General features: G+C 32.2%; 5 protein-coding genes, 1 long non-coding RNA gene, 5 other non-coding genes and 1 pseudogene across 13 annotated transcripts; 4 read left to right on the top strand and 8 right to left on the bottom strand.

Moving 5' to 3' along the window:
* Nucleotides 1-880: 880 nt before the first annotated feature.
* Nucleotides 881-21,797, bottom strand: LOC107013465 (structural maintenance of chromosomes flexible hinge domain-containing protein GMI1-like). Its single transcript, XM_027915612.1, has 39 exons — nucleotides 21,793-21,797; nucleotides 20,536-20,923; nucleotides 20,412-20,441; nucleotides 20,235-20,321; nucleotides 20,074-20,129; nucleotides 19,348-19,494; nucleotides 17,803-17,886; nucleotides 16,824-16,920; nucleotides 15,652-15,707; nucleotides 15,463-15,568; nucleotides 15,284-15,352; nucleotides 14,683-14,769; nucleotides 13,958-14,008; nucleotides 12,377-12,512; nucleotides 12,212-12,273; nucleotides 11,940-12,068; nucleotides 11,551-11,641; nucleotides 11,420-11,481; nucleotides 10,933-11,008; nucleotides 10,655-10,840; nucleotides 10,381-10,539; nucleotides 10,229-10,250; nucleotides 10,004-10,118; nucleotides 9,780-9,899; nucleotides 8,659-8,970; nucleotides 8,463-8,566; nucleotides 8,159-8,248; nucleotides 7,330-7,510; nucleotides 7,129-7,237; nucleotides 6,953-7,047; nucleotides 5,484-5,582; nucleotides 4,513-4,579; nucleotides 3,507-3,592; nucleotides 2,931-3,212; nucleotides 2,532-2,702; nucleotides 2,218-2,353; nucleotides 1,897-1,917; nucleotides 1,116-1,186; nucleotides 881-976 (listed from the first exon to the last, which is right to left on the bottom strand). Exons 1-39 carry the CDS (start codon nucleotides 21,795-21,797, stop codon nucleotides 881-883), a joined length of 4,341 nt encoding a protein of 1,446 aa, XP_027771413.1.
* A 5,242-nt stretch (nucleotides 21,798-27,039) lies between these two features.
* LOC107013464 (AP2/ERF and B3 domain-containing transcription factor At1g51120-like) lies at nucleotides 27,040-28,940 on the bottom strand. The gene is made up of 2 exons (XM_015213370.2): nucleotides 28,464-28,940; nucleotides 27,040-27,627 (listed from the first exon to the last, which is right to left on the bottom strand). Exons 1-2 carry the CDS (start codon nucleotides 28,938-28,940, stop codon nucleotides 27,109-27,111), a joined length of 996 nt encoding a protein of 331 aa, XP_015068856.1. The 3' UTR covers nucleotides 27,040-27,108.
* A 4,555-nt stretch (nucleotides 28,941-33,495) lies between these two features.
* Nucleotides 33,496-36,477, top strand: LOC107014950 (protein IQ-DOMAIN 1-like). Its single transcript, XM_015215080.2, has 5 exons — nucleotides 33,496-33,651; nucleotides 33,810-33,914; nucleotides 34,685-34,996; nucleotides 35,073-35,438; nucleotides 35,631-36,477. The coding sequence occupies exons 2-5, from the start codon at nucleotides 33,834-33,836 to the stop codon at nucleotides 36,279-36,281; spliced, it is 1,410 nt and encodes a 469-aa protein (XP_015070566.1). The 5' UTR covers nucleotides 33,496-33,651; nucleotides 33,810-33,833; the 3' UTR covers nucleotides 36,282-36,477.
* A 1,379-nt stretch (nucleotides 36,478-37,856) lies between these two features.
* LOC107014593 (soluble starch synthase 1, chloroplastic/amyloplastic) lies at nucleotides 37,857-48,967 on the top strand. 3 transcript variants are annotated; one of them, XM_015214564.2, is made up of 16 exons: nucleotides 37,857-38,013; nucleotides 38,160-38,458; nucleotides 39,617-39,984; nucleotides 40,378-40,455; nucleotides 40,552-40,676; nucleotides 41,433-41,514; nucleotides 42,577-42,750; nucleotides 42,976-43,057; nucleotides 43,315-43,406; nucleotides 46,254-46,316; nucleotides 46,400-46,489; nucleotides 47,093-47,217; nucleotides 47,306-47,414; nucleotides 47,497-47,552; nucleotides 48,069-48,108; nucleotides 48,457-48,967. In XM_015214564.2, the coding sequence occupies exons 2-16, from the start codon at nucleotides 38,176-38,178 to the stop codon at nucleotides 48,613-48,615; spliced, it is 1,926 nt and encodes a 641-aa protein (XP_015070050.1). In that variant the 5' UTR covers nucleotides 37,857-38,013; nucleotides 38,160-38,175; the 3' UTR covers nucleotides 48,616-48,967. The 3 variants fall into 3 exon arrangements, with proteins under 3 accessions (XP_015070050.1, XP_015070051.1, XP_015070049.1); XM_015214565.2 differs by having other exon boundaries at nucleotides 37,870-38,013; nucleotides 38,163-38,458; XM_015214563.2 differs by lacking the exon at nucleotides 37,857-38,013 and having other exon boundaries at nucleotides 38,027-38,458.
* A 709-nt stretch (nucleotides 48,968-49,676) lies between these two features.
* On the top strand, nucleotides 49,677-49,827 carry LOC114076604. The gene has a single exon (XR_003577662.1). It is a non-coding gene; the product is annotated as a U4 spliceosomal RNA (small nuclear RNA).
* Nucleotides 49,828-51,043: 1,216 nt separating this feature from the next.
* Nucleotides 51,044-52,518, top strand: LOC107015238 (phytolongin Phyl2.1). Its single transcript, XM_015215442.2, has one exon. The coding sequence runs from the start codon at nucleotides 51,323-51,325 to the stop codon at nucleotides 52,112-52,114; it is 792 nt and encodes a 263-aa protein (XP_015070928.1). The 5' UTR covers nucleotides 51,044-51,322; the 3' UTR covers nucleotides 52,115-52,518.
* A 1,070-nt stretch (nucleotides 52,519-53,588) lies between these two features.
* On the bottom strand, nucleotides 53,589-53,784 carry LOC114076599. The gene has a single exon (XR_003577659.1). It is a non-coding gene; the product is annotated as a U2 spliceosomal RNA (small nuclear RNA).
* Nucleotides 53,785-55,480: 1,696 nt separating this feature from the next.
* LOC114076597 lies at nucleotides 55,481-55,676 on the bottom strand. Its single transcript, XR_003577657.1, has one exon. It is a non-coding gene; the product is annotated as a U2 spliceosomal RNA (small nuclear RNA).
* A 1,997-nt stretch (nucleotides 55,677-57,673) lies between these two features.
* LOC114076598 lies at nucleotides 57,674-57,869 on the bottom strand. The gene has a single exon (XR_003577658.1). It is a non-coding gene; the product is annotated as a U2 spliceosomal RNA (small nuclear RNA).
* A 1,845-nt stretch (nucleotides 57,870-59,714) lies between these two features.
* On the bottom strand, nucleotides 59,715-60,350 carry LOC114076356. The gene is made up of 2 exons (XR_003577197.1): nucleotides 60,229-60,350; nucleotides 59,715-59,787 (listed from the first exon to the last, which is right to left on the bottom strand). It is a non-coding gene; the product is annotated as an uncharacterized LOC114076356 (long non-coding RNA).
* LOC114076600 lies at nucleotides 59,718-59,912 on the bottom strand. Its single transcript, XR_003577660.1, has one exon. It is a non-coding gene; the product is annotated as a U2 spliceosomal RNA (small nuclear RNA).
* Nucleotides 60,169-60,354, bottom strand: LOC114076601 (annotated as a pseudogene).
* Nucleotides 60,355-66,671: the final 6,317 nt, after the last annotated feature.

Raw genomic sequence — 66,671 nt, 5'->3', positions numbered from 1 at the left:
AGTTTCTCTGTTTGATAAAGTAGGCTGTGGAATAGCAAGTTCTCTTTGGGGATCACTGCTGACTCCTTGCTTATATGGCCTGAAATAAAAAAGCAAGGACCTTACACATTGTTTTTTTTTCAGAGAGCACTGACCAAACATGGTTGAAACATGATTTGTCAACTGGATCGAGAAACCAAAAATCCTAACAATTGATATCATTTTGTATAAAGTAAACCAAAGAAAGAAAGGCTTTTACCTTATATCCTCAAGGCATATAACCAAATATCGACCCTTGATGGAAATTCCAAGCTTAGCTGCTAATATGTCAAGAGCACTGGCGCAATTCACATTTCCATCCATTTGATAATTTTCAAGAGCTCTGGCAGCTGCACGGGATTTGCATACTATAGCAAGCATCTGATCTTCTCCAAGATATGTTGAGAGCATGCTAAAGGAAGAAAACACACTCAATTACATCCATACAGACAAGGAAGTTCTTGTACTTCATTTTATAGAAAAGGATACCAGCACCAACCTGCTAAGCTTGTGGGTCCGAACCTCTCCAAGAAGTGCAACCACGCCAAGTATGTCATGAGCATATTTGAGATAAAGCTGTTCAGGTTTTGGTGATCTGAGCAGCTTGTGTATAACAGCAGCTGCACTGTCCGCCTTTCCTTCAATCTTCTCCATAATCACGTCTTTATCATAGTACAAGTCGTGAAAAGAATCAAGACCAATATAAGCTGCATCCATGACCATTTCATGTTACAATTGCTAAGATGCATTTAATATGTCTAAAAAGAAGTTAAAGACAGTCTGTTGCTAATTAGGTATCACTCTTCAACAAGTAACCACATGATCTCTTTCAATTTAACAGATTGTTACATTGCAAGATTAGTTATAGCACCGGAACAGAGTAAGGACAAGTCGGGGAGAACTCCAGAGACATAAGGAACAGAAAAGAAATGTCAGGACTACATTTGAACCATCCAAACTGAAGTAACAGAAACTTGCAAGAGTTACACCATCATCAATTTTTTATTTCGTTGATCCTCTTCTTACAAATAAGTAAATAACTAGTTTTGAAAATTGAAACATTGACTTGAAATTGCTAGAGAGATGACAACATGGACCTGGTAGTCCCACCCATCAATATTCCTACTCTTTGGTACACTTCTTTCACTCACATTCACACTATGCAATCCTATAGCCATAATAATTATGCAGAGTTAAATTAGAAAAAAAAAACTATTTCAATTACCTCACCTCTATTAGCAACTTCAAAGGCTTACCTTATAAATGAATAAATTTCCTTTCTGGTATTTGTCTTATTTCTTATACAATTATAGACAGTCTGTGTTCAGTCCAGAAGATTGTTTAAAAGAAATGCAGCCTTCTCTGTAAAATCTAAAAGGTTGAGTTCTAGAAATTCTACACATGTTGCTCTAGAAACTGGCAAGAGATCACAGAAAAAGCCTTCAAATGATGATCAAATCAGGATGATTCAGCATTTATCAGAAATCCCCGATATATTAGAGTACTCCTTTGAAAATTAATGCAGAATTTTGATCACACATATAATAAAGAGGACAATGTGTAAGAACAAGAGCATCTATAATGTCAACATGCAATGAAACTTCCCTCTTCAATTATCGTTTTCAATAATCAGTTGCAAAAAGAAAAAAACAATATTGAGATCGTTTCAGTTTCCCTTTATGGAAAGTCACAGTCAGTTTAATAGATTTTTCGGTGAAATATTTCACAACGCTGCATTAACACCATATTAATATGTAGAGACAAACTGAAAGCAAGCAACTATAGCAGAACATATAACAGATATGATTCTCCGCAAATAGTAATCTTTAGGTTTGAAGCTACAAAGTTTTCAAGATAATGATTCAAAGAAGAAGTTACCACTGCCTTTTGCATGCGTCCCTGGAATTTGCAAAATGTTAAACATAAAGAAGAGATAATAAGTTAAGAGATGGTTACATGTCAAGATATCTCTAATTAACGTGTTTAGATCGTGGCATCTAATGCAGACATGCCAGCAGTTGGTTTAAAATAGGCATGGTTCATGATGCACATAACATTGTTTTTTGATTTCATGTGCCAGTTAAAAAATTTCCGGACTACATAAAGCCAAACCATTGCAGCAATACAGTAGCATGAGAGAACCTTGATAACTATTATAGAAAGCTGAAGGCATGAGGTGTAGACAGTAATGTAGCATACAAGCATCAGCTGAATTAATACCTCCCAAGTTGGACATCTCAAGCTCAATATTTGATTGCTTAATACTAAGTGACTCCACATTTGCATCACATTGTCTGATGCATAGGCCATATCTGCAAATATCATCCCCAAGTTTCTGTCAAGAAACACCACTCAAGTTTAGTGACAGTCTACGTAGCAATAAATGCAGCAATGAGAGATAGCGAACAAGCCAAAAAAGAAAGAAAGATATGTGTCATTCATTCAGGACCTGCTGCTACTTCTAGTCCTTCTATTACTACTATTACTACACAAACTACTACAAAAATACATACCTGTTGTCTGTCTTCCAGAACCATGGAAGCACATGAATCGTTGAAGATCATTATTCTTCCATCATAGCTGTCATGACACACCGTTTCTGGTCCTTTGCCATTTGATTCCTCAAGAAGCAGAATCTCTTTCTTGGGACTTCTAGGTTGGATTACAGCTTTCTCGACATGCACCTGCAGATAGAATTATTAGTATTATTATTATTATTAATATAATTATTGTTATTATTATTATTATTGTTATTATTATTATTATTATTATTATTCTTATTATTGTTATTATTATTGTTATTATTATTATTATTATTGTTGTTATTATTATTATTATTGTTATTATTATTATTATTNAGTATGAGGCCGTAATACCAAAAAACTAGAAAAGTAAGTCACCTAGAATACAACCTCTATGCTTGTCTGCAGCTCGTGGAAACGAGAGTGACTGGCTACAAAGAAGAAAAGCCCTTCGTTATTTGGAAGAGGAATAGAGCGGACGATGCAGCGTCCACGATGGAAGCTGTATCTCACATTGTCTTCTTCCCTCAGTGAGTCCTGCCTTATCTGAAGGGTATGAGAGTGGCCATCTTCTATTTCACTATCGATATCTTCATCCACTTCACCAGCAGAATTTACAACCTCAAAAACAACATCTTCCAAATGAGAACCAGCAGCACAAACTTTAGGTACCTGATGTAGGTTGTGTGCACTTTAATTATTAACATAACAAACAAACAGTTCTCTATCACAGAATTTTTGTCCAGCTTTGAGACTTCAAATTCTTAAAGATACATGATTCAGAATGTTAAGAAACTGAATAGCCAAGTAATTTCCAGTTTCAAAGATTGAGAATTAAATGTTATTGGCCCCACTCTTCTGTATGTTAAGGGAAATGCAAGAAAGCGAAAAACTCGTGCAAAGTTTGTGACACGGATAAGTTGAACTACTGGCAAAACATATAGGATATGAGGAGTATTGACAAACCTTGGATGCAACTCGCAACGATCTCCTATCAGTTTGGAACTCTTTCTTGAAAACTACTTCATCGCCAGACAAAACAGAAAGGGAAACTGTGGATAGAAAAAATAGGTTAAAAGACTGGGGACCATATGATCTAGCTATTCTTCAAATACCATTTTCTCCACTCTTTCATTGCCCACCTAAATAAAGGGCCTTAAGACAGATATGGAAAAAACAAGCTGTGGTCTTGTGGATACTTAATGGTAATTCCATCTTTGTTCTGCAAAGTACATAATTCAAGAGGTTTAAAAGTCGACCCTTTCAAAAGTTATTGGTTAAAGGGCAGGGGACCATACGATCTAGCAATTCTTCACATACCACTTTCTCCACAACAACACTGCCACCAATACAGAGAGACCTTAATACAGCTACGGAAAAAAAATAATACTAAAGTGGATCCTTAATCATAGCTCCCTGTTGGTTCTGCAGAGTACATAATTCAAAAGGATTAAAGGTCTTCCTTTTCAAAGGTTATTCCCAAAACACATTGGCTATTGTCTCCTTATAAGTTCTTGGGAAATCTCCACCCTCATGAGAGCTATTTTTAGGGTAGAGGCCCAAGGTCCAATTTCTTAACATGGAAACAGAGCCACGTTATGTTGTCCATGCTCGATTTCGAGCCGCCAGTGTGTGTATGTGCTAAGTGTCCTAAATTGGTAGAGAAAATGAGTTGGTGTTTCTTTCTATGATCTTGGATAATCCTCATCTCATGGACTAGTTTATGGGATTGAGTTAGATCCAAAGTCAATTTTAACAGTTCCACTAAGAAGTTCCAGTCAGTATATACAACTGGAGTTACTGCAGAAGCAAGTTACCAGCACTCAACACATTGCTATGCAGTAATACTGTTAGCCTGATATACTTATGCCACCACAAAAAAGTTGCACAGGTGATGAATCTTTGTACATGACAGTAGATAATAAACACAACCTTTATTACTGCAACTTTGACGTTATGTTGAAGTACATACCAAGTTTACCATACCCTGCTGTTACTTTCAAGGTTCCACTTAGGTTTACACACCCATGATCATCAACCTACATGACGAAATCAGAGGAATGTAAACAACTTGAAAGTTGAAAATAGCAAAATAATACGGAAACAAAAAGGTTTAAAAGACCTTAGACATCAAAAATCAATTGGCATGCACCAAGCCACCAACCCAAATAAAGGGACATTAACTAATCCACGTGACTCAAGGTGAATATTTAAAAACTTTTGTGCGTCTATGTGCACACGAAAAAGTATACAAGTCACATAGCACAATTGATGGTACAGCTAGAATAACTCCTATTTGGCTCAGACCTCTTTGAAAATATCTACTTTTTTTAATTTTAGCTAAGCCCTAAAAATAAATGTATAAAGGAACCATACCAAACCGAATAACACCTTGATTGGTCTTAAACCAGTTATATTGTGATAAGTCAAACTTGAATAGAGTGATTCACGATTTTTGGACTGTTCTCGACAAAAGAGTTGAATACATTGATCATCTTCAAACAATAAACACTCTCTCCAAGTATCATCATATAAGGTCCCCGCTTATCAATGGGCATTTGAACATTGATAAGTTACCAAGTGAGACCATGGTCTCCAATGGAATTTGTCTGGCAATGATTAAACTAATTAAAGCATAAATTAGGAAGAGAAACACTATGCTTATCATCTGAAGTTTTATTTCTTATTACATCTGAATTTTTGAAACTTTTTGTCAGCTCAGAGTATGTGACACTTTGAAATGACCCAAAAACACAAATCTCGACGTACATAATCAAATCGAACAAGTCAAATAGAAAAGACAATATTTCTCACTCTTCAAATTGCTATAAAAGATGGTAATAAATGAATAAAAGCAAGTGTAGACTATCTTCTTAAATGTGATTTTCCCTCTAACAAACTAGAACAATGGATGTGACAACCCAAAAGAAAAAAGAAAACCACCTTATAAAAAGAATTTCCTTTATCTAGTAAATGTAATCCTTCCAGTGTCAGCTTGATGTGCTCATCTTTTCTCATATGGTTACCATATTTGTCAAATGTCTGTATCAAATAAAATAAAATAATAATATACAACCAAACAAAATGCAAGCAAAGAAAAAGAGCTACCAGGAAAGCCAAATGGAGCTACATACACTAATAAACCAGAAAACAAGAATAAACAAGTGGGACATGAGAGCTTTTTTTTCCCTTCAGCAAAGAAGTGAACAAGATATTATTGTTTATCAAGCAGCTGTTAAGTTAGCTATTGTTTTCATATCGTACACAGTCATTAATTGATTCTTGTGATACAAGATTGCCATTGTTCCCATCAACATTGATGTATAATTAAGAAAACATGTAGTATTCTGATGCAACATGTTACAATTGGTCGATTTGTACATATTTGCTTAGAGAATTATACTTTATAAACTCTGTCAAGGAAGGCAAACAGGCAAGTAATAAGCAAGATAAAATTAAGACGGCCACACTGATTACAACGAGCAGAAGACTAAGTTCAAAACCAAACTGATCAATCCTTTCTTGTGAGATCCTTTATCATTTTCAGGTCCCATTAGTTTCGGTTAATATCAATCCTGTAGTAATTATAAGAGGATATAGCAATGCTCATTGACAAACATATGGGAACTATAGTCCGTAGATTAAAATCAAGGATGACTGTATGTACATTTCATGAGGAAAAAAAGGAAGACTGTGTATTTACCTGTCAGGGAAAAAAGTAAGGATGAATATATAATAATGCTTACCGGTCACAATGAACTTATGTTAAACTGTCATACAGGAAAGCAAAAAGCAGCTTTGGTCCACATGTGGTTGTTTCTTGTGTTAAACCACTACCACAAATATCATATCCTTTAAAGAAGAAGAAAGGAATTTGCACTCTACATTTAAACTCAACACAGAGATGCACCATACAAGTAATCATATTATACTTCTCATCAAAACCTAAAAAAACAGGCACGTGGTTATTCCATCATAGCTCTTTTGCAATATTCAACACTCTCCAAGATGATTGGACCACCAAAGACATCAAAAAATCCAATCTTCTGGTACTAGCATTGGCTTTTTTGGCTTCCTAATTTTACTATCCAACACCAGACCTTTATTTTCTAAAAATAAATTGCATATTGTACAATTTTTTTTAAATGGTACCCCTTTTCTCTCTATTCGAAAAAAATATTCAGATAATACACTTGCTAAAAAAAATTCTGTCATTATACTTCTCAAGGATCCAAAACGACACTGTAGTTGAAAGTGTTTTTTCACAATTTCAAGCATGAAAGGATTTTAAAGAACTATTCACTGGAACATAGACCAGTGTGTTGATAGAAATGCTGAAATATACTTCATGTGGCACTCGAAAACACCTTAAGTGATAGTAGGATACTGAATTAAAATATAATTAAACAGACCTCAAGTGCAAGCTCCTTAAGTACCATCCCAGGAACCAATTTCTTGCCAAAATCTACAGGACGCAGAAGGATACGCTGCAATGGTCCTGGAATAACTGTGAACAGAGGGAAAATAAATAAGAAATAACAGAAAGTTATATATCTTAAATAACGGACAACAAGATAGTATTAACTACCTGCACATGGAATAGCTACAACAAATGGATTCTCCCTTGAATTTATATGTAAGGTAGCATTATAACTTGGTCGAATCATATCCAATTCACTACTTTCAATGGTTACATTCTGTAGTATGGAAATTTTTGACACAGTTATTTATTCAAGAAGATTTGCTAGGTATATTGAAGAGGACAAGAAGCAGGAACATAAAAACTCACCTTAAATTTCATGGTATAGCTGTCATGTGTAATATATTGGTCATAACTGCATTCGGATGAAATAGCTCGGCCGCCAGAGCTTAACTTCATCTCTATCTCTGTCTGTGACTTGAATGGTATACGATTGCAGAATCTATCACGACATGCAACACTGAAAACCTCTGGAAAACAAGAACCAACCCTGCCAAAGATACACATTTGAACAAAATCAAACATAACTTTGACAAAAATGAGCAAGACTTGCATATAAACAGGTGAAAGAAAATAGTCAGCTTATCTTAGAAAAAAAACAGATTCTGATTCTCAATTTCTAATAAATAGGATACTTAAGGTAATTGCAGAAAGAAAGAAATGTTGCATGACGCTCTTAAGTCGTAATGAGTAATTGGTTTACAAGTTTATCTAAAACAGCTTCACAAACATTGGAAGGAGGCATAATTAAGGAAACAGCTCAAACATCCTACTGATGATTATGAAACTACTTTGTGATTTAGCTATTATACGAAAAAGATTATTGTGTATGTCCTATTCATCTCACAACTTGATAAAGTTCTTAATAGAACAAAAGAAAATCGATTAATTCATAGACTGAATGCATAAAAATTAAGAGAAATGAGCATTCAATATTGTTGAAATCTTAAAATTTAACGAAAGTCTCTTCTCTTACAGCTAAAACAATAGATGAAGCAATTCAGAAATTCAGTATATGAAGAGGTCTTGAGTTCTTGTCACATTGCCAACCACCAAGAAAAATACTTCTATGTTACCCAAGGAAAAGAATCATCCAAAGAAGAATGTTGAAGAACTAAAATAAACAAATAAAAGAGACATATCTTTAACAGTGTTAACGTTAAGATAAGGCAGTTCTCCTCTATCTGTTAATCTCTCTTTTGCTTTTATCAGTCTTGACATTCTCTGTCTACAGAAAATAGCAAATTTTGTTGATTTAATGCAGGGTGACTAATTACTTTCTCGGTCCTTCTGATGTTTCCTTATAATTTCAAGCTTAAGAATTGTAATATAGAACATCAAAAGTATCTCAAGTATATCTAACAATCTTATGACTCCGTGATGGAAATTTTTTCATTTTGCACAACTTATATAAGAAGTTCATTTAGACTTGAGAGCCCCACCTAACACTGTGTGTACTCTTCCCATCACTTACAAGTTCCCAACTAGCAGGCTCAGACAATGCTTTCACGCGCACTTCCTTTACAGAAATTGTACAACTTTCTATCTGAAAAGAAGAGATCCAACCGCAAGGAAAATCAAGTGAAATACATGATTCCGTATATATTAAAATGGAGATCTGCAGATCATATAACTTACAAGAGAAAATCGAAATAGATAAATGCCTGCTGTCTGAAAAAGGTTTGGTAACTTCTTCTTCAGGGGGAACATATATAGACCATGAAATCCTTTAAGCGATGAAGGATTCAATTGCCCAGAGTAAATATGTTGTTCTTTCTCATTCTCATCTGCTTTAAATTTGATCTCTAGAGTCATCACAAAATTTTCTTTCATGATGTATTTCTGATCCAAATTTTTGGATGCAGTAGCAGAAGTAAAAGAAACTGGACGAACAACTGCAGTAATCTCCTCTGGAGGTTCATGTCCAGCATCAACATCCTGAGGTAGCGCCTGCAATTGCAACCAAATGAAGCAATTCAATAAAAACATACTTATATGTGGTACAATCTAAGATTATCAACAGCTTAAATCTAATCAATTTCGAAGATATTCAAAGTATTAAGCACAGAAAACTTAGAAGGAAATGGAGAAACATGTTCTACTTGATACACACACACACAACAATTTCTACCAGGCTGAATCAGTTGAAACCCTGTAGACCTGTTCAGGTTCATTTTGATAAGTTAAAAGACTATATAACCTGACTTGGATCCCAAGTAGATGTAGTAAACAAATCTACAGAGTATTATAAAAGAAAATTAGCAACTAATAAGAGGGTCACCTGTGTTAGTTGGTACTTTATGTGCAAAAGATCGGGAGAGGATGTGGATCACCTTTGATTACATTGTGAGATTGCTTCAAGGTTATATTGGGTGATTCTTAGACGGTTTGGACAACTTTGGATTATGCTGGAGGCAATAAAGGACGATTTGTTCAGTGGGACATTGTATTAGCTTTCATGTGGGTAGTGAAGAGAGAAAGAAGTAGAAGACATTTTGAAGGAATTGAACATGAATTTGTCATGAATAATAGTGCTCATTTCTTTTTGGTGTAAACATGAGATTCCTATCTGTACAATGATTGGATGTCTATACTCTATTGTAGAGACCAATTTATTTTTGTACATTCCTATTTTGGTTGGTATATTTCTTATATACAGGAGTTTATAGCTTCTATTAATGAAACTAGTTCTTGATAATTAAAAAAAAGGCGAAAAATAAACTAGTGGTTAGAAGAAGCAAGCTGCTTTGTTAACTAACCCCCTCAATTTCCAATTCCAAACATTGCTCAGCGTCTAATATATCGATTGATGATGGTGTGGTTTTCTCTTGGTGTTTCAAAATTTGGTTCTCCCATTCTGTTTTATCAACAGACAAGCACTGCAAAAGATGACACTAATTCTTCAGAAAAGATAGATATGTAGAGAGAAAGGAGAGAGAGAGAGAGAGAGAAACATAATAAGAGTAACAGAAAATATGATGACCTTTCCAGTGTCAATCACACTAATCGGCAAAGATTTTGAATCACGAATTTCAAAGCAAGCACATCCTTTATCAAATGTGAGGCGACAACCACTCTCAGCTGGGACATTTAATGGCCTGTAAATGACATGGTAAAACAATTTTTAAGGTAACACTGGTTGAAGGAGGGAAACACACCATAAAAGATAGTGGTATCAGGTATGAAATATAAGCAGTGAATTGCAAACCTGCAGATAATTCGAGCCTCACCTGAAACATATTGAGAAAAATGTTACAACACCAAGCCAATGTCAACGGACAGTATCAGTGGAAACTAATTACTAACCCACAGGATAAAGCATCCAGAAGGGCATGCTTCATGAACCATATAAAAACTTACCGCCCGAGTCCCCCTGCCATCCTTCAAGGATAATAAATTCCAATGTGGCGAAAATGTTGTTCTTATGGAAACCCCTGTAAGCTCCCTTCAAAATTTTAACCTTCTGCCCTGCTTTCCAAGTTATGCCTTTCCTCTGGAAAGCCTTATGAATTCTCATAACTAAAAAACAAAACAAGGGAAACAACAATGAGTATGAATTGTAACTGAATCACAATCTTCTACAAGGTTGTAAGAATTCATCATAAGGTTTCCTATTTCGTTTTTCAATCTATACCATCTGCAGAAACGCCAAGCTCTTTCTTGTGTAAAGGGCCAACAACTACAAAAGTAGGTTGATCCTCTCCACAGTCAATCTCCTCGTCATAGCGATCATGCATCTGAAACAGCCACTCCTGATATAGCTTCTCCAATTGCAAGAGAGACAACTTCTTTCCATCTTTGGCTATCTCAATGAGAACATCTAAAAAGGATTTGAAACATAAAGTAAAGAAACCTCATTGCGTAGTTGTGGGATATCATTTCAACAGTGCACAACAAACCATAAGTCATTACCATTCTCTTTCTTTGAAGGCTTGTTGCCAAAGTTCCTTAATGCAATGGTGAAAGGATGGTGATGTGCTAAGTCAGTCTGGAAAATACATTCAGCAGATTTCATAAGATTAAAAAATACCTATGGTTGTCTGCAAGATTGTCCTAGATAAATAGAAGTAGGTGAACTAGCAACAATACCAAATGCACGTCGTTGAGTATGAACTTTAAATTTTTGGTGGTGTTAAAAAAATCAGACCAAAGATGTTTGGCATTAGAAAACTTTCGACTTCCTAAGGAACTATTACTTGCATATTTATAATTCTCTAGTCTACAGAACAAGTATTTCTACTGTTCTCCACATAGTTAGTTCCTGCCTTGATATATAGAAATGTATATAAATATTCTCATTTTGCATTCCAGGAAATGTGTTTCTATATGTACACATGCTGACGTGCAATTAAATCCTCAGTCAAGTCGTCAGAATGCATTTAAGGAAGTTGCCTTGTACCTTTGACGGTGTTGGGTTGAAACCAGCATCGGTCTCTGCAAGCAGAATATTGCTCAGTGATGCTTGGAAAAAAGAAGCAATTGCTTATTCATTAATAAGAGAGCACTTGTTTGGTACAAATGGTTTTATACCTATGAAGCATTTTACTCTAAAGCAACATCTCTTCAGGACTTCAGCCCTATCACTTTTTCTTAGCTTTGGTTCCATAAAGGGAAGCCAAGACTGAAAGAAACAAAGCAGAAAATACAGTTGACATTTTTTAAGCTTGAGGGCATAATAAAAATAAGGAGAAAAAGTTAAAGATTGGGCAACAAGACAAAGGCGAGTAGTTCATATAGAATAACACAAATATACACTGATTCTAGTAAATTACATAAAGATAGGCACACATGTTCTTTCTTTCAAAGTTTGGAGAAATATTATCATGAAGGTATTCTTTGGCAGACTGTGTAGTGATGGAATACAAGACTGGCGAATCATAATTTGTAAACTATGAGTAACAGAAAGATTCTGATCTTACCCAACGAGCATCTGGAAGTAGACGACCCAACCGACGGACAGAAACATGGCTGAAAGTTTCAAAATTCTCGGTAATTCCATACCCATCTGCCTCTAGCTTTTCCAATATCACCTCAATGCTCTCTTTACCCTGCAATTAAAAGCATGCAACATCCTTCAAAATGTTTCAAGAGCAGACTCTTCTTTTTCTTATAAAGTGTAGTATCTGTATGACATCAAAAAGAAATTTCAAGGTTCAATGACACATAACAGAACTGTACAATATAGTTTTACCTGCGCCACCGGAAAATAAACACACCTCAGGCGAGCATGTGCTTCGAAGGAGGATTTTGTTCCTGAGAAAATTTATCTCAGACTATATAATGCATAGACTACGATAACAGGATTTGAGAAAAATACTTGGCAGGTGTTTGTCGTGACAAATGATGCACATGTTACCTGAACCAACTTTCAAACCACTGCTATCCTTTACTTGAAAGCTTAGTTGCATTACAAACTCTGGACCATTGCAGGACAGTAAGTTTGTGGTTGCCACCTCTCCACCTTCGATTTCCGCTAAATTAGTGCCATTGACCTGTAATTTTGCATAAGTGGAAAAATCTGCTTAAAAGAAAGAGATTGTCTACTAGAACAACAGTTGGCAAAGGGTACTATGATTGAGATTTCCCCAAAAATATTAGAATTTGCTTTAGTAAAAATTGGTAAAAGGAGCTCTGATGAGATTTCCAAGAGATTTGACAAGCATACCACTTATTTTGTGGTGATAAGAAAACAAACAATTCATAAGTTATGATGAAACTTAAATAGTAGCTGGAAACTTTCACACAAATGATCGTATTCCTATTTATATTATATGATCAGTAAAGCTTATCTCTAAGACTGCATGAAAAAGGACCAGGAATTGAACAGCAAGGGCAACTCTTATTGAAATGCGTTGAATATTAAAAAAGAGAGAACAGCTACAAGCTTCAGTTTGAAAGAAAACAACTAGGAAATGCCACATCTGCTTAGACAACTAATTATGTATTAGACAGAATTGAATTTCTTACCAGAAAAAGCTCTTCAAGAAATTAGGTATTGATTTCCTTTCCTTTTTAGAACATGTATCACATAGTTATTTAAACATCAATAGCTTGAGGGAATAATCAAGTTGGGTTCGCTGTCAAACTCTCTTCTTTCTCACAGAATAATGGACGAAATCAGGCGTAAAGCAGTAAGATAATGGAAAGAACAGGTACTGAGGAAGAGGATGAACTTGGCCAACGTAATTCACAAGTAACAAGATTGGTTCGCGACATCAAGATCAATACACAACCAAAATACCAAATGATAATGTGGCATGCCAACATAAGAGGTCATGACGAATAAGTTCCACATTGGATGACATTTACACTACAGCTCATTTTTCAACTTTCTGAAAAGAAACCCTCAACAAGATATAGACATTAACATTGCCAGAAAAAAGTTATGTTTAAGTTTAAGAGTGTAAAAACACATCCATTGAGGAGCTCGATGTGATGAATTCATAGGAAAAAGAAGCTCCACATTAATTTTAAAGATGACACGTAGTTCGACGCAATCAGGCTCAGGAAGTAACATGCTGACTTTTCATACTTTTTCGTCTACAAAAGCGAAGATCATGTATGTAATAGGTATACTAAAGTCCAAGGGGAGATGTAAGATGATTCTCAACAAATAGCAATCAATCATCTGATACTGATTGGTATCTCCTGGTTTTCCAACAAGAACACCAAAAATATAAAGGAGTTCCTGAAGTGTACAGAAGTGTCTGGCGTCTGTTTGCCTTTATAAATACATCAACTGCAGGAATTAGTAAAATTATCCCCGAGTTATAACAACATATAGACACTGTGCCTGGGAAATTTTAGTAGCTCTGTTGGTTGGCTATCTAAACTTTCACATTGTTGGTGAGAGTACGATTCCCACCCTGGTGTCTCCTCCCCCCAATTTTCCCGTCCCCTACCCCTTTTTAAAATAAAATAAATATAGATACTATACCTGAAACTCAATAGGCATCACAGTTTTTCCTGTTTTTGATACTTCATCACACTGCCCAAAGAAATAATAATGAATAAGATACAAAAGGGTAGATGGCACAGGATAAATCATGTAAAGGCAGAGATTATCATCACATCACCACATGCACCAGACTATGGTACCATCATCAGCTACAATGTTTGTTGATCCACAAACCATTTTATGTGACCTTCCAGATCTCTAATGATTGTCATCTAACTAAAATAATAGTTATCACAATGACTATTGACATTAAATTCTGGAAATGAATTCTCAAAGTTTGAACAATAACAACTACTATTATTCCGCAGTGCCAATCAGTTGGGGAGAGACCAAAGTTTGACAATGTCAAGTAAAATTCGATACCTGCAAAGTTCATATACTAACAATAGGAAATTTGTAGTAAGAGAAAAGGAATGTGAACTGTGTAATACAGAAAGGCCTGTTCTAAGGGGTATTACAATAGTTGGAGTACATATGAAATAGGTAATAAGCAAAAGAAACGGAAAATGATGCTTAAAGCAACAAGCAATAATTTCAAAATCACAATACCCGGACCCCCACATGGATAATAGTACTCAGTTCATATATACACACACTCACACACACACAATGTTATGAATCAACTTTGTAAGTAAATAACTGAATTGGTCAAGGGGCTATTACCTCTTAAACCAACAAATCAGAAAACTCTATAAGCCACTAACCTGTATATACGGGAAGTATATATCTTTCAGTTTGTATTGTAGTTCCTGTACGCTTTCGCTTCTCATCTTTGGATAAAAAATTTCAACCTGTCAATAACGTTAGCTACAACTGTGTTCAAAGCTCCTCATTTATACTTTCACTAACAATTCCATACCATGTTTGAAAATGATTTCATGAAAGTATTATCATATACCAAAACAACTAAGCATTTAAAACATCAAAATGCTAAGCGAAGCCTAAAGCCCTAAACCATAACATTTAACGGTAATAGACATCTGTTATTCATAAAAATATTTTGGACAACACCACAATAACAGCTTATATAAAAAAAAACAATTTAATAAAACGTATGATTATTCAGTGACTTGAGAAAGGCTCAGTCTATGGATACAACCTACCATAACACACTCAAGAACCCATACAGATTGCAAGAGAAAGTATCTATTATGATATCAATCATATCAAGCTAAATGTTAGGATGGGAAATGAACTCAAAATTGGCTTCATAGGAAGTCAGTGCAAAAATCTACTGTGTACGAAAATGATACTAAAGAACTTCAATAATCAAAAGATCAGCAAGAGTCCAGAAGAATATTTTACTTTAGTGAAGCTACCATCAACTGAGTGACGTAGTTCATCTTCCAAGGGGTCTCTAACATTTCCATCAGTCTAAATGAAAGAAAATATAAACGTAAGAAGAATAAGATAAAGAGATAGAACTTATACTAGCAATAGAAGCAAATGATGAGAAGAGAGTAATATTAAACAATGATGAGTACCCTCCAAGTTTGTTGAGACGAAGAACAGCGGAGCAAAGAATCTCTCTCAAGATGTAACACGTATACTTTCTTACACTCCTTCGTCTTTGACGAAACAGAGGCTCTTCTACAGAAAAGGCAGCATGAAAACAAGTAAGTCCTTGTTTTTTTTTCTAAAATGAAGTCATTCTAAACTTAAGCAAGACATACCTGCCTAAATGCATAGATGCAATAGGCCCTCCATAACCAAACATACCAAAGTAAGGCTGTAAAAGCAACCACCATATAAGCAAAAGTCAGCCAAGAGGATAAAGTAACTGCTAGATATAGAAACAAAAATATTGTTGGATTCCCAGTTTGCTGGTTGGATGAATTAAGAATCACATTATATAAGGTAAAAGCAGCCGTGGTTTCTATTAAAAGACAAGGGAGCTTCTGTAGAGAAAAGAGACTAAAAAGGAAGATAGAATTAGTATGTCGGTAAGTTTTCAAAGATATATCGAGAGGCATAGTTATATATTCCATTTAAATACTTGTAATCATCTTGTTGCCTTTTTCTTTCTCCCTATAAAAGAGTGTTAATTTATGTCTTTCTACTATTGGTGGCTAGTGACTATAAATTCAGTTTTTGCCTCCAATAGCTAAACTTTCAAAAGAATTATGCAAAGACTGGTGTTTTCTATTGGTTAAATTTCACCACCTTCAAATTGACATATAAATTTCCAGAGAATTTCTCACAGCTATTGTAATATAAGCTTTACAATGAACACAATTGCAAAGTAAACTAACATCAAAGTGGCATTTGAAAAAGGTATCTACTGATAATTCATTAGCAGATGACTCGTAATAACACCTAGGAACTTCAAGTAGAGGCTGCTCTTCGCTAGAAATAACTAGAAACTCTAATAAATATATCTTAACTAATATAGCCTAAGCAGTGATTGTCATTATGTAATTTTTGCCAAAACTGGTGCAATTTTTTGTATAAATACCCGTCCTATTGATCAAGGGAAAGCCAGTCTTGGAAAACAAAGAATTCGAAGACACTATACCTAATGGTAAAATGAACATATTCATTGATCATTCAAGGTTTTCTGAATCCAATTCAAACTCGATATTATCTCTTGTTACTTTATTCATTTTTGTTCAAAACATTCATGAGATAACATGCAGGATACTTCACAGTGCCAAATTGCAGGGGAATGACAAGACAAAATAAACATGAGTTCATTGATATGTAACTACTTGACTCTAAGTTCAGGCTGGAACAGTTCTAGCATAGAGATTTCAAAACTCAACAAAAGCCACAGAAAATAAATATCTAGGGCTGCATATTTGAAATGTATATCTAATAAAGATGTTTTGACCACACATAAGCAAACTGTGTATTGGAATGATGCAACAACCGTTAAGTATGGAGGTTTTCCTCCTATGCCTCTGTCTCTCGCTGATCTATGAATGGAAGCTCCCATTTTTCCCCTGAAACACATACAGCACCACGTAACTGAAAACCACAAAAGTGCAGTAAAATACAGGAGCAGTAGAAGAACTTACAACGTAATGTAAGAAAGCAACATCACTTTGCCAAGATGGTTTTAAGATAGAAATAAAGAGAGAATTGAATAGTTGCAGTTAAGGTGAAAAATAATAAAATACATGCAGCTTTTCACTGAACCAACTCTTCAGATCTATTTATTGGATTTGCAACCTATACAAACTTGGGATACACGGTATCAATCCCTTTCTGGAGTTCTTGAGTGCTAGAGAAGTGTTTACATCTCTCATCGCATTGTCAAAGAAGTCACAATTTCTTTTGATATCCTTTTTTACAAAAACAAAAAAGAAAGATTGTAATTAAGCTCATATCTATAACCAGTTATGTTCCCTCAATTCACGACAAGTTCTTTCAAAACAGAATGATAAGCATCATAACAACTATACCCAACATGAACTTCCTTTTTTTAGTAAGTGCAGATAGACCTAACATAATGCAAATAGCAGAAACAAAAACAGGCCTGATTTTTCTGAAGTTATTATTAAAAGTACGACATATGGAAGCAAAAGAATCTATCAATATATGAAAGAGATCGTAAGGCATCATAAGCAATGATCTAAAACAGTCAAAGAAGAGAGAAATTGAGGCCATTCAGAGGAATAGTTGTTCATCCATATAACTTAAAAACTTGAACCATCCAAGACACCAAATTAGACAGATTTCTAGTATTTTGGTGCCAACCTCAAGAGGAAACACTTTTGCAACCCATAAGATGATATCATCATAATGTAGCTCTTAAGTTCACTGATGCTTTAATAATTTAGATAACTAACAAGATCCCAGTTATAACAGAGAAAAGAAATTACCATTTCACTATGGAGTTTTCAGCACTTCCATCCATTCCAAGGCCTGTGTCAAATATTGTAATCCTGCTCTTAGTTAGCTCTAGACTGCAAAATAAGAGAAATAGTGGACAGTTCCAGGGGAGTATGAAACACGAGCTACAGGTAAATACAAAGAAACAGCCGTAGGTGCCATTCGATATAACACATTATTACACAAGTGAAAGCAGGTAAAAAAAAAGAGAAGTAGGACCAATTACCAAACAGGAGCAATAACAGGATATCCAATCTTACTAAGTTGTAGGGTTACAAATAACTAGAATAGCCGAGCTAAGCAACTACTGTCAACAGCAGGTCAAACAAATAAATGTGAGTACATGCAGAACACCATAAGAATATACATGCACTATAAGAATAAATTTAACTAAAGAGAGACAAAAAAGAGGCAAGCATCTAACTTCCCCAATATTCAATTGTACATCCTTGGAATTCATTGTTATGCTAAAAAACAAAAGGGTCATTTAGTTAAGAAGTTAAATGAAGCATGAACTGAATTGAATAAGAAAAATTGAAGCATCCTGCACAGGTAATATCCCAAGAGAGAATGGATATCATTGACAAGGCACACTTACAAGGTATTAAAATGATCAGAAAAGTGAGTTCAAAGTTTCTAGGGGAAATAATAAATCAATTTCAGGAATGATTGATGTGTACGTAATTCACTTTCAAAAGATCGGGACACAAACAAGATGATGACATGTTAAAGAAAAGAGTTTATTTCTGCATGTCGGGATCACCATTTTAAGAGAAAACTTGACAATCATACCCCGAATGAAAAATGTACATGACTACCCTCAAGTATATTTTGGCATCAGGGAGAAAATCCTATTTCTCAATTTAACTCAAAAATCTGCCTTCCCAAAGTCCTTTTTAAATTAAATTTCCTGACTTGGAGAGCCTTCAATAACAAACTTCCAACTCAAGACAAAATAGCAAGACATGGAATTAACAGTGTTTCCATTTGTTGTTGTTGTGCAGGCACCAATAGAAGAGCAACAGGAGAATCGGCTGAGCACAATTTCTTCTCTGGATACTTTGCTGAACATATTTGGAGCTTCTATGCAAGAGGTCTAGGCATCAACCTTAGGAACATCACTGAGGAGCCTTCTCTACTCCTTCTGGAAATATAAATGCAAGAACTCCATAGCTTCGTAAACCACTAAGATAATGCCCCCAATTATTATGTGGGAACTGTGGAGATCCAGATGTGGAGTCAAGTATGAAGATGAAAAACTCTTGATGCATAAATCTACCACTTTGATAACCTCAGTATCATCCAACACTCCAAACTTCAGTTCCCTAAAATTTCCTTCCCTAATGATTGGCCCAACTTTATTCACCTCTTGGGTCTTAAACTGATGGAGGCCATATCTACTACTGTCAAATGAGAAAAACCCCTACATCCTTTTGTCAAACTTAATACTGATGGTTCATGCATAGAAGGAAACTGCATAGGAGGAGGGGTAGTGAAAGACAAGGAAGGCAAGGTGATTATGGCGTTTTGCATACCTTTGGGGAGAGGCGATAGCAACTAGGTAGAAGCCAATGTGTTCTTGTTTGGTCTTAACTGGTGTATTCAAAATGATCACCCTAGGATCATAGGGGAAACTGATTCCCTCTTTCTTCAGAGTTGTATTCAGGGCAACAGGCAAAGCCCTTGGAAAATTGAAGACACAATCAGTAAGATTAGGTTTTTGCTGGACACTCACCAGTCACCATACCCATACCACTCACTGCATGAGGGAAGCTAACTAGGTTGCTGACAAGCTAGTGTCCGTGAGTCACAAGAGTGGAAACAATTGTATCTACACTAAGAATAGCTCCTTACCTAGACAAATCATAGGCCTAGTTAACATTGACATATGGCAAATACCATCTTTTAGAGTCAGGAGGAGAAACCATGGTGCTATCATCTTTGATTTGCCAAGAAGAAACAACTCTATTGCCACTTGTGTCCCCCCAATCTTTTGCTTATTAGACTAAAAGGCTAAGAAATACAATATGTACTGAAGAAGGCCAGGCCTAGTCCTCCTTCTTCTTCCGTATCCTCTTTGACCGTGGCAATACAATCCTGACTCGTTTTTTGTTTTAAAAAAAAGCATATTTTGGCATCTTTCGAAAAAAAAATTAGTCTTAAGCGAATATACACCATCTCAGGACTTTAATAACTTGCAAATTTAAGAAATTGAATTGATTATATGTTTTATTGAGCTATCCAACTACAAAATTCCTTACCTTATTAATCTTCTCTGGTCTGTAGACTTAGACCATACTGCCTGCAATGAATTATCCTGATATACCATTAAAATGAAGTTAATGCTTAAAGTGATCAACATAAATAAAGAAAGTTATACAACTAATTGGAAAAATAAAAGTTATATGCAAAAGATGCTTACGATCAAATCTGCCAGTGCGGTTTCAAATGTATACTCTTCAGGCAGTTCCTTCAATAAATCAGTATCTGGTGTAAGGTCCCACATATTCTGCAAAGTGAAAGCATACACTCAGCTACAGAAATTCTAAACACCACATATATTCTTTAATAGCATTCCACCAGAGACCGAAGAATCAACCTCATATTTATCTGCTTCAACTGAACCATCCTGTATAGAAAATGCAAGTTAAAACAAAACAACAAATGGGAACTCTTACTACCAAAACAATTGAGAAATCAAAAACACTGAAACCTTTACATACACAGAGCCTTAGCATATGAGACTTGTTGGATTTAAACTTTCTGAAATCCATCGTCTTCGTTATCCTGTTATCAAAAGCATCAACAAAATGCAAATCCTTGCTAGTCCAATTAATCTGTCTTCTAGGCTTAGGTGAATCTGTTCTTCGCCCGATATTTTGGTATTCTCGCCTCACTAAAATAACAAAATCCTCAACAGGCATTTCACTAGGTGGTCCAGGTACTTGCAACTCTAAAGTTATTCCATTAGGCAACAGAACCCGAAAATAAAAAACTTTTCCTTCATTATTACCAACTTCTTCATCTGAATCAACTTGGATTCTTAAAACCCTAGATGGCTTCTTTCTCGGCGTTTCAGTCGAAAAATCTTCACAGTGCCTTTTACTCGACCTGCCACCACATAACAAAAACAAATACTAGTAAAATTTGATCAACCTTAAACAAGTGAAATCATCAGTTTTTCAGTTCTTCCTATACAAAAAAAAAAAGTCAACACGAACATACACACATATAACGAAAATAGAAGGAATTAAACATCAATGAAGCAAAATGAACGGAATTTAAGCCGGAAAACGGCTAAAAGAAGAGATTTCGACTGATGTTTTGACTTGAGTCTATATGGATGTTTACTACACGTATGCATGGAAAATGAAATCGATGTATATGAAATTTTTTATTGTATGTATACATAAATATTTGATTTATGAGACTTACATTTTTATCTTCCGTTGAAGCTTGCGGCAAATGGCGATTTGCAGAAAATAGATACCGGAAAATTCACAGAGTAGAAGTAGAGAAAAAAGGGAGAGGGGTTGAGTTTTGGGCAAAATGGAGAAGGAAGAGCAAAGGACTGAGAAGTGTGGGTAGTTTATACTATCATGCATCAAAACAGGCCTGAAGGCTATACTGTCCAGGTTACACAGTACACAGATATTTTGTTTTATATATATATGAAATATTTAATAAAATTAGTAGGTTTTTTTTTAATCCAATTTGGCTAGCGTTTAATTATAGATTTTTGAAAATTTCGTTCACGATTCTTTCAAGTGTAATTCACTGTTACTAAATAAAATTTACAATTTTTTAAAGTGAAATGCACATTCTAGCTTATTTTTTAAGCTATAAATTTTATGATTAAACGAAAGCTATATTAAGCACGATGATTAGCATTCGTGTTCTAGTAAATATAATGGTATACGTTTGGGTTTGAGGAAATATAAAAAGCTAAATAGTCAACAGATTACTTTTGGAGATAATACCTCATATGGTTACTCAACTTTTAATAGTTTACTTAGAGCCTGTTTGGCTCAGCTTAAAAGCTGGTCAAACTGACTTAAAAGCTGGTTTTTGACTTATTTAACTGTTTGGCAATACTCAAAATAACTTATAAAACTTATTTTAAGCCAAAAGTTAAAAGCTGGGGTAGGGGTGCTTTTTTTTTTAGCTTATAAGCTGTTTTAAGTTGACCACATTTTTATCTTTTTGCTCTTAATATTTTTATACAATCTCCAAATTACCCATATAACCCTAACATTTCTTTCTTCCATTTTTACCTTTTCACGTTTGACATAACAACTTCAGCACTTTTATCCAAACACATAACTGCTTATTTTAAAAATAAGTTTCAGCACTTTTAAAAGTATTTTTTTAAAGTTGCTTTTATTAAGCCCATCCAAACGGGCCCTTAGAAAGTCACTTAATTTTGAGTTGTTTACTTCGAAAGCACTCAACTTTGTTTTTTAACTCAAAAGTCACTCAACTATTGGTGTTATACTTAGAAAGTCATCCAACTAATTATATTTCACTTAGAAACTCACTTAATCAATTTAAATAACATTTTTTCATTAAATTTTATAAAAATACAAAAAAATAATTAATTACTTCTTACCAATTCCAATTTTTCTTTATTGGTAATCTTTTAACAATTTATGTCTAGTTTTACAATTAATAGAATCGAGATTATTTTTTTTGGGGGGGGGGGGGGGGGGGGTNGGGGGGTTTGCAGTTGTTACTGTAATTTTTTTTTTAGAAAAATTGTAATTAAATAGTTGGAGCGGATAGTAAAATAATTAAAATAGGTATCTTATTATTTGTTTAAAAATAGTTTAAAATAAAATTTAATAAAAAATTGATTTAATTGATTGAGTAACTTTATTAGTGAAATATAAATAATTGGTGACTTTCTAAGTTAAAAATCAATAGTTTAATGACTTTTGAGTTATAAAACAAAGTAAAGTGACTTTTAAGTAAACAACTTAAAATTGAATGACTTTCTAAATAAAAAACTCAAAGTTGAGTGACCATATAAGATATTAACTCTTACTTTTGAGAAAAGTTACTATCATTTACTTCTATAGTTGAACTAAATGGTAATCAATAACTAAGGTTTTAATTAAAGATGAGTTATTTGGAATATAAAAGGATTTTTTAACTTATAAAAATAAATTAAATGATATATATTAAATTACCATGTACTCTCTTCGTTTTTATTTATATATCATTATTTTAGAAACTATGAAAGTTTACTATTGTATTTTTTTATATATTATTCTCTTGAAGTCAATTTCTCAATAAATGAATATAAATTAATGTATTTCTATATTAATTAAATTCATATTATTTGAGTTAATAACTCTCAAGGAAAATAATGTTAAATAACAAATATTAAAAACCACATGAAGAATGCAGAAAAACAAAAATACTATTTCAATTGATCTAATAGATGCGACACTTTTTATTTTTTAGTCGATCTGAGAAAAAGTCTATCTTATTATAATTTGAATGTAATTTAACTTTTAAATTTCTCTTTTATTTTTAATAAAATCATTTACAACTATATAAATATCGCAATATTATTTTGAACCAAATTTTTATACATGTAATTTTCTTTAAATACTATATTAAATAAAATAGTGTCACGTGAAATGAGACGAAGAAGTTAAAAGAACTTGACTATCTTATGCCACGTGTCTTATATTTATTTGAAGCTCTTGGCATTTGAAAGTGTGAGTTGGAAAGTGGGGCCACAGGTAATCTGAGCTGTCAAAACTGACACGTTGATGGACAGTCCACTTTTGGCGTATCAGCTTCTCTCATGATGTACGTTTCTCGTCCTGAAAAATGTGTATACATCTCCGATGTTTTGTCTTTATAGCATGTTTTTTGGTTTTATTGATCTCGGTTAGACCTATACAAGTATTAATATAATAAAAATTAAAAAAATTATTAATTTTATATATATATATATATTTTCTTCGTTTCAAAAAGAATAATTTTTTTAAAAATCTATTTCAAAAAGAATGAATTTTTTCTTTCTTTTTTAACATTTTTACTTTAGCTTTCCACGTAACATGTTTAAAGCTACAAGGTTAAAAAATAATTTTGTACATTTGACATAACTTTAATTTAGAACCACTGGATTCAAAAGTCTTCATTATTTACTTAAACTTTGTGTCAAGTCAAACCACACAATTCTTTATGAAACGGAGGAAGTATATATATATATATATATATATATTATCCTATTTCTATTATTTTCTATCATTTAAAAAATTATAAAAATCTTTATTCTCTTCAATTTTTCTCACTTTTTCGGGTACATCATTCTAAAAAAGATCATCCAATTGTATTTTTTCCCTTTTTCACGCATAAAATCATTCCAATGTATTGCTAATTACCTCCGTCATTTCATTTTTAAATTTCAAATCTTTTCTCCTCTAGTTCATCAATTGCATTGAAAAGATAGTTCGTCTTCACTCATCTTTTTTCTTTCCAGTTAATTCATTATTGATTTTATTATTATTATTATTCTTTTCATCTACAAAATTTTGATATATACAAACGATCTTTCATCTTTTGGTATTGTGGTTATTCAATTAATCGAAGAAGGATGCTTATTCGACTTCAAAATTAACTGTGGAAAAAATTTCAAAAAAGAATTGAGTTGATGATGGCTTCGGTGGAGACTTTGGATCGAGATCTATAAGTAGTAGTATTAACGAAAGTGAAAAATATCTACGGGAGTTGATATAGAGCAAATGAGAAAGCGTATAAGGATTTCTTCATTTTTTTGCTTTCAACATATCATATTGTTGATTTTTTTTATTTATTTTTTTGTTGTTCATTTTTTTTTAATACATGTGGATTTAGATTTTTGATGTAGCTAGTTGTTTTTTGTTTCTTAAGTTAATGTTAGTATGTATTATGTTTATAGTTATGTATCAAATACATCACAATTACGGATTTGGTTATCTTTACATAGGCGGAGCCACCTTATACTAAAGGGGTTAATCCTTTTCGGCGAAAAATTATATTATTTATACATAGTTAAAATAATTTTTATGTATATATAGTCGATGTTGATCCCCCCCCCCCCTCAATTACTTTGTATGTCTATTTCTACAGATTTTAAACCCTTTATTGAAAATATTGGTTCCACTACTGATCTTTTACTACTACATACAACACTCAAACTTATTTAACTAGAAGGTTACTCAGTACACATTATCAAATATTATTGTTGATACATAATTCCTAATGTTTTATAACAACATTAGTTTGTATCATATTCATAGTTATGTATATGACACAAAATTAATAGAGTAACAAGTTGATTTCTTTTTTAATTTTTTGTTGTTATTTTTTCACGATACATATGGGTTTTGGTCTATTTTCTTACCTAAATGTCTCAACAAAATAAATACATTCATCATGTATAAGCTATTATTTTCGAATCAATTATGATTTGAAAAAAAAATGAGAGAAGAAAATTTGAAATTTGTAATTTCAGTTGTTTGAATATGTTATGATTTGGGAGATATTGACATCAATTCGATTTGCTTGATTTGGAAAACTAACATTTAATTTTACGTTTATTTTTCCTTTTTAATCTCAACGGATAAATTGTCTAATATATCAAATGTTATGTATCATAATGAATGAGACCTATCCAGATGATACAAATTTGAAGGGGGATAGGAGGGATAAAATGTGATTTGCTCCTTACACTATGGGATGATCATAACATATACATATATTAATTTTATACATGAATAACTTATTTTCTATCTATCTATCAAATAATAAGTTATTCAAAAAATTAACACATAGATTAAATAAAAACCTCTAATAATGTATCCACGGTAATATCACAAGTGAAATACGTGAAAAATAAAATATACAGATATTTTATTTCTATCTTAATGAGGTAAAGAAGTTGTTATAGATCCCCGACTTAAAAAATATTTTTCGAGCATAATTGCAAGAAAAATATGATATTGTTTTGTGAATGCGATAAATATCTGTCCTAATTATATTATATTAAACAATGAAATATTTAATTAATCGGGGGATATACTCTCCATTTGTAATAATAAGAATAGATTTCTCAAATGGTCACCCGAATATGTAAAATTAGTAATTTTATCAATAAAATTGCTTAGTTCTTTAAAAAAACCACTTGCAAAGTTATTTTAATCGAAAATATCTTTTCTTGTTTAAGGTGACCAAAAGTGATGAAACGATTTTGCAAGAGCAAAATTTGAAGTTGAGTAATTTACCCCAATTTATCACAACCTATAATTGTTAACTTTAAATTATTATTATTTTTTCAAACATAATGATTTTTTTTTTAGTCTATTTAAAAAAATGACTTTTTTTTTATTATTACATTTTGCTTTTAACTTTTTCCTGACATATTTAAGGTAACAAGATTAAGGACAATTTAGTATATCTGATATAATTTTAATTTTAGACCATAAGATTTAAAAAAAAATTTAAATTTTTTTTATACTCCATGACTAAATTAAAATAAATCATTTTTCGTGAAATGATTAAAGTTAAAAAATAGTATTGAGTAATATTTAAAATCATGATCGAGTAAGATTTGTAATCATGACAATTAGATGAAGCTTACAAGCTATCCTATTAATTTGTCTTGGTATTCACAATGTACAGATATTTGAGACATTTTTTTTTTAAATTAGACTTACAAAAGCAAATTTCTACACAAATATCAGAAATGGAAATAAAATCAAATTACCAACAAAATACCCTTTTACTCAAATCACCCAATAATTTCTCATTTTTCTAGCTGGAGAAAGTGTACATTAACTTAAAGGTTCTTTTCTATGATCACCAGTCACCACATGTATGATTAAAACATTTAATTAATTTCTTAATGTCACTATAAGTCTAATAAATATTCAATAACAAGTCATACAAGACAAAATAATTAATGCTTTTAAAACTCATTACCTCCCATAAAAGGCAATTGTCACTACCCAACTATGACATTAATGTTTTCCATGGAAAACATTGTTTTGAAAAATAAATGAGTTTTTTCTTTCAAGTAAATAAGCAACATTATGTACACAAATATTATTGGATAAAAATTTCACTATGAGATTAAAAGAAAATTGAAATTCATCGATAACCTCTCTAAAAAAAAGTGAGATTCGTTTCTTAAAAATAAAACAAGTACCTGATACAACAAGAAAATAATAGAAACATAAGGGGGTTCTGCGATTTTTTGTCCTACATGTTCCTTGAAAAATTATTTACGCTATCGATGAACATTAATTAAACTCCATTGCTCCTTTTGTCTCCATCCAACCTATTTGCTTCCCAAAAAGCCAAACAGGTACCAAATCATCATCAAATGGTTGTGCCTTAGTGAACTCTTGTGTGCCCACTTCATGATCATCAATAGTTTCTTCTTGTTCATGATGATTGAGTGCTAAATTCCCATCAATACTCTTCACAACATCAATCACAAATGCATTGCAATTCTCTTTCGTTCCGTTCTTGAATTCACACAAGTTGAAAACAATGGTATCTTTTGCTCTTAAACCTTTATCTTTCACAAACTTGTTCCAACCCTTTGTGAAAACAAAACTTTGACTACTTTTCCAATAACAATACCTGAACTTCCATAATCTCCTCGATGTATCATAAAAGATCATTTCCTCGTCTTGAATTTGAGGGAAATACTTTGTTGCATATTTCTTTGGGATCACAAGCCTATTAAGCTTTCCAACATCACTTGGAGTTAGCTCTTTCTGGAAAAGCTGCTTGTAGGAAAATTCAGCATTACCCTATAAGTAACATTGAAATCATGAAATCTAACAAGAGGAGTCACAAAAAAAAAAAAAACAAAATATTATACCTATAAAGCTACATTAAGAGTACTCAACAATATGTACATGCATTAAACCTATACACCAAGAGGTAAAAAAAACATTTAGTTATTTGCCTTATTTCTAGATTATAAATTAAGTTACTATAAGGTGTGTATACATCTTTATATTTTATAGCATGCTTACTTGTATTCTTTAGATATTCTTGTACATGACCTTATGATATACAAAATCCTTTACAATGATGTGTATATAATTTAAATTCTTACGATTATTCGTAAATTCATGTGGAATGTATATCTCTAGTGTGACATGCAGTAATAACATGTATATCAAATATATTCTCACAAATAAGATTCGAAAAATAGTATATACACGTACCTTATCCCACAAAATAGACTATTTTGAGTAGAAGCTAACTCAAGGAAAAAGGCATTAATAAAGCAGTTTAGAGAAAGAAATAAAGAGAAACAAGAGAGAGAAGAAGTCAAAGACAAGAAGCTAAAGAGAACAAAGACAAAATATACTAAAAATGAAACAATTAGTACTATCACAAAACAATACGATAATCGAAGAGTTAGAAATAGTAAATGATAGAAACGGAATAATAAGAAACTCTCATAGTAATACTACAACTATCAATATAAAAGGCTAAGTGAGGTAACTCTCAGTTACTTAACTAACATTTTATTCTGATCTGTATACTCTATATTAGTATTTATCTAGTATAATTACGATTACATGATAGCCTAAAAAGTACTATATGTCTAAGATATACAAAATTATTTTCTTACCTCATTCACTTTTTGTAAGTTTTTCAAAGATTGAAAATGATCTTCAAATTTGTCTTTCAAATACTCATCAAACCTTGAAGTATAAGAACCTTCTTTGATCATTCTTAGAATATCTTCAGTTGAAAATTGTGTCTGAAAATTAGGTTCTTGAATTGTTGAATTTGTCCATGACAAATTTCTATGTGAATGATCTGGTCCAAGAAGTCTAATAGCAGCACTATCATAAGCCATTGCTGCATCTGTTTCAGTTTTAAAAGTACCAAGCCAAATTCTTTGATGATTTGCATATATTTGAGCTCCCCAATGACCATTATTTTGCCCTACTACACCTTTGAATTTTGAACCTGAAATGCAACCTTTTCCCTCACGTGCATTAATGTTTCGCTTTTTAGGTAATAGATGATTGCTTCCGCTTGAATCACAATCACCAACCGTTACGTTGGTCGTGCTTGATATTAAGTTCGTTTCGTCTTCCATAGATCCTGAAAAAATTCTAAAAAAAATTTGTGAAAATACCAGATATCGATTTCAAAATTAATTGTTAAGATACAAAGATCGGAATTAACCATGAACAACAATACTAACATATTCAGTACAATTTCACAAGTTCATTACTCTAAAAAGGATAGTTTGCACACAGATCTTACCCTTTTTCCTTAGGAGTTAAAAAAAAATTTTCTAATAAACCCTCAGATCAAATACAGTTTGAAAAAAAAAAACAGAAATGATGATAAAATACTAAAGATAGCATGATAAAATATTCTGGAAAGAAAAAATGAGTAGTATGTATAGAGATCTTTCCCTCTTTCTTGGGAGGTTAATTAAAAGGTTGTTTCTGATAGAAACTCAAACAAAAAACAAGTACAGCGAAGCAGTTTGAAAAAAATAACAGAAGTGATGATAAAGATAGCATGACGGAACGTCCTGGAAAAAAAAAGTAACTACGACATGATAACACTATAACTAAAGTATAAGAAATAACATAAATCGAAGTTTCGTCCAACCTTCACCTTCTTCAATGACCAAGTTAAAGCATTTAAAATCGGCCTACCACCTTTCTCAACGAAAAAATAATCCTAGACGATCCTCAAAATCTCTACTAATATGCTATATATTTATATTCATCATCTCATCTATAACCTCATATATAAAAATATATACTTATTTCTCAGTCTCAAAACAGGTGTCTCTATATCCATTTAAATAATTTGTCTTTGTTTAGAATTATCAACAAAATTAATATCAAAAAATGAATTCCAGTCTCTAGATTATCTCAAGATACTTTGTCAAACTTCAAACTAAATGTAAGTGTATTTATAACGTTCAAACTTAATTACAAGTAGTTAGTACATAAAAAAATCAATTATATTTTTGACGAAAAAAAATTAAACAATTGACTGTTATCATAATAGTATCATCTACTTACAAATTACAACAAACTACTCCAGTTTAATAATTGTCAATTATATATGTTGTATAATTAAGTAACCCTATAAAATAAATATTCACAAATATATTTTTCATTAAAAAGAAACTTTTAAATATTGGCTACTAATAAACAAGTATTATTCTAAACCAAATCGACTAATTTCTAATTATCTGGAAACACATAATAACATATTATTTCGAAATCAACTAATTTCTAAGTAATAAATTACTTGAAAAAAAATAACAAACATGTTTTCATATAAAGATTTAAACTAGTTTTTTTCTTTCTCCAAAAATAATAGAAACAAAATTCATGTGAAAAAGATATTAGGAGGATGATCAAATAACAAACCTGATTATCTCAAGTATTAACAACAGAAGCTACACGAATTTCAGAGAACCGAAAAACTATTATTATTATGAGGATGATAGTTCTAAAAGAACAATATATATGTCTTTTAATTTTATATAATAGTACCATATAGATTGTTGTTAATTATGGATAACTAATCAATTTCAAAAGTTAAATTCGTAATTGATTCAACTTCCAAACTTGTGTAAGTTTGTTTCCTTGTTATTCATATCTCAATGTTTTCAAATATCTTCTTTTTATATAAAAGAATATTTGAACAAAAAAATGTGGTAAATAAGTTTACCAGAAATTGGAACCAAATAAAAGTCAGAATTGCATTTTTTTTGATATTATTAAATATTATTATTAAAAGAATTGCATTCAACACTCGAATTCATAGGGGAGCGAATATGAATCTAAATTAAAATAAAATCACATTTGCCTTTTTAGTCATATATTACTATAGTCTTAAAATTAAAACACCAGTACAATATTTTCATAAATAATTTAACTCATCATTGTAGGATATGTGGCAAACTAAAAGGACAAATATTGCTTCATCCAATTAGAGAAGCCTACCTATTATTGTCAAAAAATGAATAAACTTTCACTTCATTTTCTATTTATCCTCTATTTTATCATTTCTGAACTAAGGGTCAATTAAAAATCAAATTAAAAATTTTAAATTTACGAATTTCTAATAATATAAGTAATCGGACAAAAATACATTTAAACTAAGTTCTTTAGGGATCCTTTTCTTGTCGCGGAATCAACCACCCGTCTAGTTATGAATTCTCATAAAATTAAACTTATAAATTTTAATATGATCACATAATTTGTTGTAATTTATAATCGGAGTGAGTTCCTACGAACCCCATCGACTAGTACGCCAAAATTCCGTAAATTCGCTCCTAAATGTCATTGATGCAAAGGTAGAGAGGACTCAATATTAAAGAATTTATAAAAGAATGTTGAATTTTTTGATACTTTTGATTATTCCTTTAATTAGTATATTTTAAAAAATAATTAGCATATATATTACGAATTACTTTTGCATATATTATCCAATTAGTAAAAAAAGGTATATCACGTTGATAAATGTAATAGTAATAGTAATTAGTACTATTTGACAGTTAATTTTTTTTTCTTAATTAGGAATCATTACCAGAGAGAAAAATAAAACAAGAGTATAAAAAAAGAACAACCCAATGATATCCATTAATTTAGCTAATTATTTTCTAGTTATATATATTACCAAACACATCTGAAATATGCATTATGACTTATGACAAGTAAAAACGATAAAATTATTTTTGTACGTTATTACAATTGTGGAATTACATATATTTTACTTGAAAACTTTTTTTATTTATTATTTCCTTATTTATAGTTTTTGTTCATTTATGCATATGGAAACCTTTTCTCTTACCAAACAAACTTCAACCACTCAAATTCACTTTGCTTTTTAAATTAATAATTAATGTGTAAAAAAGAAATATTATATATATATATATATATATATATATATATTAAGGTGAAAAGGGGTTATCACAAAGCTTAATTTGAACAAACAATCATGAGATTATTAAGGAAGGTGCACCATAAAAAGCTTCTATTTTCCTCCTAATATTTCAACAAAAATGTCACTTTAAATGCAAGCAAAAAAAACCCTCATCTCATCTACCTAATTAATAATACTAATATTAATCACACCTTTAATTTTTTTTTAATCTATTTCAGCTCCAACAATTCCCTGTAATTCAATTAGTGTTAATTAGTTAAGATCCCTACAATAAGTGTATATAGTAATTGATATTTTACTCGTGCTTCGTCTAAAACTGCATAATATACACATAGTGATTTGATGGTTAGGCCAATTAAGTAATTAACAAATGATAGGAGTTACTAATGAACAAAATACAATAATTTACATAATTTGTATGTCATTATCACACGCCCGTGAACCTTCTAATTAGACAATTGTACTTCCTGCTCTCAACTTGTGTATTAAAAGTTTTTGTTTTCATCTAGCGTTCGATATCCATGCTGACCTCTAGTTAATCTAGATTCACGCTATATAAGTAAGACTCATTTAAGAAGACATACTTCTTAACAAGATTTTTTTTTTCAAATTCCAAGACTTAAACGTGAGATTTTTAATTATAAATAAAAAACTTTTATTCATCTCACTGCAGTACTCGTCTACGTAAATCTCAAACATATATATATATATATCAATGAAAAAGTCTTCTTTATTTATCAATTAAAAAAAATGTACTGACACCCAACCTTGTGACATACCAGGCATCAGCTAATGAAACAAAAAAAGTAATTTTTGTTATGAAAAAAGTTACAAGAATCACGTCTAAAAATACATCTTTTTTTTTATATATATTTAGTTGGTTAAATTATTTTTTTTCAAATTTTTCTCTAATCATTAAAAATTAGAAAAGAAACTTTACAAGAAGAAAAAAGAAATAATATAATCAATTCCATAAATAATCGAAATACGCTCGAACTAAACCGAACACCATGTTTGTTAGAAAGAGAGAAAAATTACAATAAATGAATATTAAGTGCTTATATTTATTATTCAGGAGGAACCAATGAATGTCCAAAGACCCGTGAATAGGGGCAAAAATAGTGTAAATAATACTCCTCCTCTCAATTTATTTGTCTTACAATATTTCTTTTTTAGTCGATTTAAAAATTTAAAAGAATGTTTTATAAGAAAATCTTCTTATATTTGACATATGATTTAAAAATAAAAATAATTACAGAATTCCCACCTTTTAATTTATATATTACCATTATTCTCTATAAGTTTCACAAATCTCCAAATTTTTTTTCCTCTTAAGTTAAAAATGACATTAATGTATCCGATCCTCTTTTTAATGTATCAACGCTTTTTAATTTTTTGGCCATTAGTGTATCCAGACCATCCATTAATGTATCCGTTTGAGAAGTTTCTGTGATTATTAACTTTTTAAGAGATAAATTGTAATTTTACCTTAAAAGTATGTGATTTTTGTAATTTGCCGTTAAAAATATTTTTTATTTTGTGAAATTTTGGATCAAGTCACACTATAAGAAAATTGTGAATTACATGGGATATTAGTATGAAAATATACAGTAAAATAAATTTTCTACGAATTTTCATACTGATATCCAGAAAAACCACACATAATTTATAATTTTTTTTTATATAGTAGATCAAAATAAGACAAATATATTGAAATCGGAGGGAGTATAGATTTGTAATTAAGAAGAGGCCAACTGTATGTTTTTTTTGTAGTAATAAAAGAGGAGAGTAGTAGTGTTTGTATATATAGGGGCTAAACAATAGGAAAGCTACTCTTTTTGATCTGACCCCGTGAGAATGATAAATACTAACGGCAAAATAAGCAGGTTTGCACTTACTACTCTTTTTATTATCACCAAACTATTTTTTTCCTCCTTTCACTTTTTCTTTCACCTTATTTGAGAAAGTTCTGTTTTTTTTTGTTGTTGTTGTCGTCGTCTTGATGCTTATGATCTGTTGAATCTATGTGTGTTTTTTGCGACAGAAAGGTCAATTCTTTTGGCTGAATATGGGCAAGAAAGGAAGTGGTTGGTTTTCATCTGTTAAGAAAGTTTTTAAACAGTCTCCTAAAGATTCACCTGATAAGAAGGTTAGTTCAATCTCATTCGAACACCTCGTATATATGTACTTCTTCGTTTTTTCATATCTTAAATCTCTTTAGTGAAAATTCTGACTCTGTTACTCTCGTCTTATGATCTTCAAGATCAATACAGAGAAAAAAGAAGAAGAAAAACAGAATTTTGATATCACTAGTATATTTTAGAGCTAGATATTTTACGATCCAAATTATCATTGATTTGCTAATATTGGGTTCTTGTCTTATGTTAATCCATGATAATTTTTTGGTTCCCTAAAAGAGGATTTATTTACTATTTATAAGACAAATGCTAATTATAGCAATATTATAGTTACACTAGCTTCTCTTGCTCTGTGTCATATCATCCGTGAGAATTCATGGAGCGGACATTAATTTGTTTGGTGTTGATGCATAGTTATTATTGTTACAATAAAGAGTATCTCTCATATGGCTTACAACATCAGAAGCTGCAATCTATAGACTTTTTTCTCATTAAGAAACAAATTGCACAGTTATTTACTCAAGTTTTGATTACTACTGGTCCCCCTTACACCAAATGAGTTCATGACCTTTAGCTTTCACTCCACCTATATGTTCCCCACCTATATTCATAATTACATGTGCTGCTTACGTTACTTCTCCATCATGACTCACTACCATCACTCTGAATGTTACACTCTCTTGTCAAAAAAAAATCATATCTCGTATCTTTAATATTTAATTAAACGATGATTAATGGCACGATGATTGAGGTGGTTTAATTGTTGTGTCATTTTTTTCAGAAGGAAACATTAGACAGTAAATGGCAGCAACCTGAACCTCCTGAAGTGGTGTCACTTGAACATTTTCCAGTAGGGAGTTCTCCAGATTTTATAAGTAATGGAGGGAGTAACGTTGATTCATCGTCTACTGTGGCTGAGGATCATAACCATGCCATTGTTGTTGCAGCTGCCACGGCTGCAGCCGCTGAGGCAGCTGTTGCAGCTGCTCACGCGGCTGCTAAAGTCGTCAGATTAGCTGGTGGCTATGGCCGCGTGCAGTCAACAGAGGAAAGGGCTGCCACGCTTATTCAGTCATACTACAGGGGATATCTGGTAAAATAAAATCCTAGACAAATTTTTGTTTTATGTTATCTGTTAGTAATGTTACTCAATTTTACTGATTTTGTAGGCAAGACGTGCTTTGCGTGCTCTGAAAGGATTGGTGAGGCTGCAAGCACTAGTGAGAGGACATAATGTGCGAAAACAAGCACAAATGACCATGAGATGTATGCAAGCATTAGTACGTGTACAAGGCAGAGTACGAGCAAGGAGGCTCCAGTTAGTCCAGGAAAGGCTCGAGAGCAAGCTAGAAGAAGCACGAAGACACGCTGCTGAAGAACAACAACACAAACACACCAGCCCCATTAAGAAGTCGGGGACAGAAGGTTGGGATAACAGGAATCAAAGCATGGATAAGATCCAAGAGAGCAGTAGGAGAAAATTCGATGCAGAAATGAAAAGGGAAAGAGCTCTTGCTTATGCCTATGCCTATCAGGTTTGCTATTCCCTTATCTACCTAACGTACTAAACGTACAATAGTTATTATCTCAAAAATTCACTTTTTTGGAATTACTATAAGTTGAGTAACGACCATTTGAGAAATCAACTCGTTGTTAAAAATGAATTATAAAATTTTGTTAATTGATAAGTTCTAATGTTGTGGTACTATTGTGATTGGTGTTGACAGCAAAAGCAACAACAACTATTGCACATTGATCCACATGGTGAGGACGCTGAATTTTTTGGAAGTGAGCGCGAAAAGTCACGATGGGGATGGAGTTGGCTGGAGCGATGGATGGCTTCGCAACCATACCAATACTCAAGACACATTGTGCCAAGAGACAGCTCCTATGTGACACCTTCCACAACAAGTGACATGTCTGAAAAGACAGTTGAAATGGACCTAATCACCGGGCCATTGGACTCGGAGACCATCAACTCAGCCCATCACACTTTTGATCAAGCTGAAACAAGCCCATACTCAGCCCGAAAGGTTGTTCACTCAAAATTTGATAATGTCCCTAGTTACATGACCCCAACTAAGTCTGCAAAAGCCAAGGTGAGGAATCAAGGCCTTGTTAAGCATCGTAGCCCACCATCCGCCCAATGGAATGTATCGAAAAGGAAGGGGCCACACTGTGGTTTGGGCCTTGAATCAAGTTCAGGGGCAAGTACAACAGCAATCTATCAAGCCTCAAGAAGCCCAAGCCCAAAAACTACCGCGAATCGCTGTAGTGGACATGCTAATAAATGGATGGCAACTTACAGCCCGGAATCAAGTGGAGATGATCGAGCTTCACCATTAGGAGCACATCCATGGAGATATAATTTTAGTTGATATATATATATATATATATTTTGGTGGTTAATAAAGTACTGATCAATAATGCTAATGCTGCGTGCTAATAGCTTATTGTTTTTGTTTTTGTATCCTATTTTGAATTTAATTTGGATGGTTAAATATATATATATGAAGTTTGAGTTTTTGCAATCGATGTAATATATGATAAATGTAATCTTGTTTGGAATTAGGACATAGTTTTTATTTTTGAAGTGTATGACTTAATACTACTTTATCAATTGTTTGTATACGACGAACGTAGTTTATATGACACTCTTTCAAAATCTTGAGACATTTGAAAAGAAAAGAAATTTCTATATTCAACTTATAACGGAATTCAAATTCATCTAACTATCACAATTTTAAACTCTCATCTGATACTTCTCCATCCATAGTATTGTTGTGGCTAATTTTTATTTTTGTTTAATTTACATAGGTGTTCATCGATTTGCGTGGGCTTCATTTAACGGGGTACTTATAAACTTTCACTAACAAATGCTTCATTTTATGGGGTACTTATAAACTTTCACCAATAAATATATCGAATAACTCTATTCATCAAAACTACGATTAAACATCAAAGTTTCAATTAAATCCTACTACACAAAACAAACTGTTTTACTCGTAAAAAAGTAATACTACTAATTAAAACTAAAAAGTGTATACCTCAAATGTGAAAGCTATGTGTTTTCTTACAGCTTAGTAAATTAGAGAGGAAGGAAGGAATCAACTTTTCACCATTAATTGGACCAAAAATTTGGTTCTATGGCTTTAGGAGGAAGTAAAGGGAAATGAAGGTATAAAATTTGAATATTTAAGATGAGTAGATAAAACTTAAAGTGATTACAATGAATCATACTATTATCAACTTTCATGGTGAAGCAATTTGATAGAGTAAAAATATGTATTAATTCATTATGTGTTAAGTGAAAAAAAGTTTATACGCAATATCATAAATTTATGGAGGACGTTCTCTCTTTAAACAACAATTTAATTTCAGCCACGATAAAATAATTTGTACCAAGTCAAATTAAATTTTTTTAAAATAAAAATAATTTATTTTTTACTGTCCTAAGCAGAAGTGAACACATGATAGAAGACTCTAGATGCACCGGATCAAACTATGGTCACGTTCGTTTGTATCAATGATACCAACGAGCCTTTTATACTTTCAATAGAGACACTATTAGTTATATTTAGTTTCTTCCCATTTTTCAATATATATATATGATATGATATTTCCACCGATGCACATTGACCTCACTTGTACACTTGAATTCGCAGTCTAAAATTCTTGAGACTCTTAACGATATATGGACCAAAAAGAAAAAAGAAATAACTTTGTATCTCAAAAATAAAAAAATAATTAAAATATAGATCTCTGATTTAATTTCGACTTTAGAATACTAATAAACTACGATATCAAGAAAAAGGAAAAAGGCAATAGCCGCACGTAATATTATAATTCACTAAAATTCATATGAGATATTAGTTTATTCTTCTTTTAGAATTATCATCCTACATTATAATATTTTATATTGTTTATGCTAAAATAGTGCTAAATTTTCACGGGATATTTACACGGGCCCGTGATAGTGGAATCCCCACTTGTGGCTCTGCAAGATTTTTCGCGCTAACTGTCCATTTACATATTCCCAAACAAAACAGAACTCTTCCAAATACTAAAATGATGTCGTTTTGAGTAATGTATCCATCCACCTCTTCTTAGGTACTTGTGTTCTTCATCAGATCCTATACTAGTACTATAGTATAGTTAGAATAATATAGAATGAGTGTTTCATTTTCGCTTTTTTTCACTTTTTCAGATTTTCTATATTGAAAGATTTTGTCTTTACATGGTTCTTGATTTTACAGCAGGTGTCAATACCAAATGGGGTCTCTTCGAACACCCACAAATCTTAGCAATAAGTCATGTTTATGTGTGTCAGGGAGAGTTGTGAAGGGTTTGAGGGTAGAAAGACAAGTGGGATTGGGATTTTCTTGGTTGTTGAAGGGACGAAGAAACAGAAAGGTTCAATCTTTGTGTGTTACAAGTAGTGTTTCAGATGGTTCATCAATTGCTGAAAATAAGAAAGTGTCAGAAGGGCTTCTTTTGGGTCCTGAGAGAGATGGTTCCGGCTCTGTTGTTGGTTTTCAATTGATTCCACATTCTGGTACTGCCCCTTTTTGTTTTCTTGAGTTCGAAGTTAACATTCACTATTTTTTTTTTTAAATTTGTATTTGAACGGTTGTCAAGTTGCTCCAATTAGTGAAAAATCTGTTTTTTAAGATGTCATAATTCATAGTTCCCTATTTGATTGTACAATGCCCCATGTAGCTAATTTTAGTAACAACCTCAACTTCTACGAATAATGGATGGTTATTGGAAGCTTTGCTCAATGGATAGAGCTACACTGTATTTTGTAGTTTGTCAAATGCGCATTCGCTCTTCTGATGGTTAAAGTGATCATATGACTTTGTTTACGGCTTTATGCTGATGTTTGTATCTGATGAAGGTGAACAGGGGCTGGGAACACTTAGCTTGCTAATTACACTATATGAGCTCTGTTCCTAGTGTTCAGGGATGATGTTAGAATTCAACTATATGGTTATGGTTAATACCTATTGCTTAAACTTTTGGATCAGTGTCTCTCATAGTAATTGGATTTTTAGAGGGTAAGCATGATATCTGAGAGTTAGATGAGTTGGTGTTCAATATGACAGAAAGAATGCTTGCCTATTTGATGTTTGTGGTGACGCTCAGTGCGAGGTTCTGGAACTTTACTTAATTGACTAGTTAATTTATCATCCAAAAAAAAGTACTCAACCAGCTTCTTGTTTTAGTGGATTTCCACTCTGTGATACTGATGTTTGTTAGTGCTTGCATGCTTCAAACTTGTGTATAATTGTTGATTCTATTGCTGGTGAAAGACTTATCATGCTGCAGCTAGAATAGGTTGCGATTGGTGGAAAATAGGGGGTGTCTGGTCAAGAAATTAGGTTTAGACTGGAATGGGATCATGAGCTTGACAGGACTCATGACATTGCCTTTGTATGTGTCCATTTATCTTTTGGTAGTTTTTCTCCGTGTCCATTGTATGAAGCTGAAGATGGTGTTTTTTAAAAATATATAAGATAAATTTATATGAAGAAACACCCCGAGTTTAAACTCATTTACTGAACTTATTTAGTCTCGTCACTAATTGTTTATACACCTGATGTATTTCTGTGCCAAAATATGTAACGTAGGGCTTACAGTCTAGGTTTTGAAGGAACTTCCTTTTTCTAGTTTTGCCTTAAAAGAAAATGAAAATGGTGCACACTCAATTCAGTTGCAGGTGATGCAACAATGGTAGAATCTCATGATATTGTAGCCAATGATAGAGATGACTTGAGTGAGGATGCTGAGGAGATGGAGGAAACTCCAATCAAGTTAACTTTCAATATCATTTTTGTTACTGCTGAAGCAGCTCCATATTCTAAGACTGGTGGATTAGGAGATGTTTGTGGCTCTTTGCCAATGGCACTGGCTGCTCGGGGTCATCGTGTAATGGTCGTTTCACCTAGGTATTTGAATGGAGGTCCTTCAGATGAAAAATATGCCAATGCTGTTGACCTTGATGTGCGGGCCACGGTCCATTGCTTTGGTGATGCACAGGAAGTAGCCTTCTACCATGAATACAGGGCAGGTGTTGATTGGGTAAGAGCATTTTGCGTACATTTTCTTTTCCCATACTTATTTTTTAATTATTCTTTTTGGATAAAGTACTTGGTGGTATATTCTTCAGTTTTATTTTTGCTCCTCTCTCGCCCCTCTAATGATTAACTGGCTGCATCAACCGAAGGACTATCTGACTGAAGGATGATGTTTGCAAACTTCTTAAATTTCACTTTTGTTATTTGGAGATCAACTTGACTGACTCGAGGAGGATTTCAAACAACTTAAAGCCAACTATGGTTGTTAGGATGTCAGCCTACTTTATCAATGATAAAATTAGTTGTATATGTCTGTTTTTCAATTCAATAGATATGTTTCTTCTTAAGTACATAGTTATGATTTAGTAGTAAAGAAGTACACTGCTCTTGTTATCAGGTATTTGTGGACCACTCTTCTTACCGCAGACCTGGAACGCCATATGGTGATATTTATGGTGCATTTGGTGATAATCAGGTAATATATTACTCTTTTTCATGCATGATGATCACATCTCTATATGGTTTAATGTGATGGCTAGTGATAATATTTCCTTATCTTTTTGGTAAGCAGTTTCGCTTCACTTTGCTTTCTCACGCAGCATGTGAAGCGCCATTGGTTCTTCCACTGGGAGGGTTCACTTATGGAGAGAAGTGCTTGTTTCTCGCTAATGATTGGCATGCTTCCCTGGTTCCTTTGTATGTTAACAAAATATTCTGACTTATTTATATTTTTGATGTACCTTATTTTGATCTTTAACTGAACACAGAGCATCTCAATGCTTCTTTTGCTTGTGACATTCTGAACATTCTTACAATAACACTTTTTAGAGAAGTTCCTTACAAGGGTGTAGTCTGTAGATGTATAGCTATACATGAAAAAATGAAGATATAGATTCATAATGCATTGCACAATAGTGCTTGTGTGTCAGTATTGCAGATGTTGTTATCAATTTTATGTTGCACTTTCTGTAGTTGCTTAATCTTATATTAGTTCTATCTTACCTTTCATCACAAAGTTCTTTAGGCTTTTGATAAAGTATAAGGTAATGTATAAATACACTTCTCTGAAAAATAGAAGAAAAAGAAAAATCATAGTACATTAGTATTCATCAGTTCTGTGAAAATTGAAATGCTTTCATGTTTAGGTATTCATATTGTGAGGAAGCTGGTTACTATGATTGACTGTTATTTGATTGTTCTGCTTATTTTTTAAGGTCCGGACTTGAGTGATTGGTTATTATATGGTCCTCTAGTGAGAATTTTATACACACTATCATGTAACTATGCCAGTCACATTACATAAAAAGTAGCCTTGGAAACAGCTTCCCTCCATTCACCTGCAGCACCTAACGTGCTGCTAAATAGCTTAATTCTGGCTGTCTGTGCTTTTGACTACTTTTAACCAGTTTATGATAGTATCCTTTCGCTGATCTTCAAGTGTTCGCAATGCAGACTTTTAGCAGCCAAGTATCGTCCTTATGGTGTTTACAAGGATGCTCGTAGTATTGTCGCAATACACAACATTGCACATCAGGTACTTTCCTAGTTTACTTCTTCCTGTTTCTATGACATTGTGTTCTGACTACCAGTAAGTTTTGCATCTGTTTAATGTCTCCTAGACTCCACTGTATTTGAAAGTATAATGACTCTAAGTAATAGGCTTATATTGTCTGGTCAGACTGTAAGATCCTCATGGTTTTTCTTTCTGAGCCACTTGATTCTTAGTCATCACAATGTCAGTATTGTTGGCTTGAATTTGATGTCTTTAATCACTCTACTCGTTCACTTCCTGAATCTGTAAGTGAATCTACTTGAACATGGGATAAACTCTCTGTTCACAAAGTTGTGATTTGATTTAAGATTCTCAATTTCTGGGAAGTGGTTGCTCCAGGAAGGCAGGAATATAAATGTATCTCATTCGGTGGATATGTCATGTTTGGAACTCTAAGCTTCTGTTTGATTAACAATTTCAAGATGCTTTCCATATGGAGGAAAGTTAAAGGAGAAAATGAACATTCTCCCGGGTGATTGTAAATTGGCTTTAGATTATCAGTTCCTTCTTTAAAAAGACCTCAGGGCTGGGGGTGTGGTTGACCTTATGGATGCCTTTTGACATTAAGATCATATTGGTTTCTAACTGCATGAGATGTAAATTTTGCATGTAAATGTGTTTGCTCGATACATCCGTCCTATTTACGTTTATAGGATCAAAATGAGTGGGAATTTCCAAATGAATCAGTTGGTCTAGAAACTAACCAAATGACCATGATGGATGGTTTCTCTGTTATACTAAGAGACCCCAACTCCAGTTTGTATCCATCAAGGGTAGTAGCAGCCTAATCTTGTTAGGTCAGTTTGATATTTTTGGATTTATTCTGATTGGTTTAGAAGTAGGAGTTGGTAGATTATGAGAAGTGGATCCATATTCCATATTTCTGGTCGTATTGCTTGTTGGTAATTAATCATTATTTGTGTGATTGAATAGTCCTGTCTGCAATTCAAGTTATGCATTGGCATGTATTGAAGTAATCTGCATCTTGAGTTTATCAGTATTTGACATGGTCATAGATCGTCTCTTGTTTGATATTTTGCATAGGGAGTGGAGCCTGCAGCAACCTACAATAATTTGGGATTGCCTCCTCAATGGTATGGAGCACTTGAATGGATATTTCCCACATGGGCAAGGGCCCATGCGCTTGACACTGGTGAAACAGTGAACGTTTTGAAAGGGGCAATCTCAGTTGCTGATCGGATACTGACAGTTAGCCAGGTCAATACAGAAATTTCCACTTCTGTATACTATTCGAAGAATATTCAGAAGCATATAACTGATTATGGTTCATAAATTTCTATTTCGTCGTGAGATAATCTACATGACATCATGATAAATTGTTGAGCATTGTTATTGAGTGTATAAAAATATCGCATTAGTCCTCTCTTCCTATTTTCTTTTTGTAGTTACTTGTCCTTTTCTAAATTTTTGTTTTGGTGGCAGGGATACTCATGGGAAATAACAACTCCTGAAGGGGGATATGGGCTACATGAGCTGTTGAGCAGTAGACAGTCAGTTCTTAATGGTACGTCTGTTAGATGATTTCTTATGAGCGATTTCTGATATTCTTCTTTTCCTCTTACGCGAATTGTAATTTGATAAGATATATGTTGATTGACGAAGCTTATGGACCAGCGTTAGCTTCATTTCTAGTTGATTCCTAACTTTTGTTAAAAGTCATGACCAGAGCCAACGCTAATTGTATTAATGACCTTCATTATGCATTTCCGTTGTCCCTAAACTTTAGAAATTACTAGTTAATCTATCTCTACTTTTATGCAGGAATTACTAATGGAATAGATGTTAATGATTGGAACCCGTCGACAGATGAGCATATTGCTTCGCATTACTCCATCAATGACCTCTCCGGAAAGGTAATTAAGCTTTCTCAGTTTCACAATTTTGCAACTTAAGTGGTAAAGTGCACCTAGAGAAAAGAGCTATTAGCCTATTTGGCCAATCTTCCAGAAATTTCTTATTTTTGGAAAGTGTTTTTTATTAGAAGTACTTTAGGAGAATAGTAGTTTGTATTTGGCTAATCAATTTGAAGAAAGCCTTTGTGTTATAAAATAAGTAGCTAACAAACTAATATTAATAAACTAAAATAAGAACAAACAAAGAGAGATTATAATAATATATTCCAAATTTTCTTATTACCTTTGTGAAGAACATAATGGCTATTTATAGCCAATAGGAGAATATAAACTAAACACTTGGCCATTGATAAGCTATCCATTTGGCCAAGTGGTTACACCTCAAACATGGATGACCCCACATGTCATCATTTTAATAAAGCAAATGATGACTCTTAAAGGATGGCCACATGGCATCCATTTGGTTTTACAACATTTCCCCTTGGATGTCTATGTAAATGAAAAATTGAAAACAAATACACATAGACATTCACAATACATTTTATTTGCTGCCTCATTAAAAACTTTTCTAGGAAAACCCAGTGGGACAAAACCTAGACTAAGGAAAAAAGAGTGCAACACGTATTTCACTCCCCCTGATAAAGATCACGATTCAGATGCTTAAGTCTTCGCATTCCAATCTTTTGTACCATCTTTTCAAGAGTTTAGGTCGGTAAAGATTTGGTGAATAAATCTACTGGATTATCACTTGAACGAATTTGTTGTATATCAATATCACCGTTCTTCTGGAGATCATGTATAAAGAATAATTTCGGTGAATATGTTTCGTTCTATCTCCTTTTATGAAGCCTCCTCTTAATTGAGCTATGCATGCATCATTGTCTTCAAAGAGCACTCACTGTGGGTACCTTGACATCACTAGTCCCTTTTAGATATCGCAATATATGTTTAACTCTATTCCAATGTCTTCGTGTAGGAGAAGAACTAAATCTTGCTAATAAATTAACAGAAAATGCTATATCAAGTCTCGTAGAATTAGCAAGATACATAAGTGCGGCAATTGCAATAAGATAAGGTAATTCAGGACCAACAGGTTCCTTATTCTCTTCTTGAGGTCGGAATGGATCTTTACTCACTTCAAGTGATCGTACAATCATTTGGAGTACTTAATAGATGTGCTTTGTCCATGTAAAATTGTTTCAAGATTTTCTTAGTATAGGAAAATTGATGGATGAAGATCCCGTCTGCTAAATGTTCAATTTGTAGACCAAGACAACGTGTTGTCTTTCCAATGTCTTTCATCTCAAATTCTTTCTTTAGATATTCAATTGTCTTTTGGACCTATTCTAGAGTTCCAACGAGATTGATGTCATCAACATAACCTGCAAGAATAACAAACCCTTATATTGTTTTCTTAATAAAAATGCAAGGACAGATAACATCATTTATATAATTTTGTTTTATCAAATACTCATTGAGGCGATTATACCACATGCGCCCTGATTGTTTTAAGCCGTATAATGACTTTTGTAATCTGATTGAACACATTTTCCGAGGTTTTGAACTATATGCTTCAGACATTTTAAGTCCTTCTGGAATTTTCATATAAATTTCATTATCGAGTGAACCGTAAAGATAAGCTGTAATCACATCAATTAGATGTATATCAAGATTTTTATGAACTGCTAAACTGGTGAGATATCGAAAAGTCATTGCATCCATAACTGGTGAATACGTTTCTTCATAGTCGACACCAGGTCGTTGAGAGAATCCTTGCGCAACAAGGCGTGCCTTGTATCTTACAATTTCATTTCTCTCGTTTCGTTTCGCACAAAAACCCATTTATAGCCAACTAATTTTACACCATTTAGGGTTTGGACTACATGTCCAAAAACCTCATATTTAGCAAGTGAGTCTAATTCTGATTGAATTGCCTTTTGCCATTTTGGCTAATCACATCTTCGTCGACATCTTTCGACAGATAAGGGTTCAAGATCCTCACTGTCTTGCATAATGTTATGTGCAACATTATATGCGAAAACATTATCAACTATGATTTTCGATCGATCTAAATTTATCTCATCACCCGTAGAACTTATTGAAAGTTCTTCATTCACTTGAGTCTCGAGTTCACTGATCTCTTCATGAATATCAGGATTAATCAGATCTTGAATCTCTTCGTGAGATTCTTTTGTAGTGTCATTTTTCGTACTCCTTTTTCTAGGATTTTTATCCTTTTAGTCTAGGTTTTGTCCTACTGGGTTTTCCTAGAGAAGTTTTTAATGAGGCAGCAAGTAAAATATATTGTGAATGTCTATGTATATTTGTTTTCAATTTTTCATTTACATAGACATCCAAGGGGGAGTGTTGTAAACTATATGGATGCCATGTGGGCCATCCTTTAAGAGTCATCATTTGCTTTATTAATATGATGACATGTGGAGTCATCCATGTTTGAGGTGTAACCACTTGGCCAAATGGATAGCTTATCAATGGCCAAATGTTTTGTTTATATTCTCATATTGGCTATAAATAGCCATTGTGTTCTTCACAAAGGAATAAGAAGAAAAGTTTGGAATATAATATTATACTCTCTTTTTTTGTTCTTAGTTTTGATTTAGTTTATTAATATAAGTTTGTTAGTTAGTTATTTTATAACAAGAGAGAGTATAATTATATATTCCAAATTTTTCTTATTACCTTTGTGAAGAACAGAGTGGCTATTCATAGCATTTACCTACTTTTCATGTTTATTCTACGTGCAGTTGTGTGCAAACTCTCTTTTATCTGTTCTCTACATACCACTGCTCAAATTGTCTCAGCTAACTTTCCAATTAATTTATACAGGCTCAGTGCAAGACTGATCTGCAAAAGGAACTGGGCCTTCCAATTCGACCCGATTGTCCGCTGGTGAGAGTTTCGTTGACTTCTTTGAATTGTGAAGAAAATTTCTTCCCTCTCTAACCAGAAAATGTGAAACTCCAATAATGCAGATTGGATTTATTGGAAGGCTGGACTACCAGAAAGGTGTTGACATAATCCTGTCAGCAATTCCAGAACTTATGCAGAATGATGTCCAATTTGTACGACTCTCCACCCACATCTTCTTTTAAAGATGATTATTGATGCAGCATTTTTGAGTCTGATCGAAAAACATTGGAAGATCCTAGTCTTTCGTCTTTCCAATAGTTCATAACTGTATTCACCTTTTGGCTTGGTTGATTGAAATTTCTTTCCTTGAGATTGTTTATGACAATTATGTTTTCCCTTCTTGTTTTACTATGCACCTTGGATTTACAATTCTCTTCCTTCATGCCCCCTTGCTTAGTAAAATTGATGACCAAACCTTTTACGTGGTGTGTTCTAATTGAAATTTCATTATACAGTTCATCATACAGTTTATCGAGAGATTTTCGAAAAGGTAACTGAAAATTTTGAACTCCAACTAGGTAGTGAGAACTTATGAAATGGGTAGGGAACCAGAATTCTAAGTTCAGGTTATCTTTATAAGAGTTATCCTATTATGTTCATCACCTCATGAAAAATTGTTTTTTTTGAATGTTGCAAATTATATTATTGTATTCAGGAGTAATTCTGGAGCATATGTTTGTTCATCCTATTTTTCTAGGACAAGTGTTCTGCAGAGTGTTTTTTTAGTTGAGTTTACTTATCTATTCCCTGTTCAGGTAATGCTTGGATCTGGTGAGAAACAATATGAAGACTGGATGAGACATACAGAGAATCTTTTTAAAGACAAATTTCGTGCTTGGGTCGGATTTAATGTTCCAGTTTCTCATAGGATAACAGCAGGGTAATTCTGAATTTCAGACGGTCTGATGATGGATTTAAATGCTTACTGAATATTTATTAGGCTGACTTATTCATGTTGCGTTGTGCAGATGTGACATACTACTGATGCCCTCAAGATTCGAACCGTGTGGCCTAAACCAATTGTATGCAATGAGATATGGCACCATACCTGTTGTTCATAGCACTGGGGGCCTAAGAGTGAGTTGTTTTTTTTCATATATAGAAATGACTTTTCAAATGAAAAAGCTCATGCCCTTAACTTTCTCTTCCTTATCTTTAGGACACAGTGAAGGATTTTAATCCATATGCTCAAGAAGGAAAAGGTGAAGGTACCGGGTATGTGTCTTTTCTTTGAAATGCTGTTGATTTTGTAACTGTATATGTAATTTCTGTGCGAGCTCAGGTATCTTGCTTATACTAGAATCACATTACTCAACTAGCCTCTCCTGCTTCTTCATTTTTAAGGCTAGATTGTCCTTCTTGAACGGAATTATATGGAGACTAAGAATGTTAAGCTCGATAGCTTTGGACTTGCTGTGGGCTGCAAATTCACTATACCAAATTACCAACTTTTCTCCCTTGAATTTAAGTAGGGTTGTTAATGTCCATATAAAGAGGTTAATTATCTAGTTGGAGTTAGAAGTATATATGTTACTATTGTCAATTATTAGGCTCTTATCCTTCTTGGAGCTTGGTTCTTATTATTAAATACATAAATGGAAAACTGTAATCGTAACATTACCAATAAGAGATGCACAAATATTTTCCATTCCTGTTGCTGAATTTTATTCACTTGTGCCAACTTTCCGTTGATAGAATCTAATTGATGTTTCTATTTATGAAAATTAACAGGTGGACATTTTCGCCTCTAACGAGTGAAAAGTTGCTTGATGTAAGTATCCCCATTATCGATGGATGGTTTCAAATGTTTGTCAAATTATTCCTGATGTGGTTCTTGTTTTTACCTACTCATTTTAACATAGAAATGCATGTTGTTTATTCTGTTTCCTTGTTCGTTTCGTTATGTATATGTTCTGTACAAGCAGTCACTGATTTGTTAGTTTGTGTTTTCTTGTTTGGTTGGGGCTAAACCGAGACATCTAATGCTCATTGAGCATTTAGATGGGAGGAGAGTGTTTGAAGTCGTTTCATCATTGATACCAGTTGAATACAGATGGAGATATCGTTTTTTTTTTTTGGTACCATAACGTAGTTTTACTGTTATTTCCACTGCTTGCAGACACTGAAGCTGGCGATTGGAACTTATGCAGAACATAAGTCATCTTGGGAGGGATTGATGAAGAGAGGTATGGGACGGGACTATTCCTGGGAAAATGCAGCCATTCAATACGAGCAAGTCTTCACCTGGGCGTTTATGGATCCTCCATATGTCAGATGATTTATCAAGAAAGAAATGCAAATGAGATACATCATTAAAACTATTCGCGGAGCTTTTGATGCTATTAGCTACTGTCATTGGACGCGGAATGTTTGTGGTTTTTTCTGATTCAGAGAGATCAAGTTAGTTCCAAAGACATGTAAGCCTGTTTGTGAGGGAGTAAAACCAAAAAGGAACACCAAGAACTGGCTCATTTGAGAGAAGAGTGGAAACATGTAAAAAAAAAAAGAATTTTGAGTTTAAGGTCAATTGATTATTTGTTCTCATTTTTTTTTTAAAAAAAAACAATATTTAAAATTGATCATGATTGATTAGCTTGAGTTAATGGCTTCATAAAGCATGTTTATATTGACAGTTGAGATACTTTTATTATTCAAATTGAACATGATTAGCTTGAGGAGATACTGTTCTGTTTAGAAATTAGAATTATTTTCGAATTTTTAATTTTAGTTAGATACAATAATTGAACATGTTAATTAATTAATAAACTCATTTTTTTTTAGGTGGGTGTAGTTTAAATATAATTTCATTTCATGTTAGGTTTTGTACATAAAAAAAAAAGTAAGTGTTAGGTTTTGGGAATAATGACTCATGGCCACTTCAAAGGGCCACTATTTTCCTATGTTAATCAGCGAATAGAATTTGATTTTTAAGCGCTAATATAATGACATAAAAAAGCTTATATCGAGTGAATTAAATTAATTTTTATATGGAGTGAAAACACAAAAAAAAATAAAAAAATTATTGATTTTACGGAGGGGTGAGTTGTATGATTATGGTGAAGTACCCCAGTGACCCATTTATCTTTGTACTTTTTGCTCATCATAAAGAAACAATATAAAATTGTAAAAGTAAAAGAGCCATACAAATCCCAATCCCAATAGAAGGTTAGTGAGACGTAAGTGGACACATGGGGAGGCCAAGTGAAACTCTAAAAAAATTATATATAATATAGAATTGTCTGTTGGTGTCGGTTGCTTTTGTCCCACATCGACAGAAGCGATAGAGAAGGAAGTAGAGGATGATTATAAAATTGGGAGGAGGGTGATTGGAACAAAACTATCTTTGCGCTTGGGGCAATGACGCAGCTAGTGAGGTTCTACCGAGGCGCGTCTATTGCTGGTTGAAAACTATTTCCAAACCCCCTCTTCGGCCTCGGTTCTGCCTTGGCCGTCGAGAATTTTTGAAAGGGCTTCCCTAACGGGTACAGCCCTACAAATCTAGTTCAATTTTTTTTTATTATATATACAGAATTTAATTTGACTTATTCTTTTAGGAATTTTAGATTAATTATCAATTTAATTCTTAAGTTCAAAAAATTTAGATATTTAAAATTATAATAAAACTAGCATATGTTGCAATTTTCAACTTTTTATACAAATACGTGATTGACTGCTTGATAGATTAATAAAATATCTATAAGTATAATTTTTAAGTAATCAAACAATTTCTCTATTTAATAAAAAAATTAATTTCTTGCGCATATTATAAAATGGAATACAAAGAATATAGTTAAGGAAACATATAATTTTTTTTCTTAAGAAATTTTTAAAAATTGCTAATCGACTCAAACGGATAGAAAGTCAACAAAAAATAATACGAAGTTATGTTATATTTGACTCAATTTGATTAAAATATTAAAAACATCATCCCAATTAATTTTATTTGCTCAATGAACATTTTGGTTTACACCAACATGAATTATGACAATTTTTTGTCTTTTAACTCAAAATTTTATGTTTGAATTCGATATATGCTTTCACTTAAATTTGTTGTATCAATATATACAAGTTTCATCGGCTACAATCACAATCATCGAACATAATTATAATAAATCGTCGAACACAATTACAATAAGATGGTATGTATTCTCTCAATTTTATTACGTGGTTCTAGTATGAATCTGAGGTTTTAATTGATTCATAGGGTCTTAACAAGAGAATTTCTATCAATAATAAAGAAAACAAATAATAAAAGCCATATTCCACAAATTCTATAAAGAAATAGGGAACAAGAGAATTCAAGAGGCCCATAAGTATCAAAATAAAGTTAAAGACGACTGCGCCAACTTGATATTTTTGTATTATCGCCACAAAGAAGAGCTTTCGGATTTTTCAGAGAAGATGGGATCAGAACCAACGCAAATAATCGCATTAGATGCAATACGATAAATTATATGCGCACCACTTAATAGGTTATACTCTTATACAGTAAATTGCTTGAAGCACTCAAAAGAAGTAATAATTTTTGAAATTGAATTAAAAAAGAGTTCTTTTTTTTTAAACGAAGGGAGTAATAATGTTGGGTAGCAATTAGTTTTGGGAGTAAAAATACAAATTGAAATAAAAAACTACCAAAAGATATTTTTTAAAAAGATTTTAGTGTAATTCCATCTCTTTTTTTTTTCTGAATAAATCTAATCCCTTATTTGTGGAATAAATAAAAGTTTGATTACAGATTGTTCTCTCTCCATCTCTCTCTCTCCATGGCCGAGAGAACAATCCCTGTTTTTTCCTTTTCTCCCAAACCCTAACTCTCTCCTTCATCAAGAATCTTCCAATCAAATCTCTATCTTTGATTTTCTATCTTTTTCATATTTTTTTTGGTTACAGATTTCATTACATTTTCTTCAATCAGATTTCTGATTGATGAATCTTTCAAATCTGGTTGAGATTTGGATGTTTGTTTCATTTGGATGATTTAAACGATGATTGCAGATCCGAATTTGGTTTACTACTCTTGTGTTGCCAAAGGAACAACTATCCTTGCTGAGATCAATTCAAAAGATGCCGATCTTGGATCCCTAGCTTTGAAATGCCTTGAAAAGACTCCTCCTTTGCATGCCTTCTTCTCTCATACTATCCGAAACAGGACATACACGTTCCTGATTGAAAACCCATATGTGTTTTTCGCCATATTCGATGAAAAAATTGACAAATCAGATGGTCTTGCGTTTCTCAAAGGGGTTGAAGAGGCGTTTCGTGGAGTAATTGAGAGATCTTCTGGGAAGAAGCGTTTGGATAAATTGAATTCGCATTGTTTTCAGGGAGAGTTGAATCCTGTTTTTCATCAGCTGTTGGATTCAAATTTTGGTGTGGATGAGGGTTCTAATTCCCCGAGGAGTGAGCTGGATCATGGACGAAGCACGAGTTTGGATTCTGTTAAAGGGAAGAAAATTGGGTCAATGCCATTGCTTGCTGATGCTGCGAGTAGTTTGAAGCTAAAAAAGAAGAGGCTTTTCGGTCAGTTTAAGAAGAGGAATGATGAGATGTGTGAGAAGAGAGTTGATGTTTCGGATGATGGGATCAGATTGAGCAGAGATTTTTCAGTTACTATGCAAAAGAATGGATTGATTCATGGAGAAGGAGGGCATCAAAAAGCTAAGAAAGTTTGGAAGAAACAAGTTTGGGTTGTCTTGTCATTGGATTTAATAGTCTGCACCATTTTGTTCATAGTTTGGTTGTGTGTTTGCAGGGGCTTCAAATGCATCGATGCTTGATTGAAATTTGATACTACTTGTGTTGTGTGTTTTTGCATCTATCGCTACGAATAGATGTTTTCCACTGAAAGATGATTAAATTACTTCATGTGTTCACCGTTGTCACTCGAGCTACTTCTGTCAAATTTGAAGTCTTTTTCTCAGTATGGGGTCGATTTGATATGTTTCTAAGCAACTTTTTATTAATGTGATGTTTTTAAGTTGTGCATTCTGTGGATATTATGACATATGCAAACTTTTCTTTTTAAGATATTTGTGTTATCTTTGCAGATAACCACTATAAATTGTACGATACTTTGCTGGTAAAAAAGGGGAATTGATTTCTTTCTTTCCATGTAATCTATGTATTAACTTTCATCTGTACCCAAAGATAATGACAACCAGGATTTGATCTATTATTTGAAGTGTTGTTCCATTTGTGTGAATGTTGAAGCATTGTTTCTACAGTGAACTTTGTAAAATTCGTTGAAAGTAACCTGTAGTTTTGACTTTCCCATTTATGTTGCATCAAAGGGAAAACAAAATGTGAATGAATTTGGAACGGCAGAACTTTGCATGAAGCAGACGTTTTCTGTGATTGAGAGGCTGCTCTTGTTTGTTGCTTCTTTCTTTTGCAGATTCAATAGTAGCGATTGGACGTGTGATTGTGTAATGTTATGGTGCTTTTTGAAGCTTCTAAATACGATGATCTCCAGCTTTTTTGGAGTTTAGAACAACGAGCACATGATGATGGTATGTGCAATTTGTGGAGGTTTCAGTTTTCTACTATTTGAATGTACTGTCCTTTTGATTTAACAAAAGAGTGCAAACTGCATATGCATTATACAGTAGTTTATCAAGCAATATTTGATTATACAATCGAAATTAGAATCTGATACAATGGTTGCCTTGCACTTTTGGGCCTTGTTGAGTTATTAGGGATAGTTTGCATTCTTGCTATTTGATCGGAGTCGGTCCATAAAAGTGTTTTCTACAGCAAGTCACAATTTGTTTGTAGGATAGGATATGGCTCTCCTCTTGATAGTTTGATGATGTGATTCAAGATTGTTATTGCTATAAATTCCTCTTTGCTACTGCCATGCTGGAGAGATCAATTCTCAAATGGTCTCTCATTCAACTTGGATTATCTTTCTGTACTATGAAAACAGATGCCAAAGTCTCAAAACTGTTGATACTTTAACATGTATTGTTGGCTTCAAGTTTTCTCAAAACTATGCTCATATACTTCTACTACCTTCTCGCTGCACATTTATTCTGATACCTGCTTGGTATATTATCTTAAGTGGTTTCTCATACTCTCAGCAGAGATAATGGACAGTTTAACTTAAATTCATAAACTTAAAATGTTGGATATCTCTATTGACCTTGCCAAGCATATATATTATTCTAAAGGATAATTTGGTGAGATGGCCAGACCTAAGCACAACTTTGGACCACATTGGGCCTCGAAAGCTAGAATTTCTGAACTGATTTGGTGGGGCACGCCAGGCCTGTGCAATAGTGCAACGCATGGGCGACACTTGAGAGCCCAGGTAGCAAGCTACCTTAACGGATTCTCCCCCTTAAAAAATTGAGTTAATATCATGTGAATCGATGACTCACATATCAGATATTAAACTGATAAGAACAGATACTACACTTGATCTTAGCCAAAAGGCCGAGAAAGGTATGCTTTGAATTGTGGCCAGTTTGGAATTTTATAGTAGCCTACAAATTCCTTGTTATACACTCTGTGTAATGATGTGGGAGTCTTGGACAAACGCACCACAAATACTAGAAAAGTAAATTTCTTTTTTGAATGTAGTATATTTGAAATAGAAACAGGGTTTAGAACCGTTTATTTCAAGTGTTTGTACATCAAAATAGTTTTAAGAACTTACGTATGCCAAAGTAATAAAAATTTGCTAAAAAGTCATCTGTTAGAAATCCTTACTTATGACTATTGGCTTATAAGCCCATTCAGATATGGTGTTCTTTTCACCCTCTCGAGCAAGCTGTTCAACATTCTGAATTTTAATTACGTTTCTTAGAGTTTCTCTTGATATGGTGTCTATTATCACTAAAGGTTATGTTGAGATGAATAAAATATTTGGTCTTGAGTTTAATTCGTGAGTATAGAAAAATTAATTCTTATAAGGTGTACTTCTCCCTTTAATGTGTCTTGTGTAACATGAATTTGGATTAATCGAAATTGAGAAACAAAAAATATCCATGGTTATCATAGATTTTTTTTTTGCATAAACTTTTTCCACTTTCCTGTAGTTGAGTTGAATAAAGCATTAAGAGAAGTTAAAATTTTAGAATAAAACACCTTAAGGTAATGAGAAAGAGTCTTTGTTTAATTCTTGGTGAACACTACATGTTGCTCGTGGGAGATAGTAGAAATTTCATGAAATTAGTCGAAGTGTGCGTAAACTAACACAAACATCATGATTATCAAAGAAAAAGAATCATGATAAAGTGTTCCAACTAAATTCGAAAATGAATGTTACCCTACCCCGCGCATATAAATAAAGTAGCAAAACCTAGAAAAGTTATTGAATGGTTTAATACCATAACATTGCCCAAGTCCAACACTAGCTCCTAAATCTGATTTAACCAAATTTGGTGCATGTTGTTTCCTCCAATATTGGTCCTATACAGAGAGTGAGTGCTGGAAATTGATTGATGGCTAAGTACTGAAAAACGAATGAAAAAAAAAAAAGTTAATAAACCACAAGAAAATATCACACAATGTATAATATGTGACACGAGTATCTGTCACAAATTCGGTTTTTGTGACTTACTTTATCATTGGGATTAGATGTGACCTGAAGCACTTGAAGCTTATTAAATACATGATCTTAAATATTTTGCGGAAAAATATTACTATTATATCTTATTAAAATTATTTATTAGGTATGTATAATAGATGTCGAATCCCCTCCCACTATATTAGTTCGTATGTTTACATATCAAATTTTGAATTTCCTCATTAAACTTTCTGGCTCTGCCATTGCTTTCGTCCACTATCGTTTGTCATGATTTCTATTTTTAAAGTCAAACTGTAAGAACTTCGACTAAAATTTTAAATTGTGTTTTTTTCATCATATATTGATATGCAAAAATTTGCAGTTTATAGTATTTTTCATATAATTTTTTAATATATAATTTTTTTATTTAAAATATCGAATTAAAGTTATCTAATTTAACTTTGTTATCTAATTTAACTTTGAAAATTAATCAAATTGAAAACTAAGATTAAAGATAATTGAAGTTTTCTTCCAAGTTTGTTGTTATCACTCTTTTACAAGTTTATTCTTTAATTTTACATAAGCAATTTGTGCCTTTACTGGACTGTAATAGCAAAACGTTACGACTGATTTGGTGGGGTGCACCAGGCCCGTGCAGTAGTGCAACGCATGGACGACACTTGAGAACCCAGATAGCAAGCTATCTTAACGGATTCTCCCCCTTAAAAAATTGAGTTAATATCGTGTGAATCAATGACTCACATATCAGATATTAAACTGATAAGAACAGATACTACACTTGATCTTAGCCAAAAGGCCGAGAAAGGTATGCTTTGAATTGTGGCCTGTCTGAAATTTTATAGTACCCAACAGATTCCTTGTTATACACTCTGTGTGATGATGTGGGAGTCCTAAACAAACAAACCACATATACTAGAAAAGTATATTTATTTTAGTTATTTGAAATAGGAACATGCTTAGAACAAGTTTAGCTCGACTTATTTTAAGCTTGACAAAAATAAGCTGAAACTCATCGGTAAGAAATCGTTACTATGACTATTGGCTTATAATAATGTCTGTTATCACAAAAGGTTATGGTGAGATGGATAAAATATATTCTATGATCTTGAGTTTGAACCTTGAGTAAAGAAAAATTAATTCTTATGAGGTATACTTCTTCCTTTAATGTGTGTTACATATCATGAATTTGGATTAATTGAACTTTAATATAGATGCAAAATCGAATGAGAAACAGAAAATATCCATGGTTATCATAGTTTGTTTTTTTTGTTTTTTTTTGCATGAACTTTTCCCACTTCCCTATAGTTAAGTTGAATTAAGCATAAGAGAAGTAAAGATTTTAGAATAAAACACTTTAAAGTCAAGACGAAGAGCCTTTGACTAATTCTTGGTAAACAGATAGTAGAAATTTTATGAAATTAGTTGAAGTGTGCGTAAACTGACACATTCATCATAATTATCAAAAGAAAAAAATTATGATAAAGAGTCCCAACTAAACTCGAAAATGGATGTTATACTCTATGACCCATATAAATGATGTACCAAAACCTTGCTAAGTTTTTGAATCGTTTAACAATTAATTAACAATTAATTAATACCATAACATTGCTTAAGTCCAACACTAACTCCTAGATCTGATTTAACCAAATCTGGTGCATGTTGTTTACTCCTATATTGGTCCAACACAGAGAGAGAGAGTGCTGGAAATTGATTGATGGCTAAGTATTAGGATTAGATATGACATGAAACACTTTGAAGCTTATTAAAGACATGATCTTAAATATATAAGAAAATACAGAGGTTTGAAGATTAAGGTAAAAGATTAGTAGATAATTAAATTATCTAGTTTCTTTTCTAGTTTGTTGTTATCACTCTTATGAGTTTATACTTTTACTGTTTACATATTATTTCCTTTACCTTGTATATCATATTATTTATTGTTACTGTTTTCTTTTTCATTGTTTTCAATATGATTTTTTTTGTTATTGTAAATTATAATTGCTTTCACCTATTTGTCCTATGTATTACTTGAGTCGAACATTTATTGATAACAATCTATTTGTTGGGTTTATAACACTATTTACCTTCGTAAAATAGGACTAAGGTTATGTACGTGTTATCCTTCCAAACTTCACTAATTGTGATTTGTGAGACTGTTGAAAAGGGTAAAAAGCATACATTGCATATTTAAGACCATTGGTCTTTAAAGTTGATCTCATTAGTTGCCATCAGTCGTTAAACCTATAGATGTCCTAGTCCCTATAGTCGAATAACAAGTTATTATAAGAACTCACAAACTTCAAATTCTGAATCTACCTATTATTATCCCCCAAACATTGTTCCGTTGTAATTGGACCCTCTTACAGGGTAAATGACCTTGCCAAGCATAGCATCTGCACATCATAGACATTATATCTGCAAAATTTTGAAGTGCGAAAATATTATCTTTTTTAGGAGTAGAAATAAATGAACTTTTCATAGACAAAGGGCGCATTGTGATTACTGAATTTACATATCTGAGGAGATTTTAGTTCCATCCTTAATTGTAGAGATTTAGATACGTTATCTATTTAGATGTATCAAAACTCAAATTAATGTTTTAACCCTCTTTGGTCCGAAAGAAATTGACTATAACTCAAATTGTTGTTTTACCATTTTAGATCCAATAGAACTTTGAATATGACAAATTGTACAAGAACTCAAACAGATATTACATGAACTCACTATTTACAGTACAATATCAAGACATAAAATTAAGTAGATGAGCAATTTGGGGCAGCAATAGCTAAACTTTACGATTGATTTGGTGGGGTGCGCCAGGCCCGTGCAATAGTGCAACGCATGGACGACACTTGAGAGCCTAGATAGCAAGCTACCTTGACGGACTCTCCCCCTTAAAAAATTGAGTTAATATCGTGTGAATCAATGATTCACATATCAGATATTAAACTGATAAGAACAGATACTACACTTGATCTTAGCCAAAAGGCCGAGAAAGGTATGCTTTGAATTGTGGCCAGTTTGGAATTTTATAGTAGCCTACAAATTCCTTGTAATACACTCTGTGTAATGATGTGGGAGTCTTGGACAAACTCACTGCATTTTTTCACGTGTACTTATTATTTGAAAGAAAAACATATGTAGCGCCTATTATTTAGATTGACTTATTATAGATGTTTCAAGTATTTTTATACCGTTTGGAGTAAATATATTTATATATATATTCATGGACATTTGTTATAATCTTATTTATGGCATGAGTTTGTCCCGAGGACAAGCAGATGCATTTTCAAGTTCAAATGATCCTTAATGCGAGAAAAATCAAATTTACCGTTTTCGCGTACTATAATTCATGCATTTTTGGTGATACATGATCTCGACTTAATTAATGGCGTGAATTGATCCCGAGGGACAAACAGAGACGTTTTCAATTTCAAACAAATCTCAATGCAGGAATATGTAGATATAAAGATTGTAATATACAACAGATACCAAAGTCCCAAAACAAGTGATACTTTGTAACACTTTTTAAATTTCGCATCAAGATTTTATTTGGCTTCAAGTTCCCAAAACTATGCTCATATATCATTCAGATACCTGCTTGGTATAATCTTAAATGGTTTCCCAAAACAAGTCTCAACGTAGGAATACGTAGCTTGACTTATTTTAAGCTGACACTCATTGGTAAGAAATTCTTACGACTATTGGCTTATAAGCCCCATCAAATAGGCTCTTATTATATTCTTTTCCATCTCTCGGGCAAGTTGTTCAACATTCTGAATTTTAATTGCATTTCTTAGAGTGTCTCCTGATATGGTGTATTTATTATCATAAAAGGTTATGGTTCCGCTATCTCGACTTTGAACCTAGAGTAAAGAAAAATTAATTCTTATGGGGTGTACTTCTCCCTTAATGTGTCTTGCGTAGTATGAATTTGGATTAATTGAGCTTTAATGCAGATGTTCCTTAGATCTGATTTAACCAAATTTGGTTCATGATGTTTCCTCCTATATTGGTCCTACAGAACCAAAATAAGCCACAAAAATATAAAAGTAACCAAAATAAGCCATTATTTTAGTAAGTAACTAAAATAAGCTTAGTGGAAGAAAAAGTTCCACTATATCCAATAATTTAAACGTTTTCCGTTAGTTTCATAACGTTTATTTTTAATATATAACGAAACTTTTTCTTACACTTTATAAAGTGGAGTTTTTTCTTCCACTTTATAAAGTGGAACTTTTTATTCCATTTTATAAAGTGAAACTTTTTATTCCACTTTATAAAGTGGAACTACACTTTATAAGAAGAATATTTTTCACGTCTTGAAGAAGCTTTTTCAGTATTGTCATATAAATTATATTGATTTGATATGTCATTAAAACGGAAAAAATAGTCCATTATGTATTTTTATTATTTTATTCTGAAAAATCTATTTAAGGACGTTTATACATAGTCGATAGCACCTACAACATAAAGTCTTCTATATTTGTTCATTTCAATCTAAAAAAAATATCTTCTACACCTAAAGTTACTTTTATATTTTTATGGCTTATTTTGGTTCCCAACTCTAATTGATTGATGGCTAAGTACCGAAAACGAATGAAAAAAATAAATTGATAACACAATGTATAATATGTGACACAAGAATTTGTCACATTTCATTCACAAATTCAGGTTTTATGACTTACTTTATAATTAGGATTTTATACGTGACATTTGAACCTTATTAAAGACATGATCTTTGAATATATAGAGGAAAATATCAAGATTGAAGATTAAGATTAAAGATTAAATCAAAAGCAATTTGAGCTTTTACGGGTCGCAATAACTAAAATTTCTGGACTGAATTTGTGGGGTGCGCCAGGCCCGTGCAATAGTGCAACGCATGGGCGACGCTTGAGAGCCTAGATAGCAAGCTACCTTGACAGACTCTCCCCCTTAAAAAATTGAGTTAATATCGTGTGAATCGATGACTCACATATCAGATATTAAACTGATAAGAACAGATACTACACTTGATCTTNCACAAACACAATGCTAAATATCCAATAAATGTCCGATATCATAAATTTATTTTATCAATTTATAAATGAATGGGTATAAACAGTACGATTATAATTTGATTATAGCCGAAAAATACCCTACTTCATTTTTATCACAAAGACAAGTAAATTTTGGAGAGTGAATTATATATAATGACGAATCGTTGACCGACTTTTTAAGGGTTCCAAATTACTATATAGATCAAAGCAAGTCAACAATACTTGAAATCTATGTTAGGAGGGAGCCTAAGATTAGTCAACAACGTTCTCCTTTATCAGTCGATGTTCATCCCTAATTAGAAAANAGATAGCAAGCTACCTTGACAGACTCTCCCCCTTAAAAAATTGAGTTAATATCGTGTGAATCGATGACTCACATATCAGATATTAAACTGATAAGAACAGATACTACACTTGATCTTAGCCAAAAGGCCGAGAAAGGTATGCTTTTGAAATGTGGCATGTCTGAAATTTTATAGTACCCAACAGATTCCTTGTTCTACATTCTGTGTAATGATGTGGGAGTTCTGGACAAAACGCATCACATTTCCTAGAAAATCACATTTATTATTTACATGAAGGAGTAGTTATTTGAAAGAAAAAGAGTTTGTTTAGATTGATTTATTTTAAATGTTTTAAATTATTTTTGTAGCGTTTGAAAGAAGATTAAAAATATTTTTAAACGCTTATTTTATGTCAGTAACAAATAAGTTGTGAGTTATATGTTAGAAATCTTTACTTATGATTTTTGGCTTATAAATTCGTTCAAACATGCTCTTATTGTGTTTTTTTTTTCCTTTCCTAAGCAAGCTGTTCGAAATTCTTAATTTTAGTTATATTCCTTAAGTGTCTCTCAGTATGATTTTTATTATTATGTGATAAGATGAATAAGATCTTTCTCGAGTTTGAATTCTGAGTATAGAAAAATTAATTCTTATAAGGTGCACTTCTCACTTTAATGAGTCTTATTGTAACATGAATTTAGATTAATCGAACTTTAATATTGATATGAAATAAATCAGAAACAAAAAAATATCCATGGTTATCATAGATTTTTTTTTTTTGTATAAAACTTTTCTCACATCCAATAGCTAAGTTGAATAAAGCATATGGAAGTTTAGATTTTAGAATAAAACACTTTAAAGTTATGAAAAGAAGTCTTTGATGATTTTCGGTGAATAGTACATGTTGTTGATAGGAAATGGGAGAAATTCTATGAAATTAGTTGAGGTTTACGTAAATTAACTCAAATATCATATGATTGTCAAAGAAAAAAAAATAAAAAAAAAATTTAATCCAACTAAATTCAGCAGTGAATATTATTCTACGGTCCATATCAAAGATGTATAAAAACCTAGATAAGTTTTTAAATCGCTTAATAATTAATACCATAATATTACTTAAGTCCAACATTAACTTCAAGATCTGATTTAACCAAATTTGGTGCATGTTGTTTCCTCCTAGATTGGTCCTACATTAAGAGAGTGGGTGATGGAAGTTGATTGATGGTTAAGTACTGAATATTAATGTAAACAATATGGCACAAAAAAAAGATCACAAGATATGTGACACAAGCACTTCTCTTATTAATTTATTCTTCGATATTAGTATTATATGTTATTTCCTAATTTACTTCAATCATTGTTTCAACATGACTTTTTCGCTACTGTAATTGTTGTATATATGGTGTTACTTGAGTTGAATATCCACCTTCATAAGCTAGGATAAATCGACATGCACACCACCCTTTCAAACCTCACTAATAATTATGAGATTCCAAACCTCACCGTCGAAAATTCACTAATATGAATTTTTTTTGACAAATTTATGTCTCCATCAAAATTAATTTTAGTAAAATTCAGATATCAAATATTTAAAAATGTAAGACTAGCTGATCTAGTACGCAATCTTACTAATTTCGAGAAAATTACGTGACATGTTATTTACATCAAATTAAATAATTTAATTTAAAAACTTTACAAATTAAAATGAGATCACATTTTTCTGAATTATATTTAAGTCATAAATAATTATTAGGCAATAATAGTACAATTTTTGTTTTATCCACAAGTATTTTGCTCAATAAAACAAAAATGTTTGCCCTAAGAATGAACACAATTAAAGCCTGTAAATTGCGTCTCATGGCCCAGTGGGCCAAATAACACTGACGGCCCAACGCCCTCACGTCAGTTTTTAATTTTTGTCCTTTAAAGTAAATAAAAAACTATAAAATTATGAATCATAAATTTATATTTTTACATCATAATATATTTGTTCTAATAAGGAAATTATTTCTCACTAGATATTAGTTTGATTTGTAAGAATAAAAAATAAAAAACAGTTCATTGAATAAAATTTATAGCCTTAGAAATGTTACAATTGGATGAGTTGGCCAATGGCCAACAATAACCAGAAGGAACAACACAAATTGGAAGTATCTGTGAGTTGGTCCGAGGGGTAAACAGGCGCATTTTCAAGTTTATACGATTTTAATTTTTTATGATACGTGATCTCGCCTTATTTTTGGTCGAAATGTTTCATGGACGTTTATTAAGACCTTATTAATGACATGAGTTAGTTCTGTGAGGCAAACATACACATTTTCAAGTTCAAACGAATCGCAATATCGAAATGAGTAGATATAAAAAGTGTGATAGTAACCCTTAAAATAGATGCATGGGTGACTTTTTCTATATATATATTGTGTCGAAATTGTTAATTTCGAATAAATACATTCAGTTTTCATGAAATACAAATAAGAAATTTCCCAAAATTGATTCTTTCTACTTGAGTTTGTTCAGCCTTTTGTGAATTTTAGGATCTTGTTTTAATTTAGGCCATTTATGAAATGCTATATTATTAGCTAAATGTCTGAGCTTCAATTTGAACTTTAAAAATAAAGCACTTCTTAATAAGGAAAGTTTATCAAATGGCTTAAAAATAGCACTTATTTATAATGAAAGCTTATCATTTGAAATAATTAAAATTATAAAGCTTCATACATCAAATGGTATAAATGAAATTTTTTTTCTCTCTTTTTCTATTTTCTTACCTAACTATTTGATATCTCAAAATCAATTGATCCTTTTCATTTAGACACTTTTGAAATAAATATCAAAAAATAAAAAAATTCTCAATATTTATAGCAAAACTTCATAAAAACAACGTAAATGTCATCAAAATAAGAGAAAAGACATAAAGTCACCACTGAAGTTGTCCCGAATTTTTAAAAAGACACCTTAACTTTACAATCGTCCTATTACCCCACTAAACAATTTTGAATAGATATAATTGCATCATTTTTCGTTCATCAAAAGAGTGGTGTGCACTCTCTCAAAGAGAGTGAACACCCTAAAATAACTAATATAATTTTATTTTTATAAGTATTTTGTTATAAAATATATTTTCTTATTTTTTTTATTATTTTAACTTTTTTTCCTTTTTATTTTTCTCATTCTTTCTTCTTTCTTTTCGAAATTGATTTTCATCTCCATCCATTGAAACTTCTTATTTTCAATGTCATTTTTATCATAACTTCACCTTCTTCTTTTTTTAATTGCTATTAGTTTTACTCTCTTTAGTTTTAAAATTATCATTTCTAATTTTGAATGTATATGAAATGAGTAGTTGATGATACCATCAAAATTTTAAATCTCTTAAAAAAATAATTAATTTTGTTATTAATAATTCAATAAAGTCTAAATAATAGTATGAATTTTATAAAAATTTGAATGGAGAAGAAGAACAAAAAAGAAAAGAAAAAAATGAAAATGAGTTTCAATTTGATATGGGGGGTTGGGAGGTGAAGAAAAAAAAAAGAAAATGAAGGGATGAAAGTGGAGGGTGGAAGATTAAATGAAATTTAAGATAAATCAAAATGAAAATTTAAAAGTAAGAGAGAGAAAAATAAAGAAAGAAAAAGATAAAGGAAAAATTTTAAATGAAAAAAAATTGTAATTTTAATTAACACGTGTCATGTAATGATTAGGGTGTGAACTCACTTGCTTGTTAAAAATTGGGGCTGATTGAAAAATGGTATAATAACATCTGTTCAAAATTGTTTGGTGGGATAATAGGATAGTCGCAAAGTTAAGGTGTCTTTATGAAAATTCGAAACAACTTCAATGGTGACTTTATGCCTTTTCTCTCAAAATAATGATATTTAGAACAAGATATCTTACAAATAATGATATTTGAAGGAGAACATCATTAAAATAATGACATTTAATACAAATTAAAGTCAAAAAATTTAAATGTGATATTATTAATCCCCCATTACCAATATTTACACCTAATATTGAAAATTCATCTTTTAAAAAAAATTATTTCGTCATTTCTTTATTTTTAAACTCTAGATCCTTCTTATCTAAGTTCACGACAAATTCGTCTCATATAATTTATGGGTGGAAAATTGTTGTTTTTTATTCAAAATTTTTAATTTCGGAACTCAAACGGCCTCAAATCTATAATTAATGATGAAAAATTTTATTCATTCCGTCATACATTTTGCTACTATATTTCAATTTTTATACATCCTTCATTGACACAACTAGTCTGAGTTCGGAGTCTAAAGAGCAAAAAAAATTGACAAAAATTTCAAAAGGGTATATCAAAAAATTTTCTAAGCAAAACAGTAAAATCGCTACTGATGCAACGATTTAAGTTAAAAAAAATTCTTTTTTACATTTTGATGTAAATCGCTGCTTTTGCATCGATTTTAGTTACATTTTTTTTAATGTAAGTGTTTTAGTTTTTTTCTTTTAATATTGTGTTGTAAATATTTTACTAAATTTTTTTATAGTAAATCGCTGCCTTTGCAGCGATTGTACTTAAATTATTATTAATATTATTATTATTTTAATAGTAAATCGCTGTCTTGGCAGCGATTTCATTATATTATTTTTAAAAATCACTAAAATTCATCTTTTTTTAAAAAAAATATATTTTCCACCAAACATTGCTGCAAAGGCAGCGATTTATCATGTAAAAAAATAAATTGAGTAAAATCGCTGCAAAGGCAGCGATTTTCTATCCACAATTTTTTAAAAAATTAGGTAAGATCGCTGTCTGAGCAGCAACTTACAATACAATTTTTTAAAAAAAATTAACTAAAATCGCTGCGGTGGCATCGATATATAATAACTTTTTTAAAAAATCTTTTTTTTTTACAAATCGTTGGCAAGGCAGCGATTTCAAATTTAAAAAAAAATTTGTACAAATCGCTTATAGAGCAGCGATTTTTCAAACGTCGGCCAAATAAATCGCTACATCAGTAGCGATTTTACCGTTTTAGTTAGAAAGTTTTTTGATATACCCTTTTGAAATTTTTTTCAATTTCTTTTGCCATTTCGGCTCCGAATTCCAACTAGTCTCACCTCCCTTGTCCATGGATCCTACCTCTTTAAGTCATAAAAGCATCCACTTGTTTTCCCCAACCTCCAAACACCCCCTACACCTTTGCATATATTCTTGTCGGATCGGGTTTTTGATTTCTAATTCGATGTTTGGCATTAGAATTGAATTTTAACTAAATATAAATCTACGCTAAAAAGTTTCACATTAAGGATTAAAGGATGAACCACTAAGTGGCGTACTACCCACCTTTGTCTAAGGGGTGTCAAGCGACACACTTTCGTTGGAAAATTACATTATATATAGAGGTTAAATTTTAATTTAGTAAATTCATAGGTAAGCATTGATACCTCTTGAGACAAGTTAAATATTTAGTCTAGTGATTAAAGTGCCATGAAAATTCCTTGAAGCCGTGGATTTTAGTCATACTAGCCTCATAATTATATTTTTTAGTACAACTATTGACGCCCCTTAGTATTCCCTTCCAATCTCGTATAAGTTGGTGGGTTAAACTGGGGATGATATTGTTTCAATTTTTTATATTGAAAAAATTAGTTTTAAATTTATATTTTTAACCTTCAATTTTTTAAAATCATTTAGGGGTATATATGATCTTTTTAAGTTCAAGGTATATTTTAATCTTTTTCATGCATAAGTTATTTTTTTGACTTCTTTGATTATCATCGTTGAATTTGTTATTCTTATTTTATTTTTTTCTTTTACTCCTTAATGTAACAAAAAAAATGTAAACAATTTTTTTGCTATATTCTAATTTAAAACTATTTTTTCGGCTATATTATAATTTAGTTTTTATATTTGGAAAAAAATTGGGTCATCTATAATAAACTTTACAAGAATATTTGTGAAACATAAATAAATTTGATCATCAAAATAATAAATTTAAATTAGTCATTGAAACAAAAAAGAATAAAAAAAAATATATGTTTGAGGAGGATTAAGTATACCCATATGGGATTATATTTTGTTTTAAAATATTATTAAAAATTAAAGTGAAATTAATTTTTTCACTTCCGTTAGAGAAAAAGGTATATGTGAGTTATTTGTATAACAGTAGGGGTATATATGAGTCACTTCATTAACGAGAGGTATATTAACTATAAATGACAAAATGACAAATTAAAGGGTATATCACAAAGAAGGACTTTTTAATTTTATCGTTTTAAATTAAAAATATGTTAAATATATTAAAACAACATTGAACTTTATGATATTAAACATGTTATTTAACAAATTATAGATTTTTTTAAAACTAAAATGGACTAAAAAAAGTAGTACTACAAATAAATTAAAATAAAAGTATATATACTCTTGGAAGTTGCAACATTTATACTTGTTTAATTTCTTTCCTTTTTCTGCCTCTTAAAAACATTTTTTATCAAAATTTTCTCT

The sequence above is a fragment of the Solanum pennellii genome, chromosome 3, assembly GCF_001406875.1.
Source record: "Solanum pennellii chromosome 3, SPENNV200".
Lineage (NCBI taxonomy): Eukaryota > Viridiplantae > Streptophyta > Magnoliopsida > Solanales > Solanaceae > Solanum > Solanum pennellii.
The sequence above is the reverse complement of the archived record's forward strand: the minus strand, read 5'-3'. Positions and strand labels throughout refer to the sequence as shown.

Bases quoted from the DNA above. Each gene is read 5' to 3' on its own strand.
- LOC107015238 (XM_015215442.2), top strand. From the start codon at position 51,323: ATGATTGCAGATCCGAATTTGGTTTACTACTCTTGTGTTGCCAAAGGA.
- LOC107014593 (XM_015214564.2), top strand. From the start codon at position 38,176: ATGGGGTCTCTTCGAACACCCACAAATCTTAGCAATAAGTCATGTTTA. The intron at 47,218-47,305 runs GTAATTCTGAAT...TGCGTTGTGCAG, and splicing joins TCTCATAGGATAACAGCAGG to ATGTGACATACTACTGATGC. The intron at 47,415-47,496 runs GTGAGTTGTTTT...CCTTATCTTTAG, and splicing joins ATAGCACTGGGGGCCTAAGA to GACACAGTGAAGGATTTTAA.
- LOC107013465 (XM_027915612.1), bottom strand. The intron at 8,971-9,779 runs GTTAGTTAACAA...TTGCAATTGCAG, and splicing joins TGGAATTGGAAATTGAGGGG to GCGCTACCTCAGGATGTTGA. The intron at 3,213-3,506 runs GTTTGTCAATAC...AACCTACATCAG, and splicing joins CGTTGCGAGTTGCATCCAAG to GTACCTAAAGTTTGTGCTGC.
- LOC107013464 (XM_015213370.2), bottom strand. From the start codon at position 28,940: ATGGAAGACGAAACGAACTTAATATCAAGCACGACCAACGTAACGGTT. The intron at 27,628-28,463 runs GTAAGAAAATAA...TGTTACTTATAG, and splicing joins ACTTACAAAAAGTGAATGAG to GGTAATGCTGAATTTTCCTA.
- LOC107014950 (XM_015215080.2), top strand. From the start codon at position 33,834: ATGGGCAAGAAAGGAAGTGGTTGGTTTTCATCTGTTAAGAAAGTTTTT. The intron at 33,915-34,684 runs GTTAGTTCAATC...CATTTTTTTCAG, and splicing joins AAGATTCACCTGATAAGAAG to AAGGAAACATTAGACAGTAA. The intron at 35,439-35,630 runs GTTTGCTATTCC...TGGTGTTGACAG, and splicing joins CTTATGCCTATGCCTATCAG to CAAAAGCAACAACAACTATT.